General features: G+C 35.8%; 5 protein-coding genes across 6 annotated transcripts; 2 read left to right on the top strand and 3 right to left on the bottom strand.

Annotated features, from left to right (window-relative positions):
• Positions 1 to 1,248: 1,248 nt before the first annotated feature.
• Positions 1,249 to 5,916, bottom strand: LOC128203466 (transmembrane protein 26-like). Of its 2 annotated transcripts, none has more exons than XM_052904902.1 (3): positions 5,290 to 5,916; positions 4,839 to 4,974; positions 1,249 to 2,104 (listed from the first exon to the last, which is right to left on the bottom strand). In XM_052904902.1, the coding sequence occupies exons 1-3, from the start codon at positions 5,577 to 5,579 to the stop codon at positions 2,099 to 2,101; spliced, it is 432 nt and encodes a 143-aa protein (XP_052760862.1). In that variant the 5' UTR covers positions 5,580 to 5,916; the 3' UTR covers positions 1,249 to 2,098. The 2 variants fall into 2 exon arrangements, with proteins under 2 accessions (XP_052760862.1, XP_052760855.1); XM_052904895.1 differs by lacking the exon at positions 1,249 to 2,104 and adding an exon at positions 2,420 to 4,380.
• A 9,699-nt stretch (positions 5,917 to 15,615) lies between these two features.
• LOC128245718 (transmembrane protein 26-like) lies at positions 15,616 to 25,003 on the bottom strand. The gene is made up of 3 exons (XM_052963950.1): positions 24,160 to 25,003; positions 23,523 to 23,655; positions 15,616 to 17,816 (listed from the first exon to the last, which is right to left on the bottom strand). Exons 1-3 carry the CDS (start codon positions 24,456 to 24,458, stop codon positions 17,235 to 17,237), a joined length of 1,014 nt encoding a protein of 337 aa, XP_052819910.1. The 5' UTR covers positions 24,459 to 25,003; the 3' UTR covers positions 15,616 to 17,234.
• A 2,342-nt stretch (positions 25,004 to 27,345) lies between these two features.
• Positions 27,346 to 30,733, bottom strand: LOC128225063 (transmembrane protein 26-like). The gene is made up of 3 exons (XM_052935072.1): positions 30,071 to 30,733; positions 29,289 to 29,481; positions 27,346 to 29,084 (listed from the first exon to the last, which is right to left on the bottom strand). The coding sequence occupies exons 1-3, from the start codon at positions 30,385 to 30,387 to the stop codon at positions 28,614 to 28,616; spliced, it is 981 nt and encodes a 326-aa protein (XP_052791032.1). The 5' UTR covers positions 30,388 to 30,733; the 3' UTR covers positions 27,346 to 28,613.
• Positions 30,734 to 40,992: 10,259 nt separating this feature from the next.
• LOC128224532 (transmembrane protein 26-like) lies at positions 40,993 to 43,118 on the top strand. Its single transcript, XM_052934413.1, has 3 exons — positions 40,993 to 41,685; positions 41,835 to 42,018; positions 42,352 to 43,118. The coding sequence occupies exons 1-3, from the start codon at positions 41,345 to 41,347 to the stop codon at positions 42,817 to 42,819; spliced, it is 993 nt and encodes a 330-aa protein (XP_052790373.1). The 5' UTR covers positions 40,993 to 41,344; the 3' UTR covers positions 42,820 to 43,118.
• A 13,642-nt stretch (positions 43,119 to 56,760) lies between these two features.
• LOC128213919 (KRAB-A domain-containing protein 2-like) lies at positions 56,761 to 59,596 on the top strand. The gene is made up of 2 exons (XM_052920036.1): positions 56,761 to 56,838; positions 58,652 to 59,596. Exons 1-2 carry the CDS (start codon positions 56,761 to 56,763, stop codon positions 59,594 to 59,596), a joined length of 1,023 nt encoding a protein of 340 aa, XP_052775996.1.
• Positions 59,597 to 71,164: the final 11,568 nt, after the last annotated feature.

Below are 71,164 nucleotides of genomic sequence, written 5' to 3'. Positions count from 1 at the left end.
TTTGAGTGATAAACCTTTAACTACTTTCTAAATAATGCATTTATTAAAAATATTTATAACTGAGTACAATATTGGAACCGTGTATTTAATAGCTGAAAACGCACAAATATTAAATGATTGGTGAGTGCTTAAAGAATAACTGTGATCTAATATTGTCTCAGAATGTAGAATACCGTGTTTTCTGCACCTTTCTTTCTAATTAAACTCGATATCCTTCATAAGAACATTTTTTCGACATTTATGCATCCTTTTTTTTTGGTAAATAAAACAGTTGTATAAATTTTGGTAAATCTTATTTGGGAGAAAGAGTGCATATTCCTTTGCACTTTGAAGATTTTCATATTCTCAGTGGAGACACTTAACACATACACAAACACTCGTTAACTACTCTATTCGTTCAAAAGACCTATTTTACGCCAATTTATGAACAAGAGAAACATATCAAATTTCAGGTAAATGCAAATTTTATAATATATTCCCCTTAACATCCTGATTTGTATCTAATTAAAGTCATGCGTTGGGATTCCACCATTTTAAAAGGTAAAATCAAAAGTCGAAAAATCATACAGTTAAAAAAAAGATTGGATTTCTTAAAAACATACCAAATAATCAGTTTATACTAGACTTTTTAAAGATACTGTAAGTATGCTTCATTAGGTTTATTATTTGTTTTTAATCATCAATTACATATAGCTAATTCCATTAAAGTGTTCTATTTTTCTCAAATATGTTCATTTAGTACCCAAGATTGAGACTAATAGAAAAGTTATAAACTATGTTAATTTGGTCTAATGTTTCAGATTCGTTGATCGTTTGAAGAACAGGAGGATGGGGCCAACGTTCACCTTCCTTGTCCTGATTTTACTGGTAGGGCACGCAGACTGTTTTTTTGGCATAGGAGGGTTTTTTTTCGCAGCGGAAGGAAGTCCATAGAGTCTGTTGCATCAACGATAAAACGGACTACCGCAGATTTACGACAAATGTGTGAACAGAAGATTGTGCCGGAAATACAGAATACATCGATGGTCATTCGCGAATCTATGGGAAAGTTTTTTTTATGCAGGAAAGATTGAAAGAAATGTCAACAATGCGATAAATGTGTGCATCGCTATTTGATGTGTCCTACTTGACGGTGCTTGCAGTTTGGCACAATTTAAGTCAAGGGACGAACCCATAACGACCGGGTTCTTCACCATTTTGATGTTTCTAAGTCTTGCCACTGCAACACTCATGATAACGCGTCTCGCATCGGAAGCTGTATTACAGAGAGACCTTACTTCGGGTGAAACTTTCAAGTATTGCTTCGTCGCTCCGATAGGCATTGTTGCCCTTCAACTAGCTATTAAAATGATCACTTTTGCACTTTGCCAAATCGGAGCCGTTGTCTATTTCGTTTTCCTGGGACCACGCATGGTGATCTACGTCGCGCTGGACGGGCCTTCAATGTGGGTCTGGAATGCGTACAGATACGCTCAACAATTGCTTCCAAGGATGAGTGTCGGCTTTTTCATGACAATGTCAATGCCCTTGTCAATGTTTTTTGTAGCGTTGCTTTCATTCAACATTCTGACGATTTGGTCCGTTTGTGCACCGGAATTCACTTTCAGTCTTAGCCTGGTACCTGCTTACGTGTACTTTCTCGCCAACGCGTATTATCTCTACTTCTACCACCAACGTCCATCACCTCAGAAATTGCTGCGCCGCATCCATGGCGGACCAGCAACAGGAAGGACTCAGGTTCCACCCCGGAAAAATGAAAATTGGCCGCCGAACAAAACAACTGAAAACGTCCGGTTTCGAAAATAAACACGACGTTTTGTGGGTTACATACCAGAATGTAAACGCATTGAACTTGAATATGTGACGATTTCTCTTTGAAAGTACTGTGACGCTGTTTATGTGTTTATTTCTTTGCACACATTGATGATTTTATTGTTATATTCTTCTTCTTCTTCTTCTTCTTCTTCTTCTTCTTCTTCTTCTTCTTCTTCTTCTTCTTCTTCTTCTTCTTCTTCATTGATAGTAGCAGTTTGAAGTGATGCACAAGACATGGTTGTGAATTATACACTTTCTTGCAAAGTTACCTTCCCGTGAACTTTTATTTCTGCAAACAAAGCATAACTCAGAAGCGTTTGAAGGGATTGTATGAAACATTGATAGATATACTGCAATAACCTTTGAGACATGCTATTACTTTAATAAGTTACATCCCGAATACTTTGAATTTCTTGAAAAACTTTGTACAAAGCATGATTTGGAAACAGCTAGAAGAAATTTGAGAAGTTTTTAATCACTGGAGCATTTGGTACAAAGTAATGTGAAGTTGTACACAGTGCAAGAATGGTTACGCGGAAACCATGAAACTTTAGGAAGGGGTTAATAAGTGATTTCATTCAAGTAAATGTTGTCATCAAGTAAACATATCGTTGTATTTTACCCTCCATAGCTGTTCATTTCCGGTACTTGACGGAAATTCACCCGGTATGAAATACAAATACAAATGATACGATAACGAATAAGAGTTTTGAAACATAAGATGGAGTTATATAAGGTTCGTTTTTATTTCACTTCAAACAAACTCATCACTTACATCAAATATATGTGTTGCATTCTACAGATTAAGACTTGAACAGGTTCCTCTCAAAGTCATTTCAACACACTCAAACACATACACACACGCGCACACACACGCACGTGCGCACGCACGCACGCACACATACACAGACCCCCCCCCACACACACACGAACACTCGCACACACGGACACACACGAGCACACACACACATACACAGACAACACACACACACGCACACGCGGACACACACGAGCACACACACACACACATACACAGACAACACACACACGCACACGCAGACACAAACGAGCACACACACACACACACACACACGCACACACACACACACACACACACACACACATACATGGACGCACGTACGCACGCACTCACGTCATATGAAGTGTCAGTCGTCTCATAGTTGCACATTAACCTTTAAAACTAAAAATAAAAGTATATCACACTTTATAACTTTTCCACTTTCTTTAACTTGTCCATCATAGACGCTTTTTTTGAATCAACAAATCAGTCAAGTCTTTGTGCATTTTTCTGGACGGCAGTTAGTCATGTTTTCTCTTTAAAAGTTGCTGTTTCATTGACACTGCTTCCTTTAATTAAAGTATCTTCCGGACTTACTTTACGCTGTCCCTTTCCTTGATTCACATGCTGATGCTTGCTTTCTGCACAAACAGCTGCTTTCTTCCAGAACTTGCTGTCATTTGCTTACAGATGCTATACGAGTTTTCGGTTGTTCAGAACCTGCTTTCAGAGCGTGTGGTTTCTTGCTTTCAGGGCTTGCTGAAGCTTTCTTTCAGAAGTATGTTACTTGTCGAGAACTGGTGCAAACGGAATGAAGCTGAGTGTAAAAAAGATAAGTATTATGACTGTTGTTGGGTAAATACTTTGAATATCAATTTCATCGAGTAATGCATACAGATTATTATTATCAGATGTTTGCAGTCTTCCAACGATAAGAATGTAAATCATAATATATTTTATAATACATGTGTATGCGCATCAGGATCCTGCAAGAGGACAAAGTACTCTAATCCATATTCCACCTAATTCAATACGGCTGTATTTCACTTCGCTCATAAGTCATAAGTTGAATTGCTCGTTGTTGAAATGACGTCAGAAAAAAACACTTTTTTTATTTAACAATGCTTTTTTTAACCAGTTATGCTTAAAATAAAAGGGTTTCTACTGATTTATTTTGATAATGAATCTTGTATTCGATTTTTGCAGATTTTCATTCCACTCAGCTAGCGCCTCACTTTACTTGCAGCTATAATATATACATTGTTTTTCGATGGTTGTTGAGGCTTCTCTGCTTGAGCCATCATTTTGTATGCGACGAGAATAAGAGTAACGATATTTTTGATAACAAAGAAGACCAAACTGGATTTCGCCTTCGTCAAACTGACCATAATAGAAACACGTAAAATAAGAAATGGGCCATCCTGTAAGCATATAGACATCAAATTGTAGGTATTGTCTATCTCGACAAGATTTTCCCAATTTTCTAGTATTGGTGCAAACTGAATGAAGCTCAATGTCCAAGCCAAAAGTATAAGGACCGTTAATGGCTGGTTTTGTAGAATGTCATCTTCGTCGAACAAAGAAAACAGGTCCATGATATCTGAAGCAGTTCCGAGAAATCCACTTAGATTTTCTGAAAGTTTGCAGTCATCTGACGTTCCATCATAAATACAACGGGTAACAAGAAGAATGTACATCGTACTTTGTATAACTACCAAAATCCATGTCTTGTCTTCTAGATTTTGAATCCCCAAAATAATACTAGTCTGAAAAGTATGAAATACCTTAAACAGTAGGATCGAATAACCATGAAACAAAATTATTTATCGTAAACTATTCTTCAGTTTAAAACAAATATGTGTAATACCATTGTGCATAAAAAGAGTAGACAAATATAATAAAGAGATATGCATGTGCGCACACATGGACACACGCACGCACGCACGAACCCACGCACACGCACACGCACAGACACACACACACATATGTATTTGCCCTTTTTATCAACGTACTTGTGAGAACTAATATTTGTTTTCTAACACTTCATCGACAGAGTCGCAGAATAGTGCTTTCAGAACGTGCGGTAATTTGCTTCCACAGCTTGTTTATTGTAGTCTAGTTATGCCAAATGACAAATGGAAATAACCACTGCGTCTAACAAGCGACCAGTCTAAATAAAAAGGCAGCAGATTACGAGTTTCGGGCCGCGTCTTATAATATTTACCTGTGTGGTAGTGGTGACTGTAGTGTTAGTTTGTCCTGATGATGTTGTTGTGGATGTTGAGCTTTGCAGATGAAACGTAAGTAGCCAAACTATGGGCACCATACACACAAGATAGACAATAAGTGCAGAACGCCATCTGAAATGCATTCAGTTAAGTAAAGAAACTAATAATTCAGTGTAAAAAAACTATCTAGAAAGTTGTTCCGGTACGGACAGAAAAATCCGACCCAAGGGCTCGCGCGTAAGCATGTCTCGTTTCCGTCCAGCGTGCCTGATGTCGGAGTTTGGATCAAAAATAACTGTAAATAAATGTTATTTTATACACGGGACTTATAAGAGACTTGAGATGTTCAAAATTTGGACCAGAACGATCATTGCATCATCTACAAGCATCAGCAACATCATCTACTCATCTTATAGATATACTCAAGGAAGAGACAAATATGCTTACTTCGGTTTCGACGTTGTGTAATTATTTCCAACTGTTGATTTAGCTCTTTTATTCTTTTTGCTAGGTCCGTTACATTTTGACGTCTTCACATAGTACTTGAGTATTTCAAAACCATCTTCTATAAGAACAAAGACGCACAGAAGTACCAGAACCCAGTATGCGCTATTTTGCATTACAATGACAACCCTCCATGTCGACAGAATGATATGCAGGATCATGACAGCCCTCAAAAACATTACCTTCACTACTACTGGGATACACTCTGGTTCATTTGACTCGCCGTCGGACATCCCAGTAAGATGTGGCTGACGCCAATTGTTCTTAAAAAAATGGAAATATTCCGGTCGCAATGGTATTTTCAACGTTCCGACAAAGTCATTACAACAATGCCTGTATCAATCTTTTACAACGAGAGAAAAGAAATTATGTAATTTGGCAAATAACATAAACAACAACAACAACAACACTATCACGAACGCACTTTGTGGAAACCGCTCGTATTTTATTTTGAAACACTAAAGTTTCTTCCAATTCATTTATTTTCGAGATAAAACTAGTTTCCCTTTTAATAACCACGATATATATTTCACAGTTGGTACTCTTTTATTTGCGCTGTTTTCATGCATATAGTTCTTGCCTTGGTGTTATTGCAACTGAAGTAATACTTACAAATATAGATTACAGATATGATCTTAAAAATTATCGAGTAAGCAAAACCTTCACATTATTGTAACAAAATTTTAGTCAAATGTCACGCATATACCAGGGTACAGATAATTGATAATTATATCTCTTAATATAAGTACGAAAACCTTTTGAACAAAAACATTAATCTTGATTACGTTGATATTTTCTGCAGACCTTGCACTATAACTATTGTCTAAACGTTCTAAACCAAAGCTAATGATAGCAATTAAACATTTGCTTTGTTTATGTAAAACAATGTGGCACTTGAAAAGAATGGATTTTCCAAACGAATTTCTACCCGTTCGCTCAGATTGTCTTTGGATCTTCTGATGTGTTTATTTTTTCGTTCCTATCCTTTATTATCTGACTGTGAATCCATATAATTCTCTTCTTGTTTTTCACACTTGCACAACAACCTCTTGAAGTTTATATCTGTTGTTATGCTGTTCATCTTATTTATTTCCACTGATTCCTTTCTTGGATTGTTTGCTTCCTGTTCAGTGTATGTTTGGCATTATTTAGCCTTGTATCTTTACACGGGGTCCTTTGGCTTCCATGGCTGCTGCTGCTGTGCTTGCCCTGTAGTTCCAAGTGCATTATCTAAGGCTCTTAAATATCTTCATTAAACCAATTAAACCATCAACTTTAGGGTTAATGTTAATATGAACTTTAAGAGTATTTGAATTAGTGAACAGTCATTAATTTCAAAGATACATTTTATTCTAAGTCAAGAAGACCATCGTTGATACAACTACTGCGTCCATTTTTGGTAACAAAACAACAGAAGGGGACAATGCAATACAATCAGCATCATTATATGGTATTTCTGAGCAATTCCTTATAATTCAAGCGAATATGTTCATATATCAAGTTTAAGCCAGTGGGGGAAGGGTATTTTTTAAAGTGGCAGTAAACACTTATAACTAAACCGTAATCACATCTTGTCTGACCAGCATGTCTGACCAGCATCTTGGATGGAAAGACATCTTGACCATTAGGGCGAATTGACTGTATAGCAAAGTAGTTTTAGCCAATAGAGATACATAAGATCGACACACAACTTGTGAACTTAACTTGACCTGGGTTAAAACCAGGCCTTTAACGTCGGTTAAACTGAGGAGTTACCGAAATTGTCGGCAGATTTGCTTGCCTAGGACATGAATTCGATGCCGTGACTCCTACTTATTCACTGGTTGCTAAACTCTTATTTTATAACTCGTTCTTTAATCATAATCGTAACTCTTTCTTACGCCCTTATTTCGTTTGGTTGTTCTTCAACTGTAATTCCATATAGTTTTCATCAACAAACAACGCAAATTCATATTTCATTTATACATTTATTTTTGGTATATATCATTCAAATGGTTTGGAATATTTGGCGAGACTCCATTCTAAGTTCAAGTCAATTCATTTGGACACGTTAATCAATTTGCATCAAATGTCTGCACAAATAGCAAATTATTACAAAGAGTGATAAAAAACACATCACAAAATGATATAAAATCCAGGCCCTGGACAAGAACTCCCAGCTGGGCTAAACTAACTTTTCATGTTCAACAAAATAAATTAAGTATTTTTATTTTTCAAAACATTTTTTTTAACAATTTTTTATAAATGTCATATGATCTTGATACAGATAGTGACCAGATTATGCAAGCCATTAGAGAACAGGCCCTCATGGGCCTCTTGTTTTCATCACTTGATCGGCGTGGGCTCGCTCCCCACCACAAACCAAACATATTTTGTATTTCTTTCTGTTATATCGGTACCAAAGAGTATAATAATTACAAAATTATTGTTTTCAGATGCATTTCCTTAGTTTTTCTTTAATTTGGTAAAAAACATTTATAACAATATATTTTCTCGATTCAACATAACGTTCACATACAACAATATGTTACATATATGTAGTCAAATGTCACACGTATATCAGGGTACGATTTTTTCATATAAGCACAAGAACGTTCTGAAAATGGCATAAGTCTTGATGATATCTAAGGTACTGCAAACCATGCAACTAATCAATTGTTAAAACGTTAAAAAAAAAACCAATGATATCATACTACATTTGTCATGCTTCATAATACCAGTGTACCAGACCAGATCTTCAGTTGTTTTGTTCAATTCCACGAAAACCTTGAATAACATTATATTGAATATATCGATTCGGAACCACAAATTAAATATTTCAATGCAGGTATAACTTTAGAATTAACCCATCAAACTTAATCAAGCAAAAGTCAACAATAGCTATATAATCCGATTCTATAGAGTCCGGTCGTCTTCAACAATACAGATTGAAAGATTGTAGTTAAAATAGACGTAGACTTTTGAATGTGACATTGAAATTTGCACATGTTAAAACCGAAAAAAACAGTTTTAGAACTATTATCTTGGGTTATATCTAACAATATTCGACATATAACAACCCTTGTGTTCAATACATTTGGTAGAGACTTGTACGTTTTATCCCAAAGATATAAAACTCGTTTAAAACAAAAGTTTAAGACTCTGATGATACATAGTGAATCATTAACGAAATTGCATTGCACATTTATTTAAAGAGTTTTATAATTGTTAAATTAGAAAAAAAACTGAGTGGCGAACATGATTAGAAATGTATATCTACATATAGAGTTTGCCCTATGTGCAGGAGCATTATCCTGGTGCAGGATAATCCGATCAAGGTCCAAAGCCGGCCGTTTCCTCTTAAGAGCATTGACGAGATCCCTTTTCAATACCTGAAAATCAACGTGTTTCAGTTATCAATGCTAGCGGTTGATGTTTTAATGCAAGGAAGTATTGTAATATAAAATTAATAATTGCTATATTTTTATATATAAATATTATTATTATTTTTTGTAGTGTATAATTATTAATATATTTATTAGTTACATCCATGGGTTGCATAGATATTTTCCGTTGAGTAATAGTCAGCATTCACCGTCCTTCCATCTTTGACTCTGTGCTGATGTATCATCCCGTAGCGATCCATGAAGAAGATGAACATCTCTTTTCCGCAGCTCCTTTGTACCCGAGCTTTTTTTTTGGTGGCGGTGTTCTTGGTGTTTTCCACACCGACGATTGGGCCTTCGTCTCCGGATCATAGTGATGAAGCCAAGGTTCGTCTGTTGTTACTATTCTATCAAGGAATTCGTCACCTTCGGATGCGTACCGATCCAAAAATGCAGCTGAACACCTTGCACGCGTCTGCTTTTCTTCGTCCGACAGCAACTTCGGGACCCAGCGCGCACTGACTTTCGACATACCTAACTTTTTCGTAAGAATGCCATGCACAGTTGAAGGAGATATGTCGAGTTCACTGGCAATCTGTTTCAATGTTTTCCGCCTGTCTTCCCGAATAATACCCCTCACTTTTTCTCGAACACTAGGAATCACGATTGAAGGCCTACCTTCTCTCTTCTTGTTTTCAATCGATTTTCTGCCGTTCTTAAATCTTTTGTGCCATTTGTAGACGAATGCCGGGCCAAACTTTAAAGTATCGCTCCTTTTCATCATTGAAATCTTTTCAACTTGTGTCATTCCCATTCCGACACAAACTTTAATGAACCTCTGTAATTCAACGTCTCCAGTTGACGTCATAACGCAGGTTTGGTTTCCTTGACTGTTCAAACAAACAAGCTGCTATTTTCAAACCGGATGTAGTAAACAACGGTGAATTTTACGGAAATGACGTCATGACATTAATATTGAACTTGCAAGATTTGCGCGGATTTTTGACGATAAGAACCAGTGTATATATTGCATTACTTAAGGTGAATGAATGATAACAAGTATACACTTTTCGGCGTGCGCTGACTAGGGCCTGATGGGTTGCCAAGGATACCGTTTATTGTTGTTATCGTTAGCCGATTATTATTTCGCCTTGTATTTTATCTCTAAATATATTGATCTTTTGGGTAATACAGTTTCAGATGTATTGGAATAGAAATAAAAATGTTACGAACAATTTACACGAACTTCGGGATCAACCCTCGTACATAACAGGCAGAGATATCTTCAAATATGTAGAGATACAATCAAACATGAAGACACATATTATACAGAGATATATTTTAAAAGGCAGAGATATGTTCAAATATGTAGATATGCAGACATATAGCATACAGAGATATATTCAAACATGCAGATATATCCAGGCATGCAAAGGCATATAGATAGTTCTTCCCCATTAGTCTACATTAAAATCTTCAAAGGCACTATTTGAGTTTGATACTTCATATATTTTAGCGAGCCCATAGGTATAGCGTATTGATGCTTCACGTACTTGAAACAACACCATTTTAACACCGTTTAATAGCACGCAATTAACGTTATAGCGAAAATTGTGTACCCAGCAAGAACTATAATAACAAGTTGATGAATAAAAATATGTTAAGAACACTCTGCTCAAATACGGGATTTGAAGAAATGTCTGGTCTGTATTCGTTTTTATTCGCATGGATTGGAAAGAAATATTATCTGATATGAAAAAAATATTTGAAATGAATCTTGCTTAGTGGAAACCAAACACGTTTAAAAATTGATTACCGCTTATAACCATCTTGAGTCCAGAAGACGACCTAAAATGCCCTGGATCCTGCCTACAAAACAATGAGGTTTAGCGTTATTAGGTATAATATGAACAAATAGCTCTCATTGTCCGTTTCCTTGGCCGAGACCAGCAATGTGTCCTTGGAGAGGCCAATATAACGTTCTCGTGGTTGGGAATAAACCAACGAAATCTTGGGTGAGGGGCGGACACCTGTACCACTAGACCACTCTTACAGTTGTGGTTAACGAACCCACGAAATCTGGGTTGAGAGGCGGACACCTATACCACTATACAACTCTCACCCTGGTAAAAGAATAAACCCAAGATATTTGGGGTGACAGACGGACACCTATACCACTAGACCAGTGTCACCCTGATGGGAGAATTAAACCATTTCATCTCGAGTGAGAGGCTGACACCTTTACCACTAGACCACTCTTACTGTGGTGGGGAATGAACCCGCGACATCTGGGTGAACGGCGGATATCTAACTACTACTACTACTACCACTATTATTATTACTACTACTTCTACTACTACAACAACAACAACAACAACAGCAATAGCAACAACAACAACAACAACAACAACAACTACTACTACTACTACTACTATTACTACTGCTACTACTACTACTACTACTACTTTTTTCGGGCATGCGTACAAGTACGCTCAGCAATCGACTTTACAAATGAGTATAGGCCTTTTTATGACAATAACATTGTCCACTTCAACGTTATCTGTAGCGTTGCTTGCGTTGAATTGGTCCGTTGCTGTCCGGAGTTCCACTTCAGCCTAAGCCTGGTACATGCTTACGTGTACCTCCTCGTCAAAGCTTTATCAACCAACGCCCATCACCTCCGGAACTGCTGCGCGGCATCCATGGCGTACCAGAAATGACTCAGGTTTCACACCGAAAACGTGAAGCTAGGCCAAACGAAACAACTGAAAACTTCCGGTATCGAAAGTAAACACGACGTTCTGTGGGTTACAAACGTTTAATTAAGCTACTTAATTGTATTAAGACAAACTACTGCTGGCGCCCCCTTTTTCACATCTTCTGGTCATGTGACCTCTAATGGGTTTTTCTGGGAGCCAATTCCTCGCTCCATGCTAGTTATTACATGCGCGCTTATCAGACTCGACGCTTGCCATATGTTTAAATTAAATGTTTAAGACTTTTGTTTTAAATAGTTATATAAAGAAACAAGTGTTGTTTTAGGACATATATATATGTATGTTGACAATGAGTGATATAGAAGAAGCCACCTCGCCGGTGGAGGGATTTAATTTTGATGAATGGGTAGCTACCCAAAAACTGTCGCGTAAGGTGTCGCAGACACTGAGACAAGACGAGTTGGTTACGAAGGAAGCATTGAGACTACTTGTCGAAAGTGACCTAAAAAAATAGGGATTCTATAAGGCGCAGTGAAAATGATCATGCACGACGTGAAAAGGTGGAACGGTGACAGAACTTGCCCAACTGTGCCAGTAAACACAGAAGCGGCCGGATTTGACTGTACCAGGGATATTCTTACAGGGGCAGGTAAGACACTTGATGCCCTTCTTATATCTGATGCGATAAGTGCTACATGTCCTTCTCCTCCAAATGGAAACGGACACTTCATGGACCCCCGTGCAATTCTTACAATGAAATCAAGAACGAAGAAGGTAACGCATGTTACGCAGTTCCTGTCCGAAAAGACAAAGCACCGACGTCAAACCCGTCGCAACCAGATACTCTTGTGTTGAGGACAGACGAAGACCATCCATATCTAGGAATGTTTCTTGAGGAATGGGGGGCAGGCAACACGCGCGTGCTAAATCATCTTCTTAGTACAAACCAACTACCCAGAGCTGAGATCGAGTACTATTTGGCTTATTCCACCAAAATTCGCGGAGAGTTATGAATGGAACAGTGTCTGAGTGTCCTCAATTTCGATTATTAATACCGGGAGTGGCAGGCCAAACATTCATTCCGTTGGGGAACCTTCTCACCGCATATGGAAATGCAAATTCTCGTGCAAAAACGCCCACGAGTCCTAATGCAAGGGAGTCAGGCTAAGACGAATCGTGAGAACTGTCGTATCTTCAAAGCAAAAGAAACCTGCCCGTTCGGCTCAAACTGTAAATACCGCCATCCGACCGCAAAAGACACCTCTCAACAACATAATAAGACAAAAAAACAGTTTGGAGCCGATTCACAAGTTTAATATATGAGGCATGGGAAAGACAGATCCCCGCGGACTACTACGATCGTGAGTATTTGCTGTTAGGGATTAAAGACGGTTTTCATATTGTAGATCAACACAACAAAATTTCAAACTATTCAGAGATTGATAATTATTTATCAGCCACAAACGAAAAAATGCGCACGCGTTGTGAAGATCAAATTCAAACCAAACTTTCAAACGGACATTACAAAATTGTACATGAAAAACCAATTATTATATCTGCACTAGGTGCTATTTCTAAAAAAGATTCATCAAAAGTCAGACTTATTCACGATTGTAGCAGACCAACGGGAGCTGCGGTTAATGATTTTGCAACGACTAACCACTTCCAATACCAAACTGTACAAGATGCCATGGATTTCATAACACCTGATTGTTTCATGGCAATGTTGGACTTAGCAAATGCCTATCGCAGTGTAAAAATACATCCATCAACATTTAAAGCAATGGGTCTTAAGTGGAGATTTAGTGAGCATGATGATAACACCTTCATGGTAGACCAACGGCTTAGTTTCGGTGCGGCGCGAAGCCCCGAAATTTTCAATCGCATTACGCAATCTGTAAGGATAATGGTGGATCGTAAAGGCTACACATCTATAATCTGCTACCTGGACGACTTCCTAATAATTTCCAAATCATATGAAGAATGCAAAAAGGCCATACACGAACTTTTACGTTTACTGTGGGAACTTGGATTCCAGATCAACTACAATAAACTTGAAGGTCCCGCAAAAAAGATGCTTTTTCTTGGTGTAAATTTAGACTCCACTTCTATGACAGTAAGCATTTCAAACCAAAGGTTAGATGAGTTGCGTTCGTCTTTGCGGTCATTTATTAATCAGAAATAGTTTCAAAGCGGAATATTCAGGGCATGGTGGGAAAATTGAATTGGGTTGCACAATGTGTTTACGGGGGACGCTTTCATATGCGTCGCCTAATTAATCGTTGCAACACCCTCAAAATGCCATGGCACAGGATTCGAGTTACGTGGGACATGAAACAGGACATTTTGTGGTGGTTGGAATTTATGCAATATTTTAACGGAACTATGCCTATTATTGACAGTTGATCGGCTACCGCCGTAACGATTGATGCGTGCAAAATTGCAGCTGGTGCAAAATGGCGATTTTGTTTATACACCCTGGACCTCAACAATTGCAAAATTAACCATTAACTATCTTGTAGTATTGAGCTTGGAACCTGCGGCTCACCGTTGGGCACCAGCTTGGGCAAACAAGACAGTGTATATACATTGTGACAATATGACTGCATGTGCTATTATAAACAGGGGTTCATGTAAAGACCCTACAGAGATGAATTCTCTCCGTCGTGTTTTCTAGCTATCAGCCATTTATAATTTCCGTCTTCATGATGTTTATTATGCCGGACGGTACAACGTTTTAAGTGACAGTGTCAGTAGGCTTCATGAAAATAATGAAATATCAAGACTTCTAAGGCATATGTCCAACTGCGGCTTTTTATAATTACAGGGTGACAACATAGTTAGAAAACTCACACTCACACCTGTCATGCTAAATCAGATCTTATCTTGTTTGGATTTTAAATCATCGCTTGATGCCACAGTTTGGGCAGCTTGTCTGGCAATGTTTTATGGACTATTACGCCGAAGTAATGTGCTGTCCACCGCTGGTGTCAAGTTTAACCCAGACCAACATCTTCGTCGAAGGGACATTTTATTTTTTCCTTGGGGAGTGTTATTACACATTCGATGGTCTAAAACCGGATGCCATAAAGATGCTTGGTGATTGGAAATTGTCGTGCTACCAGGACTATATTAACAATGTTGTTCAAACTCGATTTCATATTGTGAAGGAAATACAAAGTTCTCTGAATAACCTAAAATATTCCCCTTTCTACTACCCCTAATGCTACTTACTACAACCTGGTGGTATTGGACGATTAGTTTATATTTTATCAACAGATGCAGTTTTAATTATTGAGTGTTTATATTTTTGTTCATAATGTAGTGCGCTTATCATTGTATGTAATTGTTCGCCATATCATATTTTGCCTGTGCTTTATATATGTATTGTTCGCGCGCTTCTGTGGTTTGGAGCAATAGCTTGTAATAAGGTTCCCTTTAACCCCTTATGTAGTTGTAGTGTATATGTATGTTTCTTCGCATACAATGATGATTTTATTCTAGTAGAAATTGACACCTTGAACGTTTATATATAGCAGTTTGTAGTTATGCACAGCAAAGGATTATGAATTGTGCACTTTCTTGCAAAGTTATCTACCATTGAACTTTGATTTTCTGCAAACAAAGCATAACTCACATGTGTTGGAAGAGATTGTATGAAACTTTTAACATTGATAGATGGCAATGTCAAGTTGTACACAGCACAAAATGTGTTATCCTTGGACAAATGCTGCCATGTTATCACCCCTTGTATTATGATTGTCTTCAAAGATGATGGTTTGAAATTGCGCTCTGCAATTACTTTTGAGTCTTTTTATTACAACGTACCTTCTCGTGTGCTTTGAATTTCTTGAAAACACTTTGTATAAAGCATTATTAGCTAGAAGGAATTTGATTAATGTTTTAGCATTGGTACATAATAATGTGAAGTTGTATACAGTGCAAGAAAGGTTACGCAGAAACATGAAACGGAGTTTAGTGAAACTGTAGACACAATGATATATAACTGACACTTCACAATTGTTTTTACTCTTATGTCCGTTAATGGAAAGGAATATCCCCTTTAATCATTGAAATCGGTGAAACTTCAACGGGTTTGAAATAAAAATACACATGACACGATGACGAATAAATGGACTTTTGACACATAATATGGAGTTATATAATGTTCGTTTTTATTTCATTTCATACAAACTCATCACTTACATCAAATATATATGTTGCATTCCACAGATTAAGACTTGAACATGTTCATCTCAAGGTTATTTCAACACACACAAACACATTTGCACACATGCAAACGCACGCACACATGCGCGTGCACACACACACACACACACACACACACACACACACACACGCACACACACAAACTCGCACACACGTTAGCACGCACGCATGCTAGCATGCACGCACGTACGCACACATGCATGCACTCACACACGCACGTACGCACGCAAGCTCGCACGCATGCGCACGCACATACACATACATATGTACGGACGGACGCACACACGCACGCAAGCTCGCACACACGCGTAAACACATTTATACAAACATGCAAACATATGCCAACCTTTATATTAGGTACACATAAAATATGCCAACAAGGAATAGGAAATATTTGAATATTAGTTAATTCACACACACACGCACGCACGCACGCACGCACACACACACACACACACCCTACACCACAAATATAAATAACCGGTTCGATTAACTGAACAATACAACATAAACTTGCCATTATAATTATACTTTACACATCATCTCTTAATTCTATGACATATACAATGTTAGACGTCTCATAGATTCATCTTTAACCTATACAACTGGAAATGAAAGTATATCAAACTTAATCACTGTTTCGTTGTGTGGATTCTGGTTTTGTTCTCACTTTGATCATTATTTCAGGAAACCCGATAAGGGTGTAAGTGACAAAAGCAGGAGTAACGATGTTCTTGTTGGGTACAACGAAGGCCAACAATCCGGGACATGGCCACGATAGAAATACGCATCATAGACGCTTTTTTGGAATCAACAATTCAGTCATGTCTTTGTACATTTTTTTTCTGAACGGTATTAAGTCATGTTCTCTCTTTAAGAGTTGCTGTTTTACTGACAATGCTTCTTTTGATTAAAGTATTTTCCGGACTTACTTTACGCTGTCCCCTTCCTTGATTCACTTGCTGATGCTTGCTTTCAGTACAGACAGCTGCTTTCTTCCAGAACTTGCTGTCACTTGCTTAAGTTTCGGTTGTTCAGAACTTGCTTTTATAATTTGCGGTTGCTTGATTTCAGAGCGTGTGGTTTCTTGCTTTCATGACTTGCTGAAGCTTGCTTACAGAAGTATGTTACTTGTCGAAAACTTGTACAAACTGCATGAAGATCCTTGTCCAAAAGATAAGTAATACGACTGTTGTTGGGTGAATACTTTGAATCTCAGTTTCATCCATCATACAGGACATTGATATTAGATGTTTGCAGTCTCTCAACGTAGAATAAGAATGTAATTCAAAAATATAATTTTTCTTACATGTGTTTGTGCATCAGGATTCTGCAAGTAGACAAAGGACTAAACCGTATTCCACATATCACAATACGGCTGTATTTCACTCCACTCATAGGTCATATGTAGAATTGCTCAATTTTGAAATGACGTCAGGAAAAACACACACTTTTTTATTTAACAATGTTTTTTTTTAAACCAGTTATGTTTATAATAACAGGGATACTTCTGATTTATTTTGATAATGAATGTTGTATTCGACTCCGGATATTTGCAGGTTTTCATTCAACTCAGCTAGCGCCTAATTTTAATTCCAGCTATAACAAATAGTTCCTTTTTCGGCGGCTTCTTTTTAAAATATTGATCCATAGTTTTGTAATCGGCGAGAATAAGAGTTACGATGTTTTTGATAATAAAGAAGACCAAATTGGACATCGCTTTCATGAGAACAACCATAATAAGAACACGTACAATAATAAATGGTCCATCCTGTACGGCTATAACCAATAAAATTTTGGCATTGCTTACCTCGGAAGCATCTGTTGTATTTTGCTCCCCATATGGTTTTCTTCTTTTAAAACAATCGAAATTACTTAGTATTGGTGCAAACTGAAAAAGGCTCAATGTCCAAGCAAAAAGTATTAAGTACGTTAATAGCTGACTTTGTAGAATCTCTTCTTCTTCGAACAAAGAAAACAGGTCCATGATATCTGAAGCAGTTCCGAGAAATCCAAGTAGATTTTCTGAAAGTTTGCTGTCATCTGACGATCCATCATACAGACACCGGGTAAAAAGAAGAATGTACATCATGCTGTTTATAACTACCCAAATCCATGTCCTGTCTTCAAGTTTTTCAAGTCCCAAAATAATACTCTCCTGAAAAATATGGAATTTCTGTAACAGTAGGATCGAGTAACCATGAAGCATTTTTTTTTATCACATTCTATTCTTTATTTCAATACAACTATGTGTAATATAATTCTGTATTCACACACACACGCACGCACAAACGCACAAACGCACGCATGCACGTATTTTTCATTGCATTTTGGAATAGATGTATTTTGCGTAGTTGAATCTTCCCATGTTGGAGAAATACTTGATTTTTAGCAATATTGTGCTTTAATAAAATGTTGAGGTCCAACGTTTTAAGGTCGGATGCTGTACATGTCTTTACATACAACGATTTTTGTTGTAATTTTTGGGCTCAAGAATGAATTATTCATAACATTGTCTGAATATTTAAGAACGCAAAGTTAATAGACAGTAGCAAATTATAAGTATCTTCCATGGCCGTAAAATAGGTTCATTCCGACCCGAGCGTAGGGTGTTTTGCGGAAACGAGGTTTACCGAGTTTCCGCAAAACACCATGCGCGAGGGTTGGGATGAACCTATCTTACACGAGCGGCTATGGTAGATGCTTTTTCTCCCACCTCAGTTAAACAAATAAACAGTAAAAATGTATTTTTTTGTAAGAACTCTTTTGTGCTTACTTAAAATAATTGCGTATGGATATGCGATAATTCGTGGTCGTCAAGGATATGCGCGCAGTGATTCGGATTATGTTAATAGACAAATCGGTCTTTAAATAGTTCTGAGGAAAGTGAAGAATTATTTCTTGAGAGGTGCGTGAAAACTGTATTATGGTGACATTTGAAGCGAGAAATAATTAATTAGTGTTCTAATTATTGCCACAAGACAAGGTTTCCATGATGCTACAGATGACAGTCTTCAACAAGGGAGGTAATTACAATGTGGCGGCCATTCAAAAGGAGTTCCATACGGGCATTATATCTTCGCCCGTGGGAATTTCTAGCACAGTTAAATTATTTGATCTACTTATCTGAGGTGGGAGAAAAGATAATCCATAGACAAGGGTAAGTACGAACATTCTGAACATTTTTTTAACTCAAGATTTCGGAAAACTCGATGTTACAACCAAGCAATTTTGGAAAAAAGTTTGTTCCTGTAAATGATCAACATGCATTTTTATTCCAAACAAGAATTATCTTAAAAGGATTAACGGCGTAGATGTAACATACATGATTCACTTTTCTGTTAATCTAGTACATTTATGGTATAAATTGAAGTTATAACAGATAAATCGAAATTAAGATTAATACATATTAATAATCCTGCTTAGAGATTTTATGATTTTAAGTCGTCTTGCTCAGGTAGGCGTTTGCACCTTGCTGCTTTTTTTCATAAAAAAGTGTTATAAGTACTGCGTATTTGATCTGAAGGGTTGTATACGACTCACGTGTTTTTTACATTCGGATTTTACAAGGCGCAAGCCGAATGAATTCGACATCCGCAACAATCCATGAAATAAAAATGCAGTGATAAAACCCTTTCAACATATTCATAACTGGTTAAATCACAATAAAGACAAATGCTTTTAAGAAACGCCATTTAAAGTGCTGTACTCCGTATGATGAAATAGCTAAAAAAAAAGAAAATTGTCGAAAACTGACATAAACTTGTTATCAATGCATTGAAACTAACTAACTGAAGTATCACATTGTTTACAATTAATATACTTTTCGCAGTTTTTTTTTGTTTTTTTATTAAATAGATAACTAGGTATGTCTACCAAGTAGAATTCATTCCTTATGCGTGATTACCTAGTCGATGTTATCGCGTGATATTACCAAGTTAGGTATATAGCTCAAATATTCCAACCGTTCAGGGTAAGCCTTCGTAGCACAGTGGATACAACACTGGACTGCAATTTTGGCGACACCGGTGCGAACCCGGTCTTCGACAAGATTTCTTTTTACGTTTTGGTATTTTTTTTTACAATTATGATATCAAAGAGTAAAACATTTCATTAAATAATTGTCCTAAGATTCTTTCCAGAATAAAAAAAATTGGTGCTAATCTGGTGTACAGTCCCTTTAATAACGCATTGTATGTCGTCATTTCAATATCAGGAAAGGTTCATTTATATTATGGGAATGGACCACGGCCGTATTACAATGGAGTGAAATACGGACTACCGTATTTGGGGATATGTATTGCATGTGGATTTATGATGGGTATATAATAGTAAATTATACGTATTACGGTTGACATGATAATTATTTTCTTGATTACGAAATAACAACACCAATTCACTATCAATAATTTTGTTTCTCAGTTATGCTATTTGCAGCAACAGAAATGAACACATGTATAAAAATCGTACATTTTACGGCTGATGATATTCGTTCCGTTTACTTACAGTTCATTATAAAGAAGAATTATTTCGTTACTTCAATTTGTATTTCAAATTAGTTACGATTTATAATAAGATGGTAGTTCCAAATTCAGTATGGATGTTTATTTGCCTAAAAATTAAAGTTATTATCTTATATGATAAATGATTATCTCGTTAAAAACCAAATACGTTCCATTTTTTATTTAGATCACCACACTTAAAAGTATCCATTATATCTGCTCAATATTTGCAGGCTAACAAAAAACCATTAACAGAAAAGAATACAATCGGGCTTTAAAATGTAAAGATATGAGGATTACTTGGCCATTAAACAATTTCGGTCTTACATTAGCTTAAATGTCAATACATAAAAGATTATTTCAAATCTGCTAATTGTCTCTCATTCAGCCCGATTAACTATTTTGTTGTAAAGCAACATTTTTCGGTACCAGTTTACACTTCAAAGTTAATTCTAGGTATGACTGTGTTTTAACAGAAGAAAAATGTAATGTAGACTTTTATATTTGCCGGGTGCTCTATGCGACCCAGTTATTGAGTCTATTTATGTAATAATGATATGGCTGTAGACCGCTATTCTAGCAAACTTTTATAATCGTACATATAACATTCTTAACATTTGACAAAAAAATGCGTGCACGGCCGTATCATCCCCAACGCTGTTGGAACTGCGGTGGTCAACGACTTAATTTACATTAACATTAACATCTACATTACGTAGTTACAAATATGCTTTAAAAGCTACGGGGCTGCGTTCTGCATATAAAGCAGTTTGCTAAAAGTATCGCTGTAATGAGTGTTCATAATATGTTATGCGTTTAATATAGTGCAGATAAGCTGCGTTTCAAGTTACGTAATTTCGTAAATAAAGTCATAGAAAACGCAATTATTTTGATTTAAGCGAATTATAAAACGCAAAAATAAAAGGAGATAGTTACAATATGAACGCATACTAGATAAAAAAATGCATGTATTTATTTATGTTTATATTCTGGCTGCGGCCGGGGAACTAGACACTATTGGTTAAATATAGGATGTCGGTCATCGGATTTGGACCCCGGAAACTCGTTAAAACCCGGGGGAAAATATGGATAATATTAAAGATGCAACTAAACGTTAATTTAGAGTTAGAAACTTAACAAAAATGTTTTAAATGAAATAATAATATTTCATTTTATTCTTATAATCAGGTTACTTTGTGATTTATTAATTAAAAGATGTATAATTATATAAAAGATGCCTTTATGCTTAAACCAGGCAATTAATTGTTACTCAATACTTATTTATTTACAGTCATTATTTGAGTATTCTACATATCAAATGTGGCCGTCAAGTGACTGACACTGCGTGGTTGAGTATCAGTTTAAACATTCTTAAAACATATTTGCGAAATAATTCTTTTGATGTTTTTGTTAGTTTGTTTTACAAAAGCATGTCTTTCTTGACAGAACATAGCAGGCCGAAAGCCTTTCAGCGCATTAAGCGCTTTGATTTTTATGAGTGCGCAACTACGTCAGACGTTTTTGTTGTTTTTATGATCAATCACTGAACATTATGAATTTGAAAGAGATCATGTTTTGTTAAATACGTGTTACACTTGGTAAAACGTTAATATATGTTTTCAAAACACATGCATTTGAGCCTCTAGGTGTAACATATAAACCGTTTTCAAAACGTTTGTTTATGCGTTTCATTTGAACTCCGCGTTTTATAAACATCGTATGTTTGGCCTAAGATGTAGCTAAAAACCAATCTCACGCCAATCAGTCACGCCAGAAATGTAGCCCAAAATCCATCTCACGCCAAACAGTCACGCTAAAAAAACTTAAAAACAAGTTCAAGATAAAGGTAGTAGAACAGAAAATAGAATGCGAATATGGATTTTTGACATCAAAGACGTGGGCTGAATAGGTTAATGTGGGAATTCATATTTTTTATCATATTTTAAAGGAAGGTAAACAGAAGTTTGAACATTCTAATAATTGATTAAAATAAGCAGGGATAACATGAATTGATATACAATACAATTCAATAAGAGATCGAAATGTTGTCAGAAACACATATAAGATTAAATAAACACGTTTCTTTCATGCTTTTAAATAAAATATGGAGTTTAATTAGTGAAATAACAGTAGTAGCGTAGGACTGCTAGTGGAGGTGGTTCCAGCGGTTCCTGACCCAGATCCGGGTAAGTAGGTCACCATTGACGTCATTATCCCGGTCACATCTAGGTCAACACTCAAGGTCATACCAAAGTCAATATTCGCGCGCTTTGTTGACCCAGTGATGCGAGAGCAAACAGTCATAATGATTTGTGGGTCAAGCTCAACCGTGTGTCATCAGATCAGGGTTAATGTGGTTATAGGGTCAAGGACGATGACGTATCATTTACTTGTTAAGACATGCGCCACAACGTGTATATAATCACCGGTGTTTAGAATCATTATTACAGAATGACACAAGCGCAATTAGAATTCACAGAGGAAACCTTAAATTATTTTGAAAAACAAGGAATTGAAACCGTTCAGTGGTTGCCTGTTAAGCACCAGATTTACTGCAAACTAGATGAAAAACTTTCCTTAGTGGTGAAGAAAACAAGAAAATCGAGCTGTATTTTATTAAAGAAAGGAACATCACAACTTAAAATAAATATTGAACAATGAAAAACTCTCTGCGACTTGAAAGAAAGTGTTCTTCTGCTGAAGTCGTTTCTCGATAGACAGTGAAGCAAAACACATGGAGAGTTTTTAATTGTTCAATATTTATTTTAAGTTGTGATGATCCTTTCTTTAATAAAATACAGCTCGATTTTCTTGTTTTCTTTAGGTTACCCTAAACAAACAATTTTTTTTGGCCTAGTGAATGTGTTGAAATCTAGTATATATAAAAATAGCGATGACTTTAAATTAAATTTTAATTAAATGAAAAATACTTTAACAAACACTTAATATTCCAGCGACATAACTATTAAGTTTGGGGGATGAGTTTGTTTGTCCTCGCAATCGGATGAAATCCATTCTGCAAGCAATGTTCAATTTACATGTACAATCTTTTATTTGTACTATCGGTACCTGTTAAAATACCTGCAAAACGTAGTAAATCGCATCGCAGCGATATGCCGCATGCATATCTTCGGAAGTCGTACGCGGTAGCAGCAGATGAATGCGGTGATAACGCGAACCACCACGTTGGCTACCGCGGAATATATCGATAACACAATCTTGCCCGCGGTGGCAATGCATTTTGTGCAAAAACCAGCAGGTTAGTAGTGTATTAATAAGTGCTATTCACGATTTCATCCATAAACCCTTGTCCGTTAAAAAAATATTGTAAATATGTTTTGGCCGCGTCATATATTCTTTACCTGTGTGGTAGTGACTAAAGTACTAGCATTTCCTGATGGTGTTAATGTGGACGCCGAGCTGTGCAGATGATACGTAAGTATCCATACTATGGGCACCATACACACAACATAGACAATCAGTGTAGAACGCCATCTAAAAAACATTCAGTAAAGTCAACGAAACAAATAATTCAGTTTAAAAACTATAAAGTGGTACCGTTAAGGACAGAAAAATCCGACCCGAGGGCTCGCGCGTGAGCATGTCTCGTAACCGTCTAGTGTTGCCTGAGGTCGGAGTTTTGATTCATATATTCACGTCATTTATTTATTTCTTGCTACATAAAAGACATCTTAAATAAACAAATTTTGCAAAGATAGACGTAGAACAGGCAGAATTTGTACATTTCACATAAAAGCGCATATATTGCTGTGTACTGACTTCATGTCGCGTAGGATTTTAGATTAAGGTAGACGTCAAGAAGTTCCTGTTAATTTTGTGTATTTGACTATATTTTTCTTTCTAATTGTAAATAAATGTTGTTTTTTATACTTGGTGCTTGTTCATATTATAAGAGACATGAGAAATGGGACCAAAACCTGCATGTTTTTACGAAAGAAATTTTATAAAATAAACCAAAAGAAGAAAACATTTGCTTACTTTGAAGTTGTGTCATTATATTCGACTGGTGGTTCGCATTGTTTCTTACATCCTTTATTTTGACATTGCTTTTCACAGTTCTTGCGTAGTTCAAGACCATCTTTTATAAGAACAATGACGCACATGAGTGCCAGAAACCAGAATGCGTTATTTTGCATTACATCGGCAACCCTCCATGTCGACAGTGCGATATGCGTGATCATTATAGCTCTCAAGATCACTACCCTCACAAAAACCCTCTCCCACGCTGAAAACGTTAACATGCAGCCGCACTCCTTAGTACATGATTTCTGACCCATATTGTTCTTTAATTATATCGAAATATTCTGGCCGCAATGGTATCTTCAAATTTTTCACAAAGTCATTACAACAAATAATTCAAGAAAGTCCTTTCACAATATGACCTAGACCTAAACCATCTGCTTTGTTAGATTTGCCTCTATCAATCTTTTACAACGAGGGTAAAGAAAATATGTGATTTAGCAAATAACATAAACAACAACAACAAGTTCACGAACGCACTTTGTGGAAACCCCTCGTATTTTATTTTGAAACACTAAAGTTTCTTCCAATCCTTTTATTTTTCGAGACGCAACTAGTTTCCCTTCTAAAATTCACAAACTATATATACATCACAGTTGGCAACTCTATTTGCACTGTTCCCATGCACCAAACTAATAGAACACTTCAACAAAAGCTTTTCTAAAGACTCCAATTAAAATAAACGTAGGCTTGACAATGAAATGACATTGAAATTGCACATGAAGAGAGTGTGTGTTTCTTTTCACACTTTTTGAACTTTTATCTGAGGTTATATCTCACAATATATGACATATAACAACCCTTGTGTTCAAGACATTTGGTAGAGACTTGTACTTTTTATCCCAAATATATAATACTAATACTAATTTAAAACAAATGTTTCATACTCTGATGGGTTGTCAAAAGGGGGTATTGATAAACCAAGCGGCAGGTAGACTGAAGGCTGCAAGATTATTTTTACTTCCTGGTTCGTTTAAAAGTTAAATCGGCAGAAAATCTTTTGAACAGAATCGATTTCTAACATGTTAACAATGTCTTTACGCTGGATAATTATTCTAATGGTCGTTCAAATATTAGGTATTTATTTTCAGTTTTAAACACGCCCTTATTTTATCAGAATGTGCATGGAGACGATTTAATCAAAACTTATGAGATAACTACAGAAATAAGCTCAGTAGCAAAAAGCTTAACCATAAACACAGGTTAATGGCACTGGGTAAACGCCAAAGGCATAAAACATAAATAAAAAATCACAAAAAAAGAAAAACGGAAGAATAGCACAAAACTCCACAAACAGCACAGTGCATACATACTATATAAAAAAACTAGATATGTTTATCAAGGATTGTTAGGTACTGCAAAATACTGTATATGAAACTTATTTTATATCTGTATGTTATCTTTATTTCTACCAAAAAGTGATTTAAACATATCAAACAAGCAAACGGTCATAAATACATAATAAACAGCAATATATATTACACATCATGAAGCCACATGTTTTTACACAATGATGGCGATGTTAAAGCGGCTCTACTCCGTATGATGAAATGGCGAAAAAAAGTGTCGAAAACTGACATAAACTTGATATCGATGCAATTGCAATGCATTGAAACTTACTAACTTGAGTGTTTCCATTAAAAAAAGATAACTAGGTATGCCCACCTAGTAGAATGCATTCCTGCATGATTGGCTAGTCGAGGTTATCAAGTATTATTACCAAGTGAGTTTTATAGCTCAACAAGATATTATGGTCACAAACATGTGTTTAAAGTTTGGTGAGGATTGGACAAACGGTTTTCAAGAATTAGATCGGAAACAATCTTCGGGACGTACGTACGTACGTACAGACAGACAGACAGACAGACAGACAGACGTACGTACGGACAAGGGCAACCCTATATGCCGCCACTTTGTGGGGGCATAAATATTCCAACTCTTCAAGGTAAGCCTACGTAGCACGATGGATACAACACTGAATTGCAATTTTGGCGACACCGGTTCGAATCCGATTTCTGACTCGATTTTTTTAACATTTTGGTTTTTCTTTACAATTGTGATATCAAAGAGTAAAACATTTTATTAAATTATTGCCCTAAGATTCGTTACAGAAAAAAAAACATTTTTTGGTGCCAATCTGGTGTATTGTCCCTTTAATGAAATACTAAGATTGTAAGATTAAGCATATACTTTAAAACTGAGCGTTTTCTTTCTGATTTTGTGGCCATTATGATAAACGTGATGTACAATGAACTGAAGTCTTATTACTTTTGTTTTATTCTTATTTAAAAAAAAAACAAACAAACAATCTCGTGGCACCTTGTTAAAAAACTTACCGAAAAAGAAATGCAAGTAATTAAAATGCGCTATTATAATAATACCTTTGAAGTTCCTGCATCCTTGTTGAAGTATTTAACATGTCTTTTGAAATAATCAAATGCTTTAAAATGAATTAAGACATGCAAAATAAGAAAAATACCAAAAATAAGTGTTACATTAATATTAAAGCTGTCGTTTTAGTTTTAAAGAGAGTACACATGAACAAGAAAGAAACATAGAAGTACGAACGTAATAATAATTTCTAATACGAACAAAATCAAAAGAAGTGTACGGTACTTTGTGAGTGTAAGTCTAAATCCGTTTGAACAACGCATTATGGAAATACCTACAGAATGCACGGACAGGTGTGTCTGTCTGTATGAACACTCGGTGCAGCATGAACATGACGAATCGCGCTAGTACAGTGGTAAGTGAACTTTAGACTATTGTATGTGATTTGAATGTGTTCATAACTTCTTGTCTTTCGGCGGAAAGCCTTGTGCCCGAAAAATACGTCGACGTCAGCTGAACACGCAAGGCAGTGAATACATAGTCCGGCACGGAGATGTCTTGTGTTTGTTAGGAAACGGATGGTATATATCGCGTGAAGTATGTCTTCTCGAGATTTCACAGTTGACCATATTAAGGACGGATATACACGAGTATGCAAACTGATAAAACGCTGAAATTCCGGGCCGCCTATGACTCGGGCTTTCCATTGGTCGTTAAAGAAGCTCACGATGGCTTTTTTGACTTACCGTTTCCATGCCGTTAACTGACTGCATTTAAAACCGAACAGAACAATACAGACAGAACAGGCGTTTATTAGGACAAATACATACGTACACCGTCCAAACATAGTATATATGTCAAGTGAATGTACATGCGAAAATAGTGCGAAAATAAGCTCACATTTTTATATCACATCTTAAGGTACAGTATTGTTGAATTAGATATAAAGATAAGCACATTTATAAATCTTTTATGCGTAATGAAAAAATGAAGTTCCATACGGGTACTTTTAAACTTTGCCCGTGAGCAAGGAAAGGATTCCAGCATTTCCAGCACTTATCTGGGGTGGGAGAAACAGCTGAAAGCTTATTTTAATCCCGCTCGAGTCCGTTTCCTTGATAAAAAGCAGTACTGGTGTCCTTTTTGGAGAAGCTATAAGAAATTACCTAAAGTGAGGATCTAATCGTGATCGACATCCACTTGGATGAAATATGGACACCTATACCATTCAATCAATCTCACCCTTAAAATACATACTTGCAAAGACATAATAATGTTACTTGCGGAAGCATAAAATATGTTTGTCAACGTTTATCAACACTTGAAAGTCGGAAGTAAGGCCTCACACTAATCTTACCTACAAAACACACACACACACACTTCATAAACAGACGATCGAGTTATGTTTCTGAGGAATGAATAATTGGAAACGGTATCACAGGGGATTATTTGTATTGTGTTCAAATTGATATTCAGTTTTCTTTAAAAATCTCCTGTTTTTGTCGCAGAGTTTTTTTTGTTCCCCTAATTATTTCAAATATAAAATCACAGTGCTATCAATGAAGTTTCCATTATTGTAGATGTCACTGAACATTCTCAGTTAGCTCGATACTGTAATTTTCATACTTTTATCATTACAAAATGCATTAAACATGTCACAAAAAATACTCAGTTGAAATTTCGATCTCAGTCGTAACTCATTTTAAAATATTACATTAACAGTTTTGTTCTTCAGGTTGTTTGTTGAATATTGTACATGTTTCATCCATTTTCAAAGCGCTTTTCTCTCCTAAATTATGTTGATAAAAGATTTGGTCAGGACACCAAGGAAAACAATCTGAAAAAAATGTAATTGAGTACAACTCATTGTTTTTGAGCAAAACCTCAGGTACATGTTTTACTCTTGAATAGGTTTGTCCTTGCAATATAGAACAGAGGCTCACATTATGTGAGAAAATACGCTTTTAAAAAGTAAAATACTCGTCGTACTGTATGTGGAATCATACCATGCTCTTATGTCGTAATATAAATTGATATTTGGACTGAAATTTGACACGAATATTGACGTGATACTGCTTTATTCACTTTCCTACATTTACTTTTCGCTTATCCTTTTTTTCGTTCGAAAGTTTGTACGTCATAAGGACAAGAACTACTACATTTTTGATGACAAAAAAAGTCAAGCTGTATGAAATGAACTGCAGTCCGACTGTAATGGAAACACGTAACACCAAAAATGGACCATCCTGAAGGCACATTGTTGAAATATATTCTTGAGAATCCTGAAGCTTCGGTATAAACTGAATGAGACTGATTGTCCAAACGGTAAGAATAATAATCGTCGTAGGAAGGCTAGTTACAATTTCGTCTTCATCAAATAACGCAAAAAGTTCCATGGTATCAGCTGCAGCTCCGAGAAGTTCGAGTAGTTTGTCTGAAAGGCCACGTTCCTCTATGGCTCGCGCGACAACAAGTACATAAATCATCGTTTCCTGCATTACAACGATCCATGTCTGGTTCTGTATGCTTAGAATCGTCCCCTCCAATGATGTCTGAAAACCAAACATAATTAGTCAGCTTTGTCGCTGTTAACCAAATGCTTTACACGATAAAAACGTTATAACTATTAAAAAGCTAAAAGCCATATCAATTTAGCGGCATTGCAAAATATTTCACAACATGAGGAATAATGTGGAAAAGTTCAGTAGAATCCTCTTTTTTGGAATACTACAAACGATTTTTTCTTTCAAATTTACCAAAAACCCTGCTGTGGTTGACGCTCCTGTAGTCGTACTGGCTGATGTTGCTCCTGCTACCGTTGTTGTCGTTACTGTCGTCGTAATTTCATCAAGTGAACTGATTGCCAAGACGTATTCGTGTAATTGCAGAACCCAAATCACAGGAAGAATACAAAGCAAATAAGCAGCCACAACCGGGCGCATCTTTTTGCTGTAAAAGAACAACACTTCAAACTCAACTGTATGATTTAATATTGTAAGATATTTTTTCCTGTACTATTTCAACATGTTCAGCTCGTCTGTTTTCGGCAGAAAATATGTCGTGTTGTTTTCCATACATATAACAGTAGTAATTTACTACTATTACTACTGTTATATGTATGGAAAACAACACGACATATTTTCTGCCGAAAACAGACGAGCTGAACATGTTGAAATAGTACAGGAAAAAATTACTACTGTTATATATACATGTAGTTCAATAACCTATTTTCTGGATATGGTTGAGATTTGCCACAAGAAAGCGCATTAACTGTTATGTCTGCATGTTTTATGCAAAACTACTTTTGCAATGACTACGTTGCTCTAAAGTGGAATAAATCAGCAAATGTTTGTCTGTAGATACCTGGCAGCATGTTTTATAGTTATTCGAGTATAAACTATTTGAACACGAGGTTTTTCAGTAACCAGTAAACATCTTATTTGATCAGAGTAGTGGCTTTCGGTTCCAAAATTAACTTGTTTATAATAATTATGCATTTTCTGAGAATATTCGCAACAAGAAATAAACCAGTACTTACTAACTGCAGAAGCTTTCTGTTTTGTTTTTGTTTAATTCCTCTGTAAAACATTCGTTCTTTCCTTGATAAAAGCCATCGATAACAATGAAAATAACAAAAAAAGACAGCACCCAGAACCTCGAGTTTCCTGTGGAAATGACAAGTCTCCATGTCGCCAAGACGTTATGGGTAATCATAAAAAGTCTTAGGAGAATGAGTTGGAACCATTTATCCCCAGTACCCTGACATTGTCCTCCATTTTCTTGATCACCATTTTTTCTAACACCATTAACACCTTCTGTATGTCTATATTTGCCGTTATGTGATTTACTTCTCATCTTCTTTTATTTTCAATGTATTTTCTTCAATATTTTGAAACCTTCTCAAAAATAGTTTAGCCTTTCTTATATTGAATTGCTTGACTCGGCCTCCTATTTAATTATTTCATTCCAACCTCAATCCAAATGTTTCACTTCTGTCTTTCTTCATTTAATTGTTTCAATGCCTCCCTTTCTTCAATTGATTGATTCGTTCATTTTTAAGTCGTATTTAATTATTTTTTTAGTTTTAATGGGACACGTAATAATAATTTTATTGTTTTCCGCTATGCTTTTTAAAATTTTCTCAGTGCCATCTGATTTCTGCTTGAAATGAATATTTCATTTCTAAATACATTTTCGGAAAATCAAGCATTGTTTTAAAACTGAAAGAGTACAAAAGAAGTCTTGAGAAGAGCATACATTATATAATAGCAATTAGACCCTGTAAGCTTTATGAAACATGCCCATTAAAAAAAAAACTTTATCTAAATATGTACAGGTTTTGTTGGAGTTATTGGGTTTGAGTAATTGGGCGATATTGGCAAATGTACCCATATTGTGCAGACCCTACATGTGGGCTCCTCAAGTTACTCTGCTTTTGCTTTATTTTACATGCAATCATGAACTATAGAGTGTACATTGGTTAATTTTATGAGCATTGTCAAGCACGCCAGCTATGAAACGTCCTTGATAACATTGTACAAATATCGCTCGCGTTTTATTTCTATAACTCGAGTCGAGGGTGAAGAATCTTTTAAGTATAAAACATAATCCTGACAGGCACGGCGCCTTTAACTATCTCTCAAATATCATTTAACTCAGTATACTGATTTATGGCTAGTTTGGTCCTTTCTACGGTTATTCAAAGCATGTTCAATATGACTTATTTATTTGCATCTTACCTTGAAAGTTATGCTGAAAAATGTCATTGTTACTATATTCTTTTGCACTCATAAACAATACGAACATCAAAAGTTTTATCCAAAACATAAAAGTAAACAAATATTAATTCAAATGAATTAACTTAACATATATGTAACACGATGAAAACATCAATACTGCCCCCAACCCCCTTTTCGCTAGTGGCAATTTTGTAAGTCAGACATTAAGTTTGCCCCTGAAAGAATATATGAAACGCTATCATTTACAACTTTAAACATTGCGCGATTTTGGTATTGAGGCGATTTTGGTATTGAGATATTACAGATTGTAATGTCCGTTACCTAACAAGTCAAATATCCATTTTTTTTAAATTTGGCGGTTGGGTCGTTTAGGGAAAACAGTCCGTAATGTTCGCTACTTTACAAGTAGTAAATCCATTTTTTACAATTAGCGATTTGGGCTTTGAAAAATAATATACAGTAATGTCGGTTTGATTGCAAGTAGTATATCAAGTTTTGACCTTTGGCGATTGGGGCATTGACGAATTAAAGGCTGTAATGTCCGTTTGCCAACACGTAGTAAATCCACTCTTACATTTGGGGATTTGGGCATTGAGGAACAACAGGTTACTGTAGTGGCCAATCAGAGCCCAGTATTGATAAAACCGCCTTTGTGTGTGATAAGCCCGCCTCTGGCTAACAGTTGCATGTATGTTGATAGTTCAGTTATTGATTAGATTCAAGATCGTGTGCGTATGAGTATGAATGTAATAAAGCTATATTAAACCATCCCGTTTTGGGTCTGTTATATACATTACACTGACAACATTACAGTTACCGTAACAAAACAATTAGTAATTCTGTTTTAGTAAAGTTTGTTTATATTTGTTGATGATGCAAAAATGCACAATTCCTTATAGCATATATAATTCTTGTTACTCTGATATAAATAATTACCAAAATGTTGAAAAAATAAAATAAAAGATATCTCTTGTTTTTCAGTTGATGTCGTTTTTATCACTAATTCTGAAATGGGGACAGGGTATTTCAAATTTAAAACATGTTATTTGACGTTAAATATCTTATAAATATTGTGTTCAAATCAAGGAAATGATATACATTAAAATTATCAATCTGATCAAAGATTGAAATGATGTCAATAAGGGTCTTGTAGTCTTAAACATAACTAAATGTTGCTGTTAAATGATTTGTTGACCCTAACGAAATTATCAATGTACATTTACAATTATCTTCCAGTAATGCATGTAAACATTGCATTCAAGTTGTACAGTTGTTAAAAGAATTTGAAGATATAACAATTTACTTTTAAAACAAACCTTTAGTGAATGACCTTGTAGATGAGTTTGTATTTGTCTTATCGCCTTTTAATCAAAATGTTTGAAACTGACACCTATTCAAGTGTATTTGCCGTATACGATACATAGACTTTATGGAATATCTTTCAGAAGTTTTCTTTCTTATCGTACGTGTGTATCAATAAATTAATAACTGGAGCCGTTGATGTTTTTCAAAATGGCTTAGAGTCAATAATGAAATAATATTTCATGATTTAAAAATGGCTATTTTCTTCCCCTCTAAATGTCTAAATTAAGCTAAAGGTTGAAGGGAGTACAAGTAAAATATGGTTCGTTTCAAATCAAATAAAACTTGTGGCGTTTTATTAAATAACTCTTGTCTTTATTAAGTATTAAGATTTTTATCTGGATTGTTCAAATAATATAGAAAGCTATACACTCGCCCTAGCGCCGGCGTCGGCGTTTTTGTCGATATCGCACCTTGGGTAAGTTTTTACAGGTAAACATCTGGTAATTATCCCAGCAAATCATGTATTTCATTGAAACTTTATGTATATGATCTTTACTATCCAACCTTATTAATTAATGAAGTTTAATAACATTATTTATATAAAGTGTCGAAGCTGGTATGTTTCTGTTGCATTTGAATAACTCAAGAGTATGTAAACAATAATCCATTGGAAATAGTGGTGGGGTCAATTCTTGCCCGTCTGAATTTGTATTTATAATGCACCAGTCAATTGTAACCACGACCCCCCCCCCCCAGGTCCGGAGAATAGCGGGGACTTTGACTTCCGGTCCAGCCAACCCCGGCTACATGGTAAAATCCCCGCCAAATGCCCCCTCCCCCCAGGGATCCTAGGTAAGGCCCATTCCCCGCTATATTTAAAGCGAAGAACCACCGCATTCACCCGGCAAAGCGGGTCCACCTGAAAGGTAAAAACACGGCTGATTACTGATGTATATATATATATGATCAATCCAATGTGAATCGATTTTTATTTAAGATTTCTGAAGCACTATTTGTATAATGAACAGTTTAAATTAAATTACGAGCAGAACTAGGCCTTCTTTTTATCCACCTATCTGACAGCAAATTGTCGACAAAAATTGCCTATTCATTATGATGATTATCAATCAGCATAAAATTCGGTGCAGACAATAAATATCAATGGGTATGTGATTTTTGCATGCTATGCAAAAATATTGTTTTGCAGATATCGACATTTGATAAAGCAATGGTTTGAATTCCACGAAGAGAATATGATGAGTCAACAAATTCCATGAAAGCCCAATAATAATATAATCCTTAAGCTTTGACAAGATGTTGACAAATCGTCGATAAATCATGATTGATAGTTATTTTATGTCCTTTGACGTGATAATCAGCCCGTAAAAAAAGTTGTATTTTTGATTTCAAGGACAAGATTGATTTTACCCAGCCGAGGCCACAGGCAACTATTTAAATTAGGTCAGGGGCAGTTGTTAAGTCCTGCAATATACGTTCATGTCTGTATGATTGTATACGGTATGTAACACGTATTTGAGCGTTGTTATCTTTTTACCTGTCTGCTTTATGAGTGTTGTCAAAGTTGTGTGAACCTGTTTTTACTCATTAAGGTACATGTATTCCACTTGTAACGACGTTGCCAACTCGTGTGCAATTGTTTACTTAATAAGGTATTCCACCCGTAAAGAAGCTGTCAAAGTTGTGTGCAATTGTTTACTTATTAAGGTATTCCACCCGTAAAGACGCTGTCAAAGTTGTGTGAAATTGTTTACTTAATAAGGTATTCCACCCGTTAAGACGCTGTCAAAGTTGTGTGAAATTGTTAACTTATCAAGGTATTCCACCCGTAAAGACGCTGTCAAAGTTGTGTGAAATTGTTTACTTATCAAGGTATTCCACCCGTAAAGACGCTGTCAAAGTTGTGTGAAATTGTTTACTTATTAAGGTATTCCACCCGTAAAGACGCGGTCAAAGTTGTGTGAAATTGTTTACTTATCGAGGTATTCCACCCCTAAAGACGCTGTCAAAGTTGTGTGAAATTGTTTACTTATCAAAGTATTCCACCCCTAAAGACGCTGTCAAAATTTTGTGTACTTGTTTACTTATCAAGGTATTCCACCCGTAACGACGCTGTCAAAGTTGTGTGAAATTGTTTACTTACTAAGGTATTCCACCCGTAAAGACGCTGTCAAAGTTGTGTGTACTTGTTTACTTACTAAGGTATTCCACCCGTAAAGACGCTGTCAAAGTTGTGTGCAATTGTTTACTTACTAAGGTATTCCACCCGTAACGACGCTGTCAAAGTTGTGTGTACTTGTTTACTTATCAAAGTATTCCACCCGTAAAGACGCTGTCAAAGTTGTGTGCAATTGTTTACTTACTAAGGTATTCCACCCGTAAAGACGCTGTCAAAGTTGTGTGTACTTGTTTACTTATCAAGGTATTCCACCCGTAAAGACGCTGTCAAAGTTGTGTGAAATTGTTTACTTATTAAGGTATTCCACCCGTAACGACGCTGTCAAAGTTGTGTGAAATTGTTAACTTAATAAGGTATTCCACCCGTTAAGACGCTGTCAAAGTTGTGTGAAATTGTTAACTTATCAAGGTATTCCACCCGTAAAGACGCTGTCAAAGTTGTGTGAAATTGTTTACTTATCAAGGTATTCCACCCGTAAAGACGCTGTCAAAGTTGTGTGAAATTGTTTACTTATTAAGGTATTCCACCCGTAAAGACGCTGTCAAAGTTGTGTGAAATTGTTAACTTATCAAGGTATTCCACCCGTAAAGACGCTGTCAAAGTTGTGTGAAATTGTTTACTTATCAAGGTATTCCACCCGTAAAGAAGCTGTCAAAGTTGTGTGAAATTGTTTACTTATTAAGGTATTCCACCCGTAAAGACGCTGTCAAAGTTGTGTGAAATTGTTTACTTAATAAGGTATTCCACCCGTTAAGACGCTGTCAAAGTTGTGTGAAATTGTTAACTTATCAAGGTATTCCACCCGTAAAGACGCTGTCAAAGTTGTGTGAAATTGTTTACTTATCAAGGTATTCCACCCGTAAAGACGCGGTCAAAGTTGTGTGAAATTGTTTACTTATTAAGGTATTCCACCCGTAAAGACGCGGTCAAAGTTGTGTGAAATTGTTTACTTATCGAGGTATTCCACCCCTAAAGACGCTGTCAAAGTTGTGTGAAATTGTTTACTTATCAAAGTATTCCACCCCTAAAGACGCTGTCAAAATTTTGTGTACTTGTTTACTTATCAAGGTATTCCACCCGTAAAGACGCTGTCAAAGTTGTGTGCAATTGTTTACTTACTAAGGTATTCCACCCGTAAAGACGCTGTCAAAGTTGTGTGAAATTGTTTACTTATTAAGGTATTCCACCCGTAACGACGCTGTCAAAGTTGTGTGAAATTGTTTACTTAATAAGGTATTCCACCCGTTAAGACGCTGTCAAAGTTGTGTGAAATTGTTAACTTATCAAGGTATTCCACCCGTAAAGACGCTGTCAAAGTTGTGTGAAATTGTTTACTTATCAAGGTATTCCACCCGTAAAGACGCTGTCAAAGTTGTGTGAAATTGTTTACTTATTAAGGTATTCCACCCGTAAAGACGCTGTCAAAGTTGTGTGAAATTGTTTACTTATCGAGGTATTCCACCCCTAAAGACGCTGTCAAAGTTGTGTGAAATTGTTTACTTATCAAAGTATTCCACCCCTAAAGACGCTGTCAAAATTTTGTGTACTTGTTTACTTATCAAGGTATTCCACCCGTAAAGACGCTGTCAAAGTTGTGTGAAATTGTTTACTTATCAAAGTATTCCACCCCTAAAGACGCTGTCAAAGTTGTGTGAAATTGTTTACTTATCAAGGTATTCCACCCGTAAAGACGCTGTCAAAGTTGTGTGAAATTGTTTACTTATTAAGGTATTCCACCCGTAAAGACGCTGTCAAAGTTGTGTGAAATTGTTAACTTATCAAGGTATTCCACCCGTAAAGACGCTGTCAAAGTTGTGTGAAATTGTTTACTTATCAAGGTATTCCACCCGTAAAGAAGCTGTCAAAGTTGTGTGAAATTGTTTACTTATTAAGGTATTCCACCCGTAAAGACGCTGTCAAAGTTGTGTGAAATTGTTTACTTAATAAGGTATTCCACCCGTTAAGACGCTGTCAAAGTTGTGTGAAATTGTTAACTTATCAAGGTATTCCACCCGTAAAGACGCTGTCAAAGTTGTGTGAAATTGTTTACTTATCAAGGTATTCCACCCGTAAAGACGCGGTCAAAGTTGTGTGAAATTGTTTACTTATTAAGGTATTCCACCCGTAAAGACGCGGTCAAAGTTGTGTGAAATTGTTTACTTATCGAGGTATTCCACCCCTAAAGACGCTGTCAAAGTTGTGTGAAATTGTTTACTTATCAAAGTATTCCACCCCTAAAGACGCTGTCAAAATTTTGTGTACTTGTTTACTTATCAAGGTATTCCACCCGTAAAGACGCTGTCAAAGTTGTGTGCAATTGTTTACTTACTAAGGTATTCCACCCGTAAAGACGCTGTCAAAGTTGTGTGAAATTGTTTACTTATCAAGGTATTCCACCCGTAACGACGCTGTCAAAGTTGTGTGAAATTGTTTACTTAATAAGGTATTCCACCCGTTAAGACGCTGTCAAAGTTGTGTGAAATTGTTAACTTATCAAGGTATTCCACCCGTAAAGACGCTGTCAAAGTTGTGTGAAATTGTTTACTTATCAAGGTATTCCACCCGTAAAGACGCTGTCAAAGTTGTGTGAAATTGTTTACTTATTAAGGTATTCCACCCGTAAAGACGCGGTCAAAGTTGTGTGAAATTGTTTACTTATCGAGGTATTCCACCCCTAAAGACGCTGTCAAAGTTGTGTGAAATTGTTTACTTATCAAAGTATTCCACCCCTAAAGACGCTGTCAAAATTTTGTGTACTTGTTTACTTATCAAGGTATTCCACCCGTAAAGACGCTGTCAAAGTTGTGTGAAATTGTTTACTTATCAAAGTATTCCACCCCTAAAGACGCTGTCAAAGTTGTGTGTACTTGTTTACTTATCAAGGTATTCCACCCGTAAAGACGCTGTCAAAGTTGTGTGAAATTGTTTACTTATTAAGGTATTCCACCCGTAACGACGCTGTCAAAGTTGTGTGTACTTGTTTACTTATCAAAGTATTGCACCCGTCATGATGTTATCAAATTAGCGAGCACTTGTTTTCTTTTTAGGGTATTACACCTGTTGAAACGGTGTCAAGTTGTGTTTAATTGTATAATTATGAAGGTAGAACACCCGGAACGAATATGTCCAAGGTGAGTGCTCTTGTTTACTTTATTAAGGTATTCCACCGGTAACGAAGATGTCAAAGTTGTGTGCACTTCTTTTCAATTTAGGTTTCACACCCACATGATTTTTAACTATATAAATGAAACAAACATGTATATATATATAGAGAGAGATCTATATATAATGGTTGTAGGATAAAAAGTTAAATTTGAATGCAAATACAATGTGCACTTTTACACTCATCTACAAAATAATCCATTTTCATCTACACGGTAATCCATATCATACCGATCAGATCTCATATTTAAGGTCATCCATTTTTCACCTACAAGGCATCCATGTTTCATCTACAAAGTCATCCACAAAATCCCGATCAGAACTCTTCTACAAGATTATCCACTTTCCATCTACAAGGTCATCCACTTCCCATCTACAAGGTCATCCACTTCCCATCAACAAGGTCATCCATCTACAAGGTCACCCACTTACCATTTACAAGGTCATCACCATCAGACCAATCACAATTCATCTACAAGGTCATCCACATCATACTGTTTAGAAATCATCTACAAGGTAATCCATTTCCCATCTACAAGTTCATCTACTTCAGACCGATCACAATTCATCTACAAGGTAAAACATTTTTCATCTACAAGGTCATCCACATCAGACCGATCAGAACTCATCTACATGGTCATCTACTTTCCATCTTCAAGGTTATCAACTTCAGACCGATCCAAGCATATCTACAAGGTCTTTTACTTGAGAAAAATGAAATTTCTTCTGTATTACACTTTCATTTCAATATATTCCTGTAGAAAGATCAGTTTGCCCAGGAAACAACCAAATATCGATTGATTGAAATGTTCATTGACGGCACTGGTAAGTGCTCGAACGGTAACTATATTCTTCAAGGTCATATTTTAAGGCCCAGATATAATTACATGAAACTTGATAAAGATGTTTTCCACATTCATAAATCACCTTGTTTTGCTTGTTGTTTTTTTTGTTTTTCTTTTGTGTTTTTTTTTCTTTGAAAAATTTGATAGAAAATTCCCAAGCGTCCCTGGCATTGTTAAACCTAAGGAATAGATAGGCATGTGACACTGTTATTTAAAATCAATACATAAACTTGTTTAACAAGCATTAATTTCGATTGATCCACTATAGTCTCATAAGCTAGAAATATCAAGTTTTCTGCACCATTCGTTCAAATGCAACTCGGTATCCTTCATAATAACCATTGTATACCAAAACCATTGTATTAATTGTTGAACATCTTATTTGGGAGTAAGAGTGCATATTTAAGCAATGCACTGATCTTATACGCTTCGATGAATTTATAATTGGCCACTATATGAAATATGATCCTATGCGACATTTTTAATAAATAAATCTAATGTTTGGTTATTTTTGTATTGTACACACCAATCTATCGATTTACTTAAAGAAATCACGTATTCATGTATAAAATCATACATGCGGAACGGTAGGTGCAAATTAGACTCTGTTCTCGAGATTCTCGTGCACGGCATGGTGGTTGTCGACTTTGGTGGGAATGAATTCTTCGGAGATTGTCTTTTATGAAAAACATTAAATATGGCGAGAATGAGCATTGCAGAACGCGCTCAAGCCGTTGGAATGATTCGTGCCGGCTCCCCCATGGGTATGTAACAGGTATGTTACGCGTCGTTATAAAAGTTGCAATATGTTTTATTATTTGTTAATAGTGCAAAATATTGACAGAAACATGTTTGTTTTAACAATCTGTAGGTGATTCTTATTTACGTAAAAACAGATGTAAACGATACCACGGGTGGTCAACAATACCATACCTGTGTCATATCGGACTGATCAATCATATAATGAAATACATTGTATCTTATTAACTTTCACTTTTGAATCAACTCTTTGTCGATTTTATCATTTTTCAGGTTGCACGGCTTTTTCATACGCGACATTTCAGTATTGAAACTCTTTGGGCGTAATTCGTACAAACCGGAAGTGTAGAAGATCTCCGACGACGCCCCAAAAGAAGAGTGACGACTCCCCAACAGGACATTCAAATTGTCAATGACCACCTTCAGTATCATTTTACCACGGCAGCGACGACGGCCCGTAAAACAGTGGGCAGACACGACCACGCAATCCACCCACAGATAGTGCGCAATCGCTTAAGGGCCGTCGGCTTGCGGTGCTGTCGTGCGAACACTGCAAAAAGTCCGGATTTAAATCCGATCAAGCACGTGTGGGACCTTTTGAAGCGCATGGTGCGTGCCGAGACGCTGAAACCAAATCTCAGGGTGCTCACGCGTGATATTCAACATATTTGGGCAGCCATTTCACAACAGTATCTTCACATATGCATTGTATCGATGAGGACAAGGTGCCTTGCTGTAATTGCTGAAGCAGGTGGACATACAAAGTATTTAAACAAAATAAAATACGACGTGATTTAGTCTTGAAGTTTTTATTTTAAGGGTATTAACCCTCTCTGCAGTTATTTACGTAATAGGAATAAATCGTATTAACCTTATAATTGGTTATTTGTATTTTTCTCCGAATACTTTCCCAAAATATGATAAAAACTAGGTGGCCAATTAGAAATTCGTCGTATTGTATATACGACAGGACCAAGACGATTTTTCAATGAATTCCCTCCGTTTACACCGATACCCTTATCCTTATTTTGTCAAAATAGAAAATTAAATGTTTTCACTCAAAAGCTTATTTTCAAACCTCGTTCCTAGCAATGTAAAGTCAAATTATGTTATTTTGACCCTAACGCATGTCCTTTTTTAGTTCTTGCATAATGGTTTTGTGCATATTTTATTAAAGAACTTCACGATCTAGTACTTCATATTCTGCAAATAGATCTGAAAATTATAAAGCAGCACATTACTTTAGCTATCGTTTGAAAGACTAGTCAAACATGAATGTTTTATTGTTTATAGCGTTTATATCAATGGTAAACACTATTTGTTTAAGATATCAGAACAATACAGGCAAATCTTTCGACCAAAATACTTGAAAAAATGCATGTAATTCTTCAAGATAAGACTAGAAAACACTCAAATGAGTGCTTTAATTTTTGGCTGATTTAAAATTCATCAGTCGAAAACCTGCAACTGTTCGTGTAAGCCAGAGCAATATGAATCTTTAAGACTACGTTGTCTACAATCTGGCGATAACTTTTACTATGCTGGAAAAAATATCTGAAATGACGCCAAAGAAAAGTTAGTAAAAAATACAATAAAGAAGAAAAGACCGACTATCAACAGCGATTTAAGGGATAAAAAGTTTTCAATACAACAGCAAGTCAGTGATAAAGAAATATTCACACTGGAGGTTCTGGAATTTTAGACTGCAAATGGATGGCAAGAATTTGCTCAAATAAACTACATTACAAGAAAGAACCGATATTATAGAAGGAAAAACACAAATTAAATACAAGAGCAACCCGAGTATGACGAAGGTATCAAAAGAAAAAGACAAAAACAAATCTAAAGAACCGGAAAAAGATGAAGGAAAAACACAAATTAAATACAAGAGCAACCCGAGTATGACGAAGGTATCAAAAGAAAAAGACAAAAACAAATCTAAAGAACCGGAAAAAGATGAAGGAAAGAATCCTTGCCTGCTAAAGTTTTGCTATATAAGACTTTTGTTGATAATACATTGTGTGTTAGCCTGTTGGAGAGTTGTGGTTGCGGAAAACGATAACCGATTTTGGTTCCTGTGTTGTTTGAACGTTCTTTTTCTGGTGGAAGGTTTCAAGACCTTCAATCGGGAGAAACCTGTAAAAAGGTAATGCCATAGCGTTTAAAGTACATGCCAAAATAAATATTTCCATTTTCATTACTGTCTTTGAAACCATTTATTTATTTGTGCTTTATCAAAAAGGTCATGTTTTTATAAAGATAGACATTATGTATTGGTTATTGATTTCGTAACAGGTGGCGACCGTGTATTGCAGTTTACTTGATAACCATCCTGCCTTGCGTTTGGCTGCTACAAATACACCGGTATAATGTTGCAGCCGCGTCAATGGGTGGCGAAGATATAACTACCACACAATCTACAACCGTAGTCTCCACAACAGGATCTAATGGTGGTTCGACTACAACGCCAGGAATATTGGTAAGATTATTTTTAAACAAAATAAGAAGGTATATTGATCCTTGATCATTAAAGCTGTAAGGTACTTTTCCAGTGCCATTGATCAATAGAGGTCCGTACTTATGTTAAAGTCATAAGCTTGAGTGTCAGGATTGCAACCTTTATTGGTAGGTTATCAGGTTTGTTCATTAATAGAAACGTGATATTTGGTAGGTGCTATTTGGTTGATAATAGCCATTGACCTAGCTCCTTGAATATATTGGTAAGCAAAGACGCAACAAAAATAAACCATTTTGAAAACCGTGCATCCATACAATGAATTGCTAACAATGATTTGAACTTGTGTTTTTGCAGATGTCTTTCGCCAACACGATTCTGTCTAAGGATGATTCAACATGGGCCGTTGTAATTCAAGAGCTCATGATCTTTCTAATCAAGTATACGATATGGTTTCTTAAAACCAAGCCGAAGAAATTGAAATTAGCTAGATTTATAGCAAAAGCGTCTGACATTATGGAACTGTTTGCACTATTTGATGAATCTGCCGTACAGGAGGACTTAACTGTCACCTATCTTGTTCTTAGTTGTTGGTCGCTGAGCTTCATCCAGTTTGTTCTCGTCTTACCCAAAAAAGGCATTGCGAGACGTATTATAAAGACACTTTTCCAAGACGGATCGTTCTTGTACGTGCGTCTGTTTGTAGCGATAGATCTTCAGTTAGTCTCGTACAGTTTAGTGTTTTTCTTGATTAAGAACCTCCTGTCTCTGATGGAGCAAATACATCACGTAATGGGTGGCTTTTGTATTCAATTAAGACAGTAGACGAACAAGCTAACAAGCAAACGTAGTTATTATTATGTTTTATTTACCAGCTTTACAATCGTTGTTGATGGAAATAATATAAGAATACAATATTACAATATAATGCTAGAATACAATATTACAATAACGCCAAAGTGTATGTTCTACCTATAACATAATGCTAGAATACAATATAACAATAACGCCAAAGTGTGTGTTCTACCTATAACATAATGCTAGAATACAATATTACAATAACGCCAAAGTGTGTGTTCTACCTATAACATAATGCTAGAATACAATATTACAATAACGCCAAAGTGTGTGTTCTACCTATAACATAATGCTAGAATACAATATTACAATACAACAATTACATGTACGTATATTAAACCATGATAGAAAAATATCTGAAATGACGCCAACGACTAAAAGTAAGTCAATAAAGAAGAAAAGATTGACTGCTAAGAGCGATTTAATGGAGAAAAGGGTTTCAATACAAAATAAAGTATGAAAAAATATCCAAATTGGTGTTCCTGCAATAAAGACTTAAAATGGATGCCAAGATTTTGCAGCAATATATTACAATATAAGAAAGAATTGATAGTAGTAGGAAAAATACACATTCGTTACCAGAACAACCCGATGGTGAAGAACGTATCAGAAGAGCAGGGCAAAATAAACATAAATAAAAACTTGTTTGCTCAAGTTTTTCAATATATTCATTATAAGACTTTTGTTGATGATGCATTGCATTTATATATATTTGGCGTTCGTTGTTCTTCCGTGGTCACGGAAGTATCACGGAATAACATATTGGATTGGCAGCAAACGATTGTTTTATCTTACGATATTAGTGGGTCCGTGACAGAGAGGACTGACCTTGGTCTGGGAGAGTTGAAAATTATGGAGTCGTATTCATATATGACATATGTGTTGTACTATTATCATGGGAGAGTAGATCAAGGCTTAATCGATGTAAAATATTTGATATATCTATAGTCGAAGAAGTAGCAAAATACTTGGACCTAACCTAGGACACAAGGTTTTCTTAATTCATATACAAAGCCCGAACTGACAACTTTCATTCTTTTTACGCATATATCAACAGCTACGTTTTTAACTTCATTTAAAATACAATGACTTTAATCGCTTAATCTTAATGGTGCTTAATAAACAGATATTAACAAAATTATTTCTTTTATTGACGGTCGATCAAAGATTGACTGTTTTGACATTTAAAAAGATAATGTCTCAGAATCGGCTGAATTTGGTTTAATATCTTCAATTTAGTCATATAAGGTAACGAATAATAATACAGATCTCAATTGTTTGGACATTTGCCGAAAAACAGTTTTCACTATCGCTTTAAGCCCTATTCTTGTGTAGATTTAATTCAAATAATCACCCCCTTCCTACTTTGATAGCAAATGAACGCTTTTGAGAAATGACCAAGAAGAACTGTCAATCTGTGAGAGAGAGAGCAGCTTTAATGCTTTGCTTAAATATTCTGAATGACATGTCTTTTCCAAGTTGCAAACCTGTACCAAATTTAAGAATTGATGTAAAATTAAAGTGTTATCATGTTGAAATTCAACTACAATGTTGATTTTTAATACTGTCATTTTTTTCTTTTAATTGTAAAACAATATTTAGGCTAAAACCAGTATTTTATTGTTGCATTATTGTCTCAATTATGAAAATAGCACACCAAAAATCCAGAAATTCAGACCCGGCTCCACGATTGGTACCATACTGCCCTTTGAAAATAACAATATGATTAAAATAGAAATGTCTGCCATTCATGGGCACAGCAAAAATGTCAGCATTTTCAATGTTTCTGCACCACCGCCACCAGTTGATATTATAGAATTTAACCATGAAGAAATATCTGTTTGTCTACATGTTCAAGCCCATTTTGCTAGATAACTAGCATGATGATTTATTAGTTAGATAGTTATATTAGTAAAGTGACATCCAATTGTGCCAACAGTGAGCTGATAATGTTACCAACTCTCACACTACAATATTCATGAATAAAATATATTTAACTATGTCACTGACAGTCAAAGATTATATTTGAAGAGGTATGTTTAACATATAAAGTAATAAACCATATCTAGGTTGTTAAAGACATCTAAATAATGATTAATGAAAATACTGAGAGAGGAAAGAAAGTATAACATATTATCAATCGAAGTACAGTCATATTCAGACTTATTTGTTTTTTAAATAAATTAAATAAAGTGTTGGCATTCTTAATATTGCCATTGAACACTGGAGTTTCAAACGATTTTTGAGTATCTTAGCATCTGTCAGATGGAAGCAGACTCACACCACCCACTAAAACAAATGAAATTTCCATTCAGTTCCTCATAATGGCCCTTTTTACACCATTTTTCTATATTAGTAAATAATTCAAGTATTAAAATAAGAATTAACACACATGTAAGTGGTAATAGTAAACCAATCATTCTGTTTTTGGTTGAATGTAGCCATTGTGTATTCGATAAAGTGACCACATCCGTAGGAGTACAAACAATGCGGCATTTTCAAAAGAAAAAGGCATGTAGCCCCTAATAGTCACCCCCGAAAAGGCGTAATTTGCCCTTCATTATCTTATTTATACACAGCTGTTTTGTTACGACCATGTCGAGGCCAGTTGCATCATCTATGGGTTGGATAATGTTTTGGTGAATGATGGTTAATAAAAATGAAGTGCACTCTCTTGCTTGAAGTGGAACAGAATGTGACATGTACAACTTCCCCTTTATATGCGTCACTGCTCAGATATGTACAACTTCCCCTTTATATGCGTCACTGCTCAGATATGTACAACTTCCCCTTTATATGCGTCACTGCTCAGATATGTACAACTTCCCCTTTATATGCGTCACTGCTCAGATATGTACAACTTCCCCTTTATATGCGTCACTGCCCATTTTGAACTTCCTTTATGAGTTAAGCAACGTGTATTTTCATTCTCCATATAACAATATATTTCTGACATCTTTTTAGTCATACTACATTATTTTGAGCCGAAGGCATGCCCTTTTTGAATACTTATACATTGATGCATGTTGTATGAAAACTCGTTATTAGTACTTAATTGCTCAATTTGATCAGCAGAGCATACAATAGTAAGCAGCTTTTCCTACGTTTGTAAAACTTATAAAAGATAAAAAGTTTTATTTGTTTAATATTAACGGTGAAAACAAGCTAATATCAGATCAATATGGGAGATATACGTGACCATATTATTGGAAAAAATGCATGTTATTCTCAAAGATAAGAAACATTCCAAAGTTGATCAGAAAACTGCTGTATTTTGAAAACTCTGGCTTATTTTGAATTTATCATTCGACTACCTGCGACCGTTAATGTTAGCTAGTAAGAGCAAAAAGGATCTTTAAAAACATGTCTACAACAGAATAATCTTGTGATACGTTTAACTATGCTATAGAAACATCTGAAATGGCGGTTAAGAAAAGTAAGTAAAATGAAATAAAGAAAATAAAGAAAAGATGAAGTTCTAACAACGATATAAAGATGAAAATGTTTTTATACAAGAGCAAGTCAGTGATAACGAAAATATCTGTTCTGGGGGTCCTGGAAAATAAAGTTTAAATGGATTGCAAGATTTTCTTCAATAAATTGCAAAAACAAGCTATTATTAGTAGTACAAAGAAAAACAGCATTCAATACCAGAGCCGACAAATGAGGGAGAACGTATCAGAAAGGCAGAGCAACAGCAAACCTAAACGACCGAAAATGATTTTGGAAAAGAGCGAACAAACATCTCATACAATGACGAAACCTTGTTTGCTAAAGTTTTGCTTCATTAGACTTTTGTTGATAATGCATTGCGTGCTAGCCTGTTGGAGAGTTGTGGTTGCGGAAACCGATACCCGATTTTGGTTCCTGTGTTGTTTGAACGTTCTATTTCTTATGGAAGGTTGCAAGACCTACAATCGGGACAAACCGATAAAAAGGTTATGCCATAGCAATTAAAATGCATTTAAAAGTTGATTATTTCTCTTTTCAATTTTATCTTTCAATTTGAAGATACATCATTAATTTATTTGTGTTTCATTAGCATGATCATGTTTGATCAAAGATGACTTGATTTATCCATTTTCTAACAGGTGGCGACCGTGTATTGCAGTTTACTTGATAACTATCATGCCTTGCATATGGCTGCTACAGATACACCGGTATAATGTTGCAGCTGCGTCAAAGGATGGCGTATACATAACTACCACACAATCTACTGCCGTAGTCTCCCCAACAGGACTTAATGGTGGTTCGATTACAACAATGCCAGGACTACTAGTAAGACTTTTTTCTTTAAACAAATTAAGAACATGTGTCATTTAAGTTGGTATGTACATTTCAAGTGCCATTTATCAGTAGCTGGTCCGTTCTTATGTTTGAGTCATTTGTTTGAATGTCAGAATTTCAGCCTGTATTTGGTAGGTTATTAAAGTTCCCCTTGATTTTTTTTTTGATTTATTTTAAAAAATCTGTTTTGCAGACGTCTTTCGCCAACACGATTCTGTCTATGGAAGATTTCACATGGATCGTTGTGATTCAAGAGCTCATGATCTTTCTCATAAAGTTTGTGATTCTGTGTCTTTATAAAGATCCGAAAGGTTTGATGTTAACTAAATTTATAGCAAAAGCGTCTGACATTATGGAACTGTTTGCACTGTTTGATGAATCTGCCGTACAGAAGGATTTAACTGTCACCTATATTGTTCTAAGTATTTGGTCGATGAGCTTCATCCAGTTTGTTCTCGTCTTTCCCAAAACATGTAAATATTCGTTCATTGCGAAACGTATTATAAAAATATTTTTTCAAGAAGGATCATTCTTGTACGTCCGTCTGTTTGTAGCGATAGATCTTCAGTTAGTCACGTACAGTTTAGTGTTTTTCTTGATTAAGAATCTTCTCTCTCTGTTGAAGCAATTTCACCGCTTAATTGAACCTTGTAGAAATGCCACAAAGAAGACGAATACGCAAACAATCAAAGTGATTGATGTTATGTTTTGATTTCTTGCTTTACATTCGTTGATGATTATTATTATATTAGAATACTATATTACAATTAAGTCAAACTGTGTGTTTTGATCTAAGACATTATTCTAGAATATAGTATTACAGTTACGTCAAAGTGTTTGTTTTCATCTTCTTCAGAAAACATAGATAAATATAACAATCTTACAAATACGTCAGATTGTGTTATTTTTATCTACAAATGTCCTTGACGAATATACATTCGTATGTGTTTAGATATGATGTGTCATTTTTGGCATCACATCGCTGATGATTGACTTTTAGGCTGTACTTATTGCCGGAGTACAAACTTGCATCGCGTGCACATGAATCGTTCGTTGTTTTGATTGAGCTAATCACCAACTCAGTCAAAATTATTGGTAGATACTCCATGGACATGAAAGTGTCACGGATTTTTATGTTGCATTGAAAATCTTCTGTTTTCTTTTGTCGCACGATATTAGCGGAGCTACACGACATGGGACTGAGCCAGGTTTGGGCGAGGTGGAAATGAAAATTGTGTAGTAGCGTTCACATATAAAATATGTGTTGCACGATTGTCGTTGGAAAAAAGGCCAAGGCTAAATCGAAGTAAAATCTATATCATTTAAAGTCGTAGAGAAGACTAACAAAAGTCGCAAAATGCAAAATAAATGCAAAAATATATTCTCAAATGTGCAAACACTACATATCGTGCAGTTAATTTATGTGATAGTTGAATGTGCTATTTTACGAGTGATTACACCAAACACTGAAGATCATGTCACATTCTTATCACAAATGGAATATTCTATAGTCAGTTGACCAGTTTTCACGCGATTTCACTGATTTCCCCTTATACCATATACAGGGAGAAAGTTGCACTTGCACATTTAACGTTAAACAACGATAGAAAAACGTTGGTTAAAGGTATCCACTGTGCATTCGATAAAGTGACCACATCCGGTGAAGGAGTACAAACAATGCGGTGAAAATGAAAAAGAATCAAAGCGCGAGGCGCTGAAAGACTATCTGCGGGCAAATATGTGAAGTTGCAAATTTTATTTGAACTATGGGAATGGGTGAAGGGCACATAAATAAATGTGAAAAATGTGCCGAGATCGCTTGTGCCCACACTGGGCGAGGAAACAAACATATCTATATCTTTATGGCGTCTTGTGTCATTTTGTTTTTGCAAATGTCACTTCAATCGTCGTAATCCCATATCACCATGTATTTAGTGTTACAATGCATGCTTTATTTCAAGCGTTTCTAAAGGGTTTTCGTTGCTTTGATTAGATGCCATACGATAGGAAAATACTATACATCATACATATATCATTTCCTTTTATTAACATACACGTTTTGTTTAGGGAAAATCATTTTTTTACAGACAACTTCAGCAATAATTCCATTCAAAATACACAGTTTATCACTTCAGTCGACGTATCCCCATGTATTTGAAGTTACAGTAAATGCTCTTTTCAATCGCGTCTAAAGATTTTTCGGTGTTTTGATTAGATAGCATACGTTAGAGAAGTTTTATGAACTTACAAGTTTTAATTCTTTAAGGAAAATGATTCTATTTTTACGAGCAACTTTAGCAATAATACCTTTTAAAATGCAGAACTTATCAGATAGTCGTTTTCCCGCGGTGAGGACAAACATGTGGTCTGTTAATGTATGTAGAAACTATGTTTAGAATACCGGTCAGTTAATGTAGTTGAATCTATTTTTAGATTATCGGAACTTGTCTGTTTTATGAATGAGATAATAATTGTGCTTTTTAAAGTTTATTGATAAATTTAATGTTATTAATGTTTTATGCAAATACCTGTGTAGAAATAGTACTAGTGCTGTTATGAATGCTTCGTACACTTTGGATGTTGAACAGGTTTAAACCGAACTACTTTGCTTCACCAAACGTATGCATGACTAACTGTCGTATCAGGGCATATGTGCTTATATAAATTGAAAGCCTAGTGTCTAAAACTATGCCAAGAATTCACTGGAACGAAGCTTTTATGAAAAAAATGAAAACATCTCATTAGAAATATAAACGCCTAAAATCATAGAATGAATAGTATCTTGTTATTGTGTTGCAGGTAAATTAAAATATAGTATTTGAAGCATTAGCAATGCGAAACCTGAGATACAACTATTTTAAACTTAGACAATTATTTTTGTTTCTTATCTCATAAGAGTCAAATAAAAAGGACCATTACGTTATACGTGCTTTAGGGTCACGTCAGGTTATAATAACAAATCCTGCAGGCGATGGGACACTTGCGGTAATAATTTCTGAAACATCATGGGGTAAACTCAGAGTGAATATCAATATGTTATCTTCCTACCAGAGCCTCCTATCTTGACCCTCATTAATCTGATAAATATAACGATCTAAAAAAAAGTTATATTCTGCTAAAAATAAAATGCCGGGATAAATAATTACATTTCGGAAATAGCCGAAGAAACAAAAACACATACTCGGACTGCAACAAAACCAATTTATTTTTATGGTTTCGACGTCATTCTGCTAAATATAGAGCGCATTGAGACAAAAAAATGGATTAAAACGACATGAATAGAAGTAGTTATTTGGAGTTTGTGGTCTTAAGCCTACGTGCGCGCATGCGCAGATAATCTAAAAATGCATCGAGTAGATCCAGCATGTTCAGCCTGTTTTTGAAAGCACAAAACATCCAGCTTAAGTGTATAAAAGAAGGAAAAGTAACCGCTGGTCTCAAATGGTATAATAATGCTTTGCTTTGATTCACTGTCATGTGTAAATACACAGAAAAAAGGCACTTGAGACTGGAAAGTAACCTCCGAATGAATGTAATTTGCCCTTACTTGAATTATCGATACGCTCAGTTTTATAAGTACCGTGTCGAGGCCTTTTAAATCATCTATGGGTGGAATCATGTTTGACACGAATCTTATCTAGTTACCAAGTTATTATGCTACTTATTAAGTGGAATTCGCAAACCATAACTAGATAACCAGTTACTGCTAGAAACCAAAAGTGCATTTATAGATAAGTGTCAACACAAATATCATCTAGTTAAACAGTTATTGTGTTACTTATAAAGTGGAATTTGCAAACCATAACTTGTTTACCTGTTAGTGTTTGTGTTTCCTGTATAGCTAAAATGTGGCAGTTCTGGACACTTTCAAGCCTGTTTAAGTCTTATAATATTTTTCTTGCCAAAAAAGTGTCGCAAATATTAACAAGATAGCTAGATAACTATCGCGAAAGTTAAGTGGTTAACAAGAAACAATTCGCGAAAGCTATTAGGTTATCCAACGGACGTTATATGCGACCATACTTCACGGCTCATTTTGAACTTACTTAGGTGTATATATATATAACCGTTAAACATGCTCCATGTGATGAGGTTTTTTTGCTACGGAGGATGTGATTCTAAAAAATGCGGTGATGTGCCTATATTTCCATCAATGACTACCATCGACTAGGTTTTTAACAGGTTTTTGGTTGGTAATGCTAAAAAATCCGTACTGCTACTTCCTTTTATTTACATTGAGTGGTTTAAGAATTAATATGGTCGCCCGTGCCTGTTGGTTGTATTATGGCATGGCCACCCCTAGGCGCCGGCCTATAGCGGTGTTGAAAATATTTATGGAAACATTGGTAACGTTTTATCAGTGTAATTCATCATCCCCAACAAAAGTTCAGAGCTTCCGTTGAGAGCCCTCATGCAGACTAATTACATTGAAATATTCATAGTATTTGAGGTTGATCATAACATTCAATTATGCAAAAGAAGGTATAAAAAATATAGCAAAATAACTTAACCAAAAGTCCCAGTTTCGGAGTTATAACGGAGTGAATTTTTCAAGTATTGTGACGAAGTCTTATGACGAATATTGCTGTAAACAACAAGGTTGTCGTTATTAATTAATCTTTACAAATACAGTTGAACCCCGTTGGCTCGAACTCCCAGGGACCGGCGAAAATACTTCGAGCGACGGAAAATTCGAGCCAAGCGGGATTGTTAACCTTCAGTTTAAAGAAATCGGTCTTCTAAATCAAGTACGAGTTAAAGAGGAGTTCGAGCCGAGCGAGTCCGAGCCAAAGGGTTTCGACTGTAATTAAGAAATATACTTTTCTTATATTAACAAGATAATCATTACTATTTTTCAAGTGAAATCAGAAAAATACTACTGATATACATCTTGTGAAAATTGTTTACTAGTACTTTATTGTGCTAATAGATCTTAAGATTAAGAAAAACAGTATGCAACTTTTCCTACGTTCATTTAAGAGATTTTTAAATATACATTGTCGAAACCATTTGTTTTAAATGCCAGATCAATACAGGAGATCTACAGAGAGACCAAATAATTGCAAAAATGCATTTGATACTCAAAGATAAGAAGCATTCCAATGCTGATCAGAGTTTTATAAGTTTTGGCTCATTCTGAATTTATCTGTCGTAAGTGTAAGCCAAAGCAAAATGGCTCCTCGAAACTAAAGTGTGTCTATCACAGATGAATCTGGTGAAAACTACAATCATATTAGAAAGTCTTAAATGAAGACTAAGAAAAAAAATAAGTCAACACAGAAGAAAATCTCGACTGATAACAAGAAAGAAAAGATTTTCAAGATAAAACAGAATAAAACAAGGCAAGCACGGATTCAATACCAGAATCAAGTACGCAGAAACACACTTAAATAAACGAAAATGATTTTAGAAAAGACCGAAAACAATGTCGAAAATTGTGGGGTTGTAATCCATAGAAAAGCAATATTAAGTCAAACGCAGATTACAAACAGCGGTGGATCAAACTTCCTAAAGTTTTGCCTAAACAACATTTTTTGTAAAATGCATTGCGCGTTAGTTTGTTTGAGAGTCGTTTTTGCCGTAAAAGTACCAGGTTTTCAGTTTTTGTGAGGTTTAAACGTTAATTTTATTCTGATAGGTTGCTTGGCCTTCAAAACCATAAAAAGTTTACACGGGTAAGGCTATAGCATATAGCATTTCCACTTTCAATTTCTTCGTTTTGATATGAAAAAAATAAATCTGTTTGTGCTTAATTATATTGAACCTGTTCTATCAATCTCGTATCACGTGGCGACCTTGTATTTCAGTTTGTTTACTTTCAATACTTCCTAAGATTTGGCTGCTACAAATTCACAGGTATGACGTTGCGGTCGCGTCATTGGATGACGTAGACATGGCTCACATTCACCTACTGCCATATTTTTCATAACCGGATAGTGGCACGATAACCACAACGCCAGGAATTTTAGTTAGGTTGATCTTAAAACGAAATAAGAACATGTTTTGACCATAGCATCATGAAAGTAGATATGCAGATTTCCAGTGCCATTGATCAGTAGCTGATCCGTCTTAGTAAAATAGAAGTAAAAAGAGAAAAAATATTGTCAATATCCAGATAGTGGCACGATAACAACAACGCCAGGAATTTGAGTTAGATTTATCTTAAAACGCAATAAGGGAAATGTTTTTACCCTAACATCAAGAAAGTTGGTATGCACATTTCTACGGTGGCACAGAGGTGGCATCCGCAATACTTAATTTATATTGTGGCCACAACTTAGTAAATTGTGGCCACAACTTAGTAACTTGAGGCCACGACTTAGTAAATTGAGGCCACAACTTACTAACTTGAGGCCACGACTTAGTAAATTGAGGCCACAACTTAGTAACTTGTGGCCACAACTTAGTAAATTGAGGCCACAACTTAGTAACTTGTGGCCACAACTTGCTAAATTGTGGCCACAACTAAGTAACTTGTGGCCACAAATTAGTAACTTGTGGCCACAAATTAGTAACTTCAAGTCTTGAGGCCACAACTTGCTAAATTGTGGCCACAACTTAGTTTAGCCAATCAAAACATCCGTTCCATCTTTGCATATTTATGGTAATAACACGGTTAGTACCCCTGATACTAAAACGCCATTTGTAGTCAACAAACGTGAATAATATGGACGAAGACAGGGATAGCCTTATATCAAGTTACTTTCAAGAAGGCCTTTCTTATTCTAATATTGTCATCGTTTTGAGGGAAAGCCATGAAATTCAAATCAGTTTACGTCATTTTCACAGAATAGTTAGATCGTTGACGTTGCGACGAAGAGTGTACAGTGACGCTCGTTCTGTTGTTGACTTCGTTGTCAACTCGATCGAGAATTCTGGACGCACTCATGGCTACAGAATCATGCGTCAACGATGCGTAGCGAATGGATTGAGCGTACGGACACACGATGTGGCCACCATCCTCCGTATATGCGACCCTATAGGTACGTATTACGGACTGGCGAGAATAATCCATTATATCGACTGTAGTTGAAATTGTAAAACTAACATTCTGTGCTACACAAAGTGGCATGTCGGACCGTATTTGGTACAAAAACGAATATGGTACAAATGTACCATATTCGACCGAATATGGTACAATTTTCGACCGAATATGGTACAAACATTGTACCATATTCGGTTGGAATAAGTTTTTCTATGCTCGCCAAAACGTATTTGGTACATACCAAAAAAACTCATAAAATGAAAATGGCCTACGTATATGGTACATAAATTATGTATTTCTTAATAAATGAAATAGTCTGCCAATGTGTAAACTTTTTTTCAAACTCAAATACATTGTATTAACCTAATATTGGAAGTGACAAAAGTATCATCATCATCATCATCATCATCATCATCATCGTCGTCGTCGTCGTCGTCGTCGTCGTCGTCGTCGTCGTAACTAGCAGTAACAGAAACAGCTAACCTAACCACACTTTACATGGATTTTGCTGGTTGTGTAACTGTTTCGCCGGCTAGCTCAGTCGGTTGCGCGTCAGATTGGCACGCAGGCGGCCTGGGTTCGATTCCCGGGCGGGCCAGATACTTTCGTGGAGATTGGTCACGAAATGATTTCTACGGCCATTCTTCCCCTACCGCTGTTTCAAGTAGGGCAGTTGTCAATTACTGGCGAATGTATCTGCTTAGTACTGGTTACTAAGTACTAGTACTCTAAGACTAGAGACGTGCTTGCTCCAGGTAACTCTGTAAAAGTTTGAGGATTATCGCATTTTGGTTATGTTCATAGAGTGTGAACTTGTAAGGGTAAAGGTAGGCGAGCAAATCCATGAAGCGCGCCAGCGCTTCTTGGAAAATTTGATCGTTTAATACCCCTCGGTATTAATGCTTATATTTTAATACATTTTAATAATAATTGGTAGGTTTTGTCCAGATATGATTGCTTTAAGCAAACGTCGTTGCAGGAATGTCGACGTCGCATTCGATTGGTCGAATGACGTCGCGTCAGCCATATTAATGATTTCGTGCATTGTTTGGGTCAATCTAAAACTTCTGACAAGAAGATATTGCATGAGAAAATCCGAAAAATAAACAAGAAATTGGGCCGAAAAAATAACTAACGAAATTCATATTTCATGCATTTGCAGTTGTTTTACGATAGAATTTCTTCGATATAATTCAATATCCTTTGGTCAGTAGTTTTAGATTGACCCAAACAATTCACAAGATCATTAATAGCAATTTTCAAATTTTTAAAACTTTTTTTTTCGAAAGTGTATTTTCACCAAAATCCGATTTAAGAGATTTTGAGCTCTTTTAAATGAATATATCTCTCCAAAAATAAGGATGTTTGACTGGCTGCTTTAGACAGGTGTGACTGTATTCCTAAACATTAGGCGAAAAGAAAAAAATTGTCTGGTTCCGGTGACCCGACCCTACCTATTTTTTTCGCCCGACCCTAAACTTTTTTTTATTTGAATACGAAAAAATTGGTCCGATTTTTTACTCAATATTTTAAAGAACGTTTTTAAAGCGTTCATGTAAACATTCTAAAAATAAAACAAAACTTAATAATTTTAGTTTAAGTTTTGAATCTATAATATGTTGTCTTGATTAAGGGAAAGTAAATTTTGAAAATAGAAATACATTGATCTTGTGGCAAGGTTCGAATCAAAACCTCATATTTTTAAATAAATGTACGAATTTGCACAGCACTAAAGCATTCAACGTAAAGCATTCCCTGCGACTTCTTTTTACGCTGATATTCAGTCAATTTAAAATGTTCTACAACCCATGATTTTGCCATATAATTGCATAAATACTGTACTAGTCATAGCAAGCACCGAAAATGGTCTCGTTTATAGCGAATTATATTTTCAAAATATAACACGTACAGAAAGAAACAATTATTAAACCTATAGGGTTAAATGTGCATAAAACTCCTCCAGCTTGCACACTATGCATGTTTACAGTACATAAAAAGCTTAGTGTTGCACGCACAGAAGACTTTAATCACACAAAATATACATTAAAATAACGTTATTATATCACCTTTCACTCAGCATCAGTAAAAATAAATAAATAAATAAAATAAAAAGAAATGCCGACCTACCCTACCTACTTTTTGGGGGCATGTCACCGGAACCAGACATAATGTTTTATTTGGCCTTACTTTGTAAAGTTGATTTGTCGTTCCGACGTCATATTGCTGAGAAGCCGACAAAGCTTTGAAGTTTCCGATTTTTTCTTTGATAACGTGCCGCTTTAAAAAGGCGGGAATTTTGCACACGAGTCTTACTCAGAAGTCAGTAACCATATTTGACTTGGCGGTCGGCAAGAAAAGTTGTGATTTTCGACTAGAAAGAATTGAAATCCAAACTTTCTTCAAACTTCAAAAGAATTCTTGACAGTAAGTACTGTACATAATTTTAATTTTCAGTTGTCTTAATATGCATTGATGTTTTAACATGCATTGATTTTTATGTTTTATGCCCCCCCCCCCCCCCCCCCCCCCCCCCCCCTCAGAGTGCATTTGCAGTTGTCCGTCCGTCTATCCAATTGTCCGTGGCATTCCTTCCGGGTGCGTAACTCCTAAACTGCTAAAATATTTAAGCTACAGTCATGAAACTTCATGAAAAATGTTGTCCATCATCAGCTCTCAAGATACATTTCAGCTCACCTGAGCACAAAGTGATCAAGGTGAGCTATTGTGATGGCAAGTTGTCCATCGTCCGTGCGTGCGTGCGTCCGTACGTGCGTCCGTCAACAATTTCTTCAAACGATTTCTCCTCCTAACCCGCTAAGCCAAATTCAGTGAAACTTGGCAGGAATAGTCCTTGCATCAAGCTCTACCAAAGTTGTTCAAAGAATTCCATTTCATGAAGAACTCTGGTTGTCATGGCAACGAAAAGGCAAATCATAGTGAAATCTTTAAAAATATTCTTGTCCGAAACTGCAAGGCCTTGAGGTTTGATATTTGGTATGTGACATAATTTTGGTATGTGACATAATTTTGGGGTCCTATACTAAGATTGTTCAAATTATGCCCCTGGGGTAAAAATTGGCACCGTCCCGTGCCTGTGTTGAATATTTACATAATATACATCTGCATACTTCTACTGTTTCATTTTTGTTAACTTTTCTTCTGAAAACAAAATGCACGAACTCCCAAGCCAAACATTGGGCAAGATTTGCCCATGAAAACAGACATTTATTTTAAAGATTCATAAATAAATTATATACCGACTGGTAAAGCTTGTCAGACGTTAGCATTTCAAATTGCAATGCTTTTTTAGTTCATTTACGTTCAAATGACTGTGTGGATTTCCATATAACCCAGAAAATAAACGCTAATCACTGTAAAATGAAAATTAAAGTAAAAAGCAGCATAAAATAAATGAAAACATACTTGAAATACTTATACTGCTCTGTCGGACAGTATTTGGTACAAAAACGCTTAGTTTAACTATATAATTATTATATAGAGAAATTTAAAAATATATATCTTTTTCTCTAAAACCACTTTGCCCAGAGCTTTGATATTTGTTATGTGACATTTTCTATTGAACTTTCGACTTTTGATGAATTAAACCTTGACCAAGTGACTTAATTTTGAAGCTTTTGCCTTTATTTTCCTTACAGTTATTACAGCTCAATCTGATTTTGGTGAAAAATACACTTTCGAAAAAAATTGTTTCAAAAGTCGCTATTAAAGTATTAATGATTTTGTGAATTGTTTTCGGTTAATCTAAAACTACTGACCAAAGGATATTGAATTATATCGAAGAAATTCTATCGTAAAACAACTGAAAATGCATGGAAAATGGATTTCGCGTTAGATCTACTAACGCGATATTTTCGGCCTATTCCATTCCTATTCAATAAATAGGACAAAAATACCAATTTTGGTGTATTTTAATTGAAAAATAAAAAATCTTGTTATTTTTTCGGATTGTATTTGATGTCATGCAATGTCCTCTGGTCAGTATTTTTAGATTAACCCAAACAATTCACAAAATCATTAATAGCGACTTTTGGAAACAATTTTTTTCGAAAGTGTATTTTCCACCAAAATCAGATCGAGCTCCTTTAATCTGTAGATTTGAACATTTTAAATTTTATGGAGTTTATAGGTCTTTGACCTTCGAACCCTGCCTAGTCGTGACTTCTGGTGAGCGACCTAGGCCCCCAGGGCCCCTTCTTTATATCCATTCCATCCACGTAGCATTGGTTTCTACAGACCGTTTGTCCGTTGACCGCCATAAGTTTGCCCGCTATTTTTCCCCTGAATTTGAATTCGGTTGGATTTCAATGAAACTTTACATGAAGTACTTGCTACTTTCATTGCGCATATTGCCCGGAAGTTCGGATTGTAAATTTTAGCGGAGCTATCAGACGAGTGATTTTAGCTCAGCTCATGTCGTGAGACATTCGTTTTCGACACGCGGTGTTCAATACAAGCTCTATTAACTAATGAAGTATAAATGTATAATAACTTATTATATTATTTCAGATGAAGGAAGCAATTAGGAGAAAAAGGAAGCAATTAGGGTGCTTGCCCAGGTCGAAGTACGACATTATTGTCAGATGTTTAAACGGATCGTTCGATGTCCCTGTGAAGAAACGGACACCTGAAGAGAATAATTGTTTGGCCATGATTAGAAAACGTAAGGACTTCGAGCTTGGTGACCGGGGTTCTTTATTGTGTGGCGGAAAGCAAGTCCTTGTGAAAGAAGATCTTCCTAGATTTGTTGAGAAGATGTTCATGGAAAACAAAGGATGTGGAGCAAGGGTTATTTACAACAAACTGAAAGTAAATTACACGGGGTTCTCGGAACAAGCTATCCTTGAAATACTGTACAATAGCAAGTATTACCATGAGAAGTATCCGAGATTTACAAACAAGCCAACGCCAAAGACAATTACAGAAGAGGAACCAGGCAAAAGATGGCAGATTGACTTAATTAACATGAAAAATCAAAGTGTTAGCTACAAGGGGTCCACATACAGTTATATTCTACAAGTCGTGGACGTTTATTCTAGGTACGTTATGCCAAAACCCCTGAAAACGAAGAGTTCGCGTGAAGTTGCAAAGGCATTAGAGGACGTGTTGATGGTTAACCTTGCCCCTGACATCATCCAATGTGACAACGGACTGGAATTTAAAGGCCCTAGTATGAAACTTTTGTTGAACAAGTACAACATCAAAATGATCAATAGTAGGCCGTATCATCCTCAATCACAGGGCAAGTGTGAAAGGTCAAACAGTGTTATAAAGGCCAAGATTCTATTTGCAACAAAAAGTAAACGTGGATTTAACTGGGTCGAAGGGCTTCAAGATTTAGCCTATGCCATAAACACAAGTTTCAAACGAGTTCTTGGGGGTCTCACGCCCTTTGAAGCCTACTACGGAAAAGTCATGTTTTTACCAAAGAACGTCATAGTTCTCGTGAAATAAAGAAAACCATACGGCGAGCAAATAAAAAGGCTTACAGGTCGCTGTTGAAAAACGCAACTTCCCCAAGCAAGTACAAAGTAGGAGAGACAGTATTAATTCGCTATCCCTTTCGAAAATCCAGGGTGCCAACCAAAAGATATGTTATCGAAGGCAAGGTAGAAAAAGTAAAACGAAATGGTGTTTATATCGTGTCATTTCAAGTACCGAACAAACCCGAACTTGGATTCGTAAGCAAATCGGTTGGGGTCGAAAACATGACTAGCCTAACTGTTGCGTTAGAGAAACAACGAAAAATTAAAAAACATTCATTAAAACAGAACCGCTCAGAGAAACAAAATCACAGAACTAAGTACTATCATGTTTCAACACACCATGAAAATCTGCAGTTGTTGGATGGGGTGAATATTGCCATGGACCCAAATCCGGATGGAAATTGTCAATTTGCTGCTATATCGCATCAACTTGGTAAAATTGGTATATACAAAGACGTAGATGCTTTACGTAAGGAAGCAGTCCATCACATTGTAGAAAACAGATATTTCTATGAAACTTTTGTCTATGATGAAACATTTGATGAATACGTTAAGAATATGTCTAAGAATGGGACATACGGCGACAACCTCACGATCATTGCACTTATGAGAGAATATAATTTGCAGTGCCTGGTAGTTTGTACCCGAGGACTAGAACACTCATCAATTGTGTCAGCAGATGGAAAGTTCGATGGTGATGTTGGAACAATTGCATTGGGGTATTTCCCAGAAGGATTTGGCATGCATTACGTTAGTATCCGTATCAATCAACGCGTGTACAAGGACATAATATCACGCTTAGAACAGTCGTATGACAACGGTGACTCTGGCGACAGCGGTGACTCCGGCGACAACGGTGACTCTGGCGACAACGGTGACGTCTCTGTGTGTTCAGCCCTGAAAGAGCTTCAAGATATGATAAACAATAGGAGGGCACAGAGGCGAACGACTTTTCCATTTCTGATGTTACCACTTCACATTCAAGTTGAAATTTTTAAGTTCTGCATACAATCAAACCCGTCAATCCAGTTTGTGTTGGCGAAGGTCGGCAAACCCTTTAGAGATTTAATAAGGTCAATGAGTTTGCAAACACCTAGAATTTACATTCGGCCGGATATTGGACTAGATACTAGTAACAGAAATCCTGTTAGCGTTCGTTTCCTATTAACAAGAGCGGGCAGAAACAGCGGTCTTATTTCGGCAATAAAAGAAATCATCAAGGGGCCAAAATGGGCAAACGCATGGCTGCGTTTGCGTGTTAGTGGAATCGGTTGGTATGATATCATAGATGTCATGTACAGACATTACAGGTGAAATATACATGTATATCGGTGTTTGGAAACCTGTTATGTTATTTTTGTGATTGATGATTATGTTCTTCTACCGGAAATTTGTTGTCATTTGCTCATTTAATGGTAACTTTTTACGAAGCACATTTGGGATATTTTGGCTGCTACTAAAATGAATGTATATATGTATATTATGTCTGGTCAAAATGCTACAGTTGGATTAAAATTTAAATGCTGTTCTATGTTCTTCAATATTACTTTGAAAAATCCTGTCAGTATACCAATAAATGAAAAAAGTACAAGTTTGTTGAATCTCTTGAATGAAACAAATTATAAAATACAAAATGTAAAATGAATATGTGATGATGATGATGACAAAACATTTGTGATGATGATGATGGTAAAAAAATTGTGATGATGATGGTGGTGGTGATGATGATGACAGTGGTTATGATGATTGGGGTTTGATGATTGTGGTGATGATGATGATGATAATGATGATGATGATGATGATAACAAACGTTTTGGGATGATGATGACAGCGATGTTTATCGGACGATGATGATGGTTATAATGATGATGATAAGATTTTAGATGATGATGACGGCGATGTTTATCGGCCGACGATGATGATAATGATGATGATGATAACAAAATATTTGTGATGATGATGATGGCGATGTTTATTGGCCGATGATGATGATGATATTCTCATCGTCGTCATCATCATCACAACATCCTCATTATCGACCGAAAACATCGCTGTCATTATCATCACAAAAAAAACTTTTGTGATCACCATTACGATCATGATAATGGATATGATGATGTTGGTTTTGATGGTGATGATGATGGTGGTGTTGGTGAAGATAACAACGATGATGATCATTGGGGTGTTGATAATTGATGTGATGATGATGATGATGATGATGATGATGATAACAAACGTATTTTGATGATTATGACAGCGATGTTTATCGGTCGATGATGATTATTATAATGATGATGATTATGATGACAAATGTGTTTTGATGATGCTGACGGCGATTTTTATCGGTAGATTATGATGATGATGATGTGCTGACCGTCGTTATCATCATTACAAAACTTTTGTCATCATCATCACCATCGACCGAAAAACATCGCAGTTATCATCATCACATTTTTGTGATCTTCATTACGATGATGATAATGGTGATGATGATGATGGTGTTGATGATGATGATGATGACCTTGATGATTGTGGTGATAATGATGGTGATGATGATGACAATTATGATAAAAGTTTGTGATGATGATGATGACGGTAATTTTGATCGTCGTCATCATCATCAAAACTTTTGTCATCATCATGACGATGATGATGATAATGGCGTTAATGGTGACGATGATGATGTAATTGATGATGATGACAATGGTGATGATGATTGGGGTTTGATGATTGTGATGATGATAACTGCGATGTTTATCGGCCGATGATAATGATTATAATGATGATGATGAAAAAAGTTTTTTATTATGTTGACGCCAATGATTACCGGCCGCCGATGATGATGATTATGATGATGATGATGATGCTGATGATGATGATGATGATGATGATGATGATGATGATGATGATGACGATGATGATTATTTTCATGATGGTATTGATGACGTTGATGCAAATTGTAGTTATGATGATGATGATGATGATGATGATGACGATGATGATGATGACGATGACGATGATGAGTGTGTACCATATTCGGAACGAATGTGGTACATTTTTCATCCGAATATGGTACAAGTTTGTACCATATTTGGTCAGGCATTTTACCCCAAAACTGCAGATACGTATATGGTACAATTAGACAGTTGTACCATATTCGGCCGAATATGGTACAAATTTGTACCATATTCGTTTTTGTACCAAATACGGTCCGACAGTGGCATATATACCGTCATTTAAAGGTTTCATAAGTGTTTATCCATATTATTTAGTTGCAATAATGCTGAAAGATGCCCTCATCATTGAAATTGGTTTAGCCCAGTGACACCATGGAAAGTTATTGATAGTAACGGACATCATAGGAGTTCAGTCCGCGTTGATAATCCCTTGCCGTGATAGACTTTTGTACTTTAGTTTTAGTATTGAGTGTGATAGCCTGGTTTTTACCGGTGATAGTACGGTACTACGGATACCCCGGATTTCTCAAACGGCAGTCATTGGTGTGACTCAGTAATAACACTGTGTTACGAAGACTGGTGGTTCACGGAGGTCCACCTGTAGTCATGGATATCAGTTGTCACACAACAGTAGAAACCATACTGGCAACGTTTGTCCTGCAAGCTATTTGTCCGGCATATTTCCGGACATGCCTTTTAATGACCCCTCTTGGTGCATTTAGCTATTGACTATCCGTGGTCCATCTTTTGTATGTCTGAATGCTTTAACATACATTATTCCCTAACCTAACCACAATTATTTGATAATGTTTAAAAATAAAAGTAAAGTAAAGTGGAATTGGAACAGTCGATATCAAATAATATAACATATGCACAAACCAGACGTTCAATACAAAAAACTGAACAGTTTATAGCATGTGATTTATTTAGGTTGATCAATGCGTATATCAAGGCACAAATCCACTTTGTCTCACAATGGAAATATGTAAAGAGACAGCACAAACATTTAAGATTGACACGATATAAAATTTGAGGTGAAATGGCGATCCGGCGGGCCATGATTCTTGACGCCCTCCCGTCCATAATTAAACCGATGGATCCATCTTGTATTACTTGCATATGCCAGTTCATTATCATCATGTTTACAAGCATCCAAATGCAATTCAATTTCCGAAATCCCAAAACCAAACAGTGTCCTTATTTTGCAATACGACCTTTGCGCCTCGGTACATTGTATACGTTCAAACTTGTAAAGACAATATTTATAGTAAATATCCTTTGCAAGATTGTTGATAACATGTATGATATAATTTTGTACTCTTCAGGTGTTCAGCATCGGACTGCCAGGCGCTTTACAAGACGGTCTTGCTTCTCATCTGGACCAAATTATTTATGGCATATTGATGGATATGATAAACTAAAACCGTATGGACTGTGCATACACGGCTGTATATGTGGTTTCAGCAGGAAGATTTTGTGGTTAAATGTTTACAAGACAAACAACAATCCCCGTGTAGTCGCTGGCTACTGCCTGGAAACCGTAGAGAAACACGGAGGCACTGCATATATGGTCAGGGGTGATTTTGGGACTGAAAATGTGTTGGTTCGAGAAATGCAACGGAATTTTAGAAGGAACGACATGGCTTACATTTCTGGAGCAAGTACACAAAATCAACGAATTGAATGTTGGTGGGGGTATCTGCGAAGGCAGCACATACAGTATTGGATGGATTTATTCAAGGGTCTACAGAAGACCAGGTTTTCTCTGGGAACGAGTTGGATAAGCACCTCGTGAGGTTTTGCTTTATGGCATTGATACAAGTAAGTGTAGTCGGGAGTATTTCGTTCATGTTTTTTTTTGTAAATAAACGTACGTACAGTCTAAGGCAAAAAGAACGTTTTAGTTCGATTGGTATTGTGTAGTGCAGTCTTCCAAAACATTTTTAAACGGTTGGTTTTTATTATCATTATAAAATCACTTGAGAACATATTTCTCGCACTCGTTTTGCTTCATATGGACATTTCTGACACTCGAATGTGTGTCCAACGGACTTTACTTGACAAGCATCGTAACTGCTGTTACTGTTGGGCACGCATCCTCGTGCCAGAAATGTTCATATCAAGCAAACAGAATGCCAGCTATTATTAGTATTGTACTGTTTAGCAAATAGGCGAAATTGTGCAAGGATAAAGACATACCTTAAACATAAAGTAGCTCTTTATGCAGTTTTACATTTAAACGAAAAAATACTTAGGGAACGTGTCGGCTGAAACGTAAAAAACGACGTTACAAATCCCTTATTTGCTGCCACTTTATGAAGTTCTACCGACTGTTTTAGCGTAGTGGTACGTAATCTCGCTTCTAGATCGAAGGTCGTGGGTTCGAGTTCCACTTTCCTCGCCATCAAAGATCATGATATCGTATGGTTGGTGGAGTAAGCTGTTAATTTTGCATTAGCGGACGAGAGAGAGAGAGAGAGAGAGAGAGAGAGAGAGAGAGAGGGAGAGAGGGAGGGAGAGAGAGAGAGAGAGAGAGAGAGAGAGAGAGAGAGAGAGGGAGGGAGGGAGGGAGGGAGAGAGAGAGAGAGAGAGAGAGAGATTGGAAATAACAGTTTGATGTGTGCATTGTGCCAGAATCGATGATTTTGCCATATGGGTGTGTACAAAGCACAGCGACATATACATGTAGAAACAATCTCTATTTGCGTTTATCAGGTGATCATCTTTTCTATTTTTAGGCGGAACTTGATTTAGCAGTATCAATGTGGGACAATCATACCATCAGACCATCATCGAACAGCAACTCCCCGTCTGGCCAGCCTAGACAAATGTTCAACCATCCAAGTTTATGGAATACGAGAGATTATTTGTGTCCAGTCTCTGGAAGGGACATTGATGCCTGTCTTGCCGAGGTGGAACCTCGTTCATCGATATGCTGTCATGCTAATGTGTATGACATATGTATCAACATTATGCGTGAAAACAATCTGGTTCCGCCATTCAACGCGGATGAAGCTGTTGTATTATACAGGCGCTTGAGAGCCAACATTGATACTGATCTGAATATCTGATTTTGTAAACAAAGACAAACCTGCATGCATGCTCTTACATAGAAACATTTTGTCTGTGACAGTATCTTAGTCTGATGTTTAGGAAGAGGACGTAATTCGTTAATTAAAAAAGTTCCTGGTAGACAGTCTGCATAACGTTTACGTCATGGGACAATGCATGTCAGCAACATCCATGTCATAAATGTATACGTGTCGTATTTCTTCAATTGTACAGCTGTTTGTGACCTGTATTTATTCCACCTTGAAGCAGTAGACACGTATACGCTGAGCGTGCTGACCATCTGACTTCGCTTCTTTTTATGTTAATTCAACTATACCGCCTTACATATACATGGCAACACAAGAAAGCCTTTTTTCAATCAAATTTATTTCAGAATAGCAAGCCAAAATGAATAACAGAACAACATGTTGCTTTCCAAGTTTTGGAATTGACTTCGATAAAATGAAAAAGTTCTGATAAGATCTTCACTGTTAAAATATTTGTGAACATTTGTGAACAAAGTCTCCTGCAGCCGTCATGGTAACAAGCTGTCAACTTAATTTCCTTGTGCTTAGACAATTTTTCCTAGCTCGCTCGCCGCTCAAATTAATTTATCAACAATTTACACCTCATTTACAATTAAAATGTAAACATAAAAATAGTTTGGTTATTAATGTATTCATATTCGTTTCAGTTGCCTAAAACTTAATAGTCAGTTTCTCCAAGAAACACAAATTGAAGTTACTATGGCAACAATTTTTATAGGAGAACACACAGAAATGCTTCTTTATTTATGCTTGTTGCATTTCAATGTTTATTAATCTAACTCCCATTTTTACTTCGTTATAGTCTATTATTAAGATTTTAAAAGGAAGGGTTGGCAAAAAACGTAGTCAAAATACTGAATAAGAGCCCGTTTCAAAAAGTTCCCGTCAAGCTGTTCTCAGTGTTAGATACAAGTAGTATACAATAGATGCTGGTTTGTATAACATAAGTCATATTTGAGATAAACCTTAAGTCAGAAAAATATTGCACATAGAGTTATACCAAGAGTGATATGCATGCCATGTTATCGTTGATACTTTTTTTTTATTGTATTCCAAAAATTTGATAAGCAATATACAGAAATGAGGCGTTACAGTAAGATAGCAGTGGTAGCAGTGAATATATCATCCAAGTTTTCGTTGAATATCTTGGATAGTATATGAGTTATATGACTTTGAAAAAGGTTAATTTTCTTTGAACGTTTTATAACTCCATAAATATGTTAGGATAATCTGACCCTTTTTATCATTTACATCTTAGTAATGAAAAAAGATATCAGGTTTCAAATGAATACCTTCGATAGATAATGATGGTACGTAAAAGTTTGATTATTGAAAATTCTCAGTCTAAAACGGGGCACAACTCTAAAAAACAAAATCAGGATTAATTGCCCGTAAGAATTGGGTCAGAATTAATGGTCATTAATAGGAAGAATTGTGTAAAACAAATTGATGTCAGGACAACAGTAAAAATATGAGTGACCAATGATATTTACAATATGTTCAGATAGAAAAACACTTTTTCAAACTTTTCAAAAACTTTGCTGTAACTCATTGTAACTAATGTAACTGCATAACTCTGATCATATGTCGACCTGAAAACTCGATTTTTGATGTTGAACTTTGAAAATTTTCGATGTAACCAGTTGTAACCAATGTAACCGCGTAACCCGCTATTTGGGATAGAAAAAAAACACTTTTTCAAACTTTTCAAAAACTTTGATGTAAATTATTGTAACTAAAGTAACTGCATAACTCTGATCATATGTCGACCTGATTACTCGATTTTTGATGTTGAACTTTGAAAATTTTCGATGTAACCAGTTGTAACCAATGTAACCGCGTAACCCGCAATTTGGGATAGAAAAAAAAACACTTTTTCAAACTTTTCAAAAACTTTGATGTAAATTATTGTAACTAATGTAACTGCATAACTCTGATCATATGTCGACCTGATAACTCGATTTTTGATGTTCAACTTTGAAAATTTTCGATGTAACCGATGTAACCAGTTGTAACCAATGTAACCGCGTAACCCGCTATTTCAGATAGAAAAACACTATTTCAAACTTTTCAAAAACTTTGCTGTAACTCATTGTAACTAATGTAACTGCATAACTCTGATCATATGTCGACCTGATAACTCGATTTTTGATGTTGAACTTTGAAAATTTTCGATGTAACCAGTTGTAACCAATGAAACCGCGTAACCCGCTATTTGGGATAGAAAAAAAACCACTTTTACAAACATTTCAAAAACTTTGATGTAAATTATTGTAACTAATGTAACTGCATAACTCTGATCATATGTCGACCTGATAACTCGATTTTTGATGTTGAACTTTGAAAATTTTCTATGTAACCGATGTAACCAGTTGTAACCAATGTAACCGCGTAACCCGCTATTTCAGATAGAAAAACACTATTTCAAACTTTTCAAAACTTTGCTGTAACTCATTGTAACTAATGTAACTGCATAACTCTGATCATATGTCGACCTGATAACTCGATTTTTGATGTTGAACTTTGAAAATTTTCGATGTAACCGATGTAACCAGTTGTAACCAATGTAACCGCGTAACCCGCTATTTCAGATAGAAAAACACTATTTCAAACTTTTCAAAAACTTTGCTGTAACTCATTGTAACTAATGTAACTGCATAACTCTGATCATATGTCGACCTGATAACTCGATTTTTGATGTTGAACTTTGAAAATTTTCGATGTAACCAGTTGTAACCAATGTAACCGCGTAACCCGCTATTTGGGATAAAAAAACAAACACTTTTTCAAACTTTTCAAAAACTTTGATGTAAATTATTGTAACTAATGTAACTGCATAACTCTGATCATATGTCGACCTGATAACTCGATTTTTGATGTTGAACTTTGAAAATTTTCGATGTAACCGATGTAACCAGTTGTAACCAATGTAACCGCGTAACCCGCTATTTCAGATAGAAAAACACTATTTCAAACTTTTCAAAAACTTTGCTGTAACTCATTGTAACTAATGTAACTGCATAACTCTGATCATATGTCGACCTGATAACTCGATTTTTGATGTTGAACTTTGAAAATTTTCGATGTAACCAGTGTAACCAGTTGTAACCAATGAAACCGCGTAACCCGCTATTTCAGATAGAAAAACACTATTTCAAACTTTTCAAAAACTTTGCTGTAACTCATTGTAACTAATGTAACTGCATAACTCCGATCATATGTCGACCTGAAAACTCGATTTTTGATGTTGAACTTTGAAAATTTTCGATGTAACCGATGTAACCAGTTGTAACCAATGTAACCGCGTAACCCGCTATTTCAGATAGAAAAAAACACTTTTTCAAACTTTTCAGAAACTTTGCTGTAACTGATTGTAACTAATGTAACTGCATAACTCTGATCATATATCGACCTGAAAACTCGATTTTTGATGAAAATTTTCGATGTAACCGATGTAACCAGTGTAACCAATGAAACCGCGTAACCCGCTATTTCAGATAGAAAAAAACAACACTTTTTCAAACTTTTCAAAAACTTTGCTGTAACTCATTGTACCTAATGTAACTGCATAACTCTGATCATATGTCGACCTGAAAACTCGATTTTTGATGTTGAACTTTGAAAATTTTCGATGTAACCGATGTAACCAGTTGTAACCAATGTAACCGCGTAACCCGCTATTTCAGATAGAAAAAAACACTTTTTCAAACTTTTCAGAAACTTTGCTGTAACTCATTGTAACTAATGTAACTGCATAACTCTGATCATATGTCGACCTGAAAACTGGATTTTTGATGAAAATTTTCGATGTAACCGATGTAACCAGTTGTAACCAATGTAACCGCGTAACCCGCTATTTGGGATAGAAAAAAACACTTTTTCAAACTTTTCAGAAACTTTGCTGTAACTCATTGTAACTAATGTAACTGCATAACTCTGATCATATATCGACCTGAAAACTCGATTTTTAATGAAAATTTTCGATGTAACCGATGTAACCAGTTGTAACCAATGAAACCGCGTAACCCGCTATTTCAGATAGAAAAAAACAACACTTTTTCAAACTTTTCAAAAACTTTGCTGTAACTCATTGTAACTAATGTAACTGCATAACTCTGATCATATGTCGACCTGAAAACTCGATTTTTGATGTTGAACTTTGAAAATTTTCGATGTAACCGATGTAACCAGTTGTAACCAATGTAACCGCGTAACCCGCTATTTCAGATAGAAAAAAACACTTTTTCAAACTTTTCAAAAACTTTGCTGTAACTAATGTAACAGCATAACTCTGATCATATGTCGACCTGAAAACTCGATTTTTGATGAAAATTTTCGATGTGACCGATGTAACCACTTGTAACCAATGTAACCGCGTAACCCGCTATTTCAGATAGAAAAAAAACACTTTTTCAAACTTTTCAGAAACTTTGCTGTAACTCATTGTAACCAATGTAATGCATAACTCTGATCATATGTAGACCTGAAAACTCGATTTTTGATGTTGAACTTTGAAAATTTTCGATGTAACCGGTTGTAACCAATGTAACCACGTAACCCGCTATTTCAGATAGAAAAAAAACACTTTTTCAAACTTTTCAGAAACTTTGCTGTAGCACATTGTAACTAATGTTACTGCATAACTCTGATCATATGTCGACCTGAAATCTCGATTTTTGATGTTGAACTTTGAAAATTTTCGATGTAACCGATGTAACCAGTTGTAACCAATGTAACCGCGTAACCCGCTATTTCAGATAGAAAAACACTATTTCAAACTTTTCAAAAACTTTGCTGTAACTCATTGTAACTAATGTACCTGCATAACTCTGATCATATATCGACCTGAAAACTCGATTTTTGATGAAAATTTTCGATGTGACCGATGTAACCAGTGTAACCAATGAAACCGCGTAACCCGCTATTTCAGATAGAAAAAAACAACACTTTTTCAAACTTTTCAAAAACTTTGCTGTAACTCATTGTAACTAATGTAACTGCATAACTCTGATCATATGTCGACCTGAAAACTCGATTTTTGATGTTGAACTTTGAAATTTTTCGATGTAACCGATGTAACCAGTTGTAACCAATGTAACCGCGTAACCCGCTATTTCAGATAGAAAAAAACAACACTCTTTCAAACTTTTCAAAAACTTTGCTGTAACTCATTGTAACTAATGTAACTGCATAACTCTGATCATATGTCGACCTGAAAACTCGATTTTTGATGAAAATTTCGATGTAACCGATGTAACCAGTTGTAACCAATGTAACCGCGTAACCCGCTATTTCAGATAGAAAAAAAGCACTTTTTCAAACTTTTCAGAAACTTTGATGTAAATTATTGTAACTAATGTAACTGCATAACTCTGATCATATGTCGACCTGATAACTCGATTTTTGATGTTGAACTTTGAAAATTTTCGATGTAACCAATGTAACCAGTTGAAACAATGTAACCGCGTAACCCGCTATTTG

Source organism: Mya arenaria, chromosome 2, assembly GCF_026914265.1.
Source record: "Mya arenaria isolate MELC-2E11 chromosome 2, ASM2691426v1".
Taxonomy (NCBI): domain Eukaryota; kingdom Metazoa; phylum Mollusca; class Bivalvia; order Myida; family Myidae; genus Mya; species Mya arenaria.
The sequence above is the reverse complement of the archived record's forward strand: the minus strand, read 5'-3'. Positions and strand labels throughout refer to the sequence as shown.

Bases quoted from the DNA above. Each gene is read 5' to 3' on its own strand.
- LOC128203466 (XM_052904895.1), bottom strand. From the start codon at position 5,579: ATGTCCGACGGCGAGTCAAATGAACCAGAGTGTATCCCAGTAGTAGTG. The intron at 4,975-5,289 runs GTAAGCATATTT...AATGCATTTCAG, and splicing joins TACACAACGTCGAAACCGAA to ATGGCGTTCTGCACTTATTG. The intron at 4,381-4,838 runs GTAAATATTATA...CATACTTTTCAG, and splicing joins CAGTCACCACTACCACACAG to ACTAGTATTATTTTGGGGAT.
- LOC128245718 (XM_052963950.1), bottom strand. From the start codon at position 24,458: ATGGGTCAGAAATCATGTACTAAGGAGTGCGGCTGCATGTTAACGTTT. The intron at 23,656-24,159 runs GTAAGCAAATGT...AATGTTTTTTAG, and splicing joins TATAATGACACAACTTCAAA to ATGGCGTTCTACACTGATTG. The intron at 17,817-23,522 runs GTAAAGAATATA...CATATTTTTCAG, and splicing joins CTTTAGTCACTACCACACAG to GAGAGTATTATTTTGGGACT.
- LOC128225063 (XM_052935072.1), bottom strand. From the start codon at position 30,387: ATGAGAAGTAAATCACATAACGGCAAATATAGACATACAGAAGGTGTT. The intron at 29,482-30,070 runs GTAAGTACTGGT...GTTCTTTTACAG, and splicing joins ACAGAAAGCTTCTGCAGTTA to CAAAAAGATGCGCCCGGTTG. The intron at 29,085-29,288 runs GTAAATTTGAAA...TTTGGTTTTCAG, and splicing joins CAACCACAGCAGGGTTTTTG to ACATCATTGGAGGGGACGAT.
- LOC128224532 (XM_052934413.1), top strand. From the start codon at position 41,345: ATGACGAAGGTATCAAAAGAAAAAGACAAAAACAAATCTAAAGAACCG. The intron at 41,686-41,834 runs GTAATGCCATAG...ATTTCGTAACAG, and splicing joins CGGGAGAAACCTGTAAAAAG to GTGGCGACCGTGTATTGCAG. The intron at 42,019-42,351 runs GTAAGATTATTT...GTGTTTTTGCAG, and splicing joins CTACAACGCCAGGAATATTG to ATGTCTTTCGCCAACACGAT.
- LOC128213919 (XM_052920036.1), top strand. From the start codon at position 56,761: ATGAAACTTCATGAAAAATGTTGTCCATCATCAGCTCTCAAGATACAT. The intron at 56,839-58,651 runs GTGAGCTATTGT...ATATTATTTCAG, and splicing joins CTGAGCACAAAGTGATCAAG to ATGAAGGAAGCAATTAGGAG.